Here is a 72,089-nt window from a genome sequence, read left to right on the forward strand (position 1 = left end):
AATACGTCTTAGAAAGAGGGTATATTGTGAAATGGGGGCTTGGAGCTCAAACTCCGAGCTTTCTATTTCCGTGCAACCAGCCAGAATGGGATTTCTCCTGCCAGATCGGGATGGGTCCCGTTAGAGCGGGATATGCTTGACTTAAGTTAGAAAAAACCCCAAAAATGGTCTTTTTCTGCAAAATCAATTTCTAAGACTTCAGGAGGCGACCTAGGGCGAATTCCATCTATTTTCCACGGATTTGAACGCTTAAGATAAGGATTTTACTCCCTAAATTCATTCTTTCATTCCTAGAACCTAGAGTTATGGTTGGTAATCATTGGGGGAGGGTTTGAACTGAAAACTAATGGTGGAAAATAACCTTAGAATGGGGTTAAGATCATGGGTTTGGCTTAGGATGAGAATTGTGTTATTTTTCATGATAGTTAGGTCATTGTGCTGATCTTTTATGTATATTTACTATTTTTTGACCAAGAACGAGAAGAATGAACTCGAAAAGAGAAGGTTATTGCATTATAAGGTTGTTGAAGCATGAATTTGAGGTAGGTGATGGTCTATTTTTTCTGTATGTATTTCATATACTTGTTAAATTGCTTCATGATATGCATGTGTGTATATGAATAGGGAAACATGCTAGATTATGTGTGAAATGATCACTTGCTGGCCTGTTTTTGGTGATGAACCTGTTCTTGGTGATATAAATACTGTAAATACTGAATGTATTTGTGATTGTGGTATGCTTGGATCGGGTGTCATATTCCGACACATATTTGGATCAGATGTTACGTTTCGACATGATATATTTGGATTAGGTATCACATTCTGATAAATATTTGGATGAGTGTCACGTTTCGACACAAAGTTGATTGTTTGTAGGTCCCTTAAGAGAACCCTTGTGTAAAGTTATAGCATGTGGAAGATATTGAGTTATGATATTGCTGAATATTGTTAAAGTTGAAATTAGTTTACTTATTCTATATATGTATATGTTTATTGTGTGGAATTTACTTGTCTATGATTCGCTTACTGGCTAACCGCGTAATCCTACCAGCACACCATTATTTTTGTGTACTGATACTACTTGCCCTACGAGGCCTCGATTATAAGAGTGAAACTTGTTTGAGTTTAAGGGAAAGCTGTTTGTTTCAAGCTATTGTGGACTCTTATATATTCTAGTCCTCTTTTCAGGACTCAAATTTTCAAACACTATTTTAGTTTTATGACTACATTTTTGGGAGTGCTTCCCTTTTCTTATTCAAATGTTTTGTTAGAGTTTTGATACAGATGACTTTCAGTTCGTAGGATGTTTTCAAAATTCATTTTAGTTGATTGAATTGTCAACTGAGTTTATAGGAACTCGGTATTATTTCTGATTTATTCCCTCTTCCACAAGTCTGTAATTATTATCTCTTATGTTTGATAAGTTGCGCTATAAAAATAGTTCTCCAATTGCGGAGTTATTGTGGGTGCAAGTCATGGAGGATTGGGGTGTGACAAAAGTTGGTATCAGAGCCTTGGTTCGTTGATCTCGTCGTACCAAAACGAGTCTAGTAGAGTCTTGCGGAATGGTACGGAGATGTTTGCACATTTCTTCGAGAGGCTACAAGATTTTAGGAAATGTTTCATTATCTTCCTTCCTTCGTGCTATAACTTGATTCTAATTGGTATTTGGTGATCCAAATTGGTATCTAACCTCTTTCACTCTATTGTCAACATTCGCTATAATGATGTAAGGCCCGTAGCTCTAGTGAAGCCAAATGAAGAGCCAATCGTTCGAGGGCGTAGCAAAGAAAGAGGCAGGAGAGGGAGACGAGGCAGGGGCAAAGGGAGAGCAACACCTACCAGAGAAGTTCCTATTGAGAAGGTGCTAGTAGATGAGGCCCCTCCTGGTCTATAGAATGAGTTAGAGGGAGAGGTAGATGTTGGAGAGGAAGAGCATGCTAAGAAGAAGGAGAACACCCAGACTGGGGCTGCTGGTATTCCCTCTCTGGACCCTATACTAGTGTCACGACCTAGCCCCGTAAGCCGTGAATAGTGTCCGAATTGGACACTCGTATACACACATATTATCTATTGTCAATCGACAATTAAACACGATATAGAATTTATATGGGTAGCACGTCATCTCAAACGGTCACTTATATATATACCAAAATCAGTTATTTCTTGGAGAGTCTTAATTGTCAAAAATAAGATAACAGAATATGTAAGCCGACAAGGCTTCCACTCCGAATGTAAATGTCCACAAACATAAGCCATACTAGTACACCGGACAATATCTATATACAACCCACTCATGTGTCTACAGACCTCTAAGAGGATTAACAATAGCATATGACGGGACAGGGCCCCATCGTACCCCTAAATACACAAATATATACATTATAAGGATTAGTACAAAAAGTTTAGGCTCCGAGACAATGGAGCACTTCAACCCGTTGAGTAGAATCCTAAGGTGGCGGCTCTCCAAAATGAGTATCTGTACAATGTGTCTTATAAAATGAAGACATGCATATCATCATCATATATCGTACTTGGCCCGTTATGGGACTCGGTGTCATAATTATATCAATATATCGTCATATCATCATAATATCATATTATCATATCACGTACCCGGTCTTCTAGTAAGGGACTCGGTGAATAATGTAGTGGAATCCATACATGATAACATACCCGACCTATCGTAGGACTCGGTGAATAATACCATAATAATATGCATGAATAAGGTATCATTAACAACCTTGTGAAATTTGATCATTATCGAAGACTTAATAGAATAAGCAAAACAGTCCATCATTTGAAAACCAAGACAATAGTCATTATGAATCACACCAATTATGGATTATACTAAAATATGAATTATACCACAACATGAATTATACCAACTAGGATGGCTGGAATCATACACATGAGTCAAGACATAACAATATAAATTTTTGAAAATCAAGAACGGTAGCCATCCGAGTATATCTACGAATAAGAGTTTCTTTGGAATTCAAGCATACGTCATTCGTTCGTTTCATATGGATCATGCCAAAAGAAGAAAATGTTAACTTTACATACCCTTAGCGTTTATACGTATATGTTGTCCAATATTGTCTCAACCTATATTAAAACGTTAAGCACTATGGTTAAGCTATGGACAAGAATAAAACGTACTCTATCGTTAGTAGGTTATTTCTAAAAAAAAATTGGACAGCACGTCCCCTATACCGCTCACTTTTCCCACTTTCAAACCAGCCATATAATCATCAATCAACATCAACAATCCAAAATATTGACACAAAATAAAATTTATTATTGACAATAAGCCTAGAATGTTTCCACCCGACTCATGTTACCAAAGCAGTAAATTCGAAAAGTCAAGTACCTCACGTTGTATCTAAATTTTGAAAATGAAAACGGCAAAACTGGACTTTATAACCTCATGAAACACTTATATCTATGTCTTAAGTTTCCAATGCAAAAGAAATCAACTCAAAATTCATTTTCTACAAAGAGATATCATCAAAATACGAACAGCTATACATGAAGGATTTTTCAATCCAGAATCTGGACAGAATTTGTCTTATGATTCATGCTCAGTTTTCGACATAATAACAGCAGATATAGTCTAATACATAAACATACGAGTTGTAGATACGTGTATTAGCTTTCCAAAACATATTTAATATCTAAAATCGAAGGTCTATACAATGAGATATTCCAGAATTACTACCAGCTATTCAATTCCAAAAACGGGTTTGAACATTCACAATCTTCATACACCTTTTTCCTCCAAATTCAAGAACAACAACTCATCAACAACATCAAAACAATATCAATCATTATTATACATCATCACTAAGATAATTCCATCTATTTGATCTACCTAAAACAATCCTTTAACCCATAACTCTCAACAAATCACCAAACTAGTTTATAACACTATTTTCTCCGTTCTAATCCGTTAAAACTCTAACTAAACTTGTTAACAATGAAAAGGAGACTTTAATATTACCTTAAATTTGCAGCACCACATAAAATCTTCTCATTATTGGCTGATTTCTAGCTCAAATTGAAGCCAACGCGATGTACAATAATTTTCTCTTCATGAGCTTCGGATTTCGGAACTCGAATTTTGGTCGGATTTGGTTTTTCTCTCAAGAACTTCCCCTCTCTCTCTCTCTGGAAATTTTTCTGGATATTTTCTTAGTCTAAACTATGAAGGAAGACATAGAAATTAGATTAATTTCGTGGGTATTGGGCCTGACCCGAATTAGAATTGGGTTGGGCCGAATTCACTATTTTTGTTTGTCCTGTTAGACTTAAAATGTCTATATCTTATTACTCCGATATCACATTTCGTCCCACGACCTATGGTTGGAAAGATATTTCAATTATCTACAACTTTCATGTTGAGAGTTTTCCTAAATTCTCAAATTATAAAGAGGTTATGGCCTCCCTAAGTCAGCTTACCCAAAACGTGACTTTAAGAAAAACATATTTGATGGCTTCTATTTTGATTTGGCTTAAGGGTCCTTCTTGAGATGTATTTTACTACACATAAATTATTCATATAACTTGACATGTACAACAAATCATGTCCTTTTAAAATTCAAAATTAAAAGTCCTTAAATTTATAATCGTTAGCTTATGAATAATCCAAAATGCAAAAATACAGAATGTAACATTCTTCCCCCCTTTAGAACATTCGTCCTCGAATGTTAAACCCGCCTCATAAAGTCTTATAAGAGATTTGGGGGAATAGTCTCTTTTTTTTTGCAACAACAAATAGTTTCATATGTCAATCAATATAATTAATCGAGAGGTTTAGATTACTTGTAGGCGTAGAAAACAAGTGAGGATACTTATCCTTCATCTCTTCCTCGGCTTCCTAGGTCATCTCTTCTCTATTTTTATTTCGCCATAATACTTTGACGGAAGCCACATCCTTAGTACGTAACCTTCTGACTTGGCGATCAAGTATAGCTATAGGGTTTTCCTCGTAAGAAAGCTCCTCCGTCACCTGAATATCATCCATGGGGAATACTTTAGAAGGATCACCAATGCATTTGCGAAGCATCAACACGTGAAAAACAGGGTGCACTACTTCCAAATCAGATGGTAGGTCCAACTCATATGCAACCTTGCCTATTCTACGAGTAACCTGATAAGGGCCAATGTAGCGCGGGCTAAGCTTTCCTTTCTTACCGAATCTCATTACCCCCTTCATGGGTGACACCTTCAAAAACACCCAATCACTAACCTGAAACTCTAAGGGTCGACGTCAATTATTTGCATATGATTTCTGTCGACTCTGGGCTGCTAATAACCTTTCCCGAATAAGCTTGACCTTATCAACAGCTTGTTGAATCATATCGGGTCCGATTAACTTAGCCTCACCAACATCAAACCAACCAATAGAGGACCTGCACTTCCTGCCATATAAAGCCTCATACGGTGCCATCTGAATGCTAGAATGGTAGCTGTTATTATAGGCAAACTCAATAAGTGGCAGATGGTCATCCCAACTACCTCTAAAGTCAATAATACAGGCCCGTAACATATCTTCTAGCGTCTGAATAGTGCGTTCAGCCTGCCCATCAGTCTGAGGGTGAAATGCTGTACTAAGATTTATTTGTGTTCCCAATCCCTTCTGAAATGATCTCCAAAAGCTAGCTGTAAACTGATCCCCTCTGTCTGAGATAATAGATATGGGAATCCCATGAAGTCTTACTATCTCTTTGATATATAACCTTGCATAGTCCTCCGCTGAATATGTAGTTCTAACCGGAAGAAAGTGGGCTGATTTTGTCAGCCTATCTACAATCACCCATATGGAATCATACTTTCGTGGAGTGCAAGGTAAGCCTGTAATAAAATCCATATTGATTGCTTCCCACTTCCAAGTCGGGATTTCCATCTCTTGTAATAGTCCGCCAGGCTTCTGATGCTCAATTTTAACTTGTTGGCAGTTTGGGCACTGAGCTACAAACTTTGCTATATCCTTCTTCATGCCATTCCACCAGTATAAATATTTAAGGTCATGATACATCTTTGTCGACCCTGGATGCACAGAATACCGGGCATAGTGTGCCTCTCCCAAAACCTATTGTCGTAGCCCTATAATCTCAGGTACGCATAATCTGCCTCTATATCTTAGCACTCCATCAGGTGTGACCTCGAATGGGGTCCTTTCCTTTTAAAGGGTTTCATCTCGGTACTGTGCCAGAATAGGGTCTTCATACTGGCGTTGCTTTACCGCTTCCATGATAGAGGATTCAGCAACTCCTCGAATAGAAACTCCACCATCACTAGAATCAGCTAAACGGACTCCAAGGTTAGCTAACTGGCAAATATCATGGACTATCTTTTCTCGTTCTGGTTGTACATCTGCCAGGCTACCCATGGATTTACGGCTAAGTGCATCTGCTATAACATTTGCTTTCCCTGGGTGGTATAGAATATTAACATCATAATCTTTCAGCAACTCTAGCCACCTTCTCTGTCGCAAATTCAGGTCCTTCTGTTTAAAGATGTATTGGAGACTTTTGTGGTCCGTATAGATATCAATATGTACACCATATAAATAATGCCTCCATAGTTTCAAAGCATGAATTACTGCTGCTAATTCCAGATCATGAGTTGGATAATTTCTTTCATGCTTCCTTAACTGTCGGGAGGCATAAGCTATGACTCTACCATATTGCATTAATACACAACCTAACCCAACACCAGAAGCATCACAATAAATAACATAGCCATCTGGTCCTTCAGGAAGGGTTAGAACTGGGGCCGTAGTCAACTTGTCTTTCAGCAACTGAAAGCTTTGTTCACAGGCATCGGTCCACTGGAACTTAACGGCCTTCTGAGTTAGCCTTGTTAAAGGTGCTAAAATTGAAGCAAATTTCTCAACGAATCTCCTGTAATATCCTGCTAGCCCAAGAAAACTACGTACCTTAGTAGGTGTCGTAGGTCTAGGCCAAGTCTTTACGGCCTCGATTTTCTGTGTATCTACTCGAATACCATCAGCTCCAATAATATGCCCCAAGAATGCTACTGAAGTCAACCAGAATTCACATTTAGAAAACTTAGCATACAACTTCTGGTGCTGGAGCACCCCAAGTACCTTCCTCAAATGATCTACGTGCTCCCCTTCCGATCGTGAGTAGACCAAAATATCATCAATAAATACAATCACGAACAGGTCTAGGAATGGCTTGAACACTCGGTTCATAAGATCCATAAACACTTCTGAGGTATTGGTCAGCCCAAAAGACATCACCTGAAACTCATAATGCCCGTATCGGGTCCTAAATGCAGTCTTTGGAATATCTGCCTCCTTTACTCGTACCTGGTTATAGCCTGACCGTAAGTCTATTTTTGAAAAACACTTAGCACCCTGCAATTGGTCAAATAAATCATCAATCCTGGGGAGAGGATATCTATTCTTTATTGTCACCTTGTTCAACTGCCTATAATCAATACACATTCGTAGTGACCCATCTTTCTTTCTCACGAATAATACCGGTGCTCCCCAAGGTGATATACTGGGCCTAATGAAGCCTTTTTCTAATAGGTCTCGCAGTTACTCCTTCAACTCCTTCAGTTCTGCGGGTGCCATTCTGTAGGGAGGAATAGATATAGGCTGGGTATCTGGCAATATATCTTAATTGAACTCTATCTCCCGCTCAGGAGGAAGACTTGGAAGTTCATCTGGGAATACATCTGTAAATTCGTTAACTACCAAAACTGACTGAAGAGTCGATTCCTCTGCTTCCAAGTTATGGACACGAACCAGATGATAAATATAACCCTTTCTAACCATTTTCCTTGCCTTGAGGTATGAAATAAACTTACCCTTCGGTGATGCTGTATTGCCCATTCATTCTTTGACTGGTTCTCCTGGGAATTGGAATCGAACTACTTTTTCTCTACAATCAACATTAGCATAACAAGAAGCTAGCCAATCCATGCCCATAATAACATCAAATTCTGTCATAGCTAACTCTACCAAATCTGCCTTGGTGTGTCGACTATATATAATCACCGAACAATCTCTATATACTTGGTTGGCTATAATAGAATCTCCTACTGGTGTAGCTACCTCAAATGGTTCTATTGATTCAAATTTTATTCCGATTCTACTAGCAACAAAGGGAGATATATATAATAAGGTGGAACCTGGATCTATCAATGCATATACATCCTGCGAGAAAATCGATAATATACCTGTAACCACATTTGGCGACGCTTCCTGGTCCTGTCTACTAGCCAAGGCATATATGCGGTTCGAAGGACCGCTAGAACTGAAAGATCCACCACGACCTCTACCACGGCCTGCTGTTATCTGAATACCCTGCCCCACAGGGCGCATAGCTACAGAAGAAGATGAGCCAACAACTGACCCAGTAGGCAGAGCTGCACCACTTAAATTACCCCTAAATGGACACTCCCTCATAATATGGCCTTGACGACTGCAAGTAAAGCATGCACCTGTAGTAAAACGGCATTCTCCAAAATATGACCTACCACAATGAGGACACCAAGCCAAAGGTGGTCTCGACTAACGCGAACCCCTGTTTATCTGTAAACTTGAAACCCTAGAGCTCTGACCGGATCCTGAATACCCTGTGCTATCGAATCTACTACCTTTGAATTATGGGGGTGCACTCCGGGCTGGCTGAGAAGGATATCTACTGTACTGCTGAGGCTGCCCGCCTTGAAATTCCCCAGAATAACTAGCCGATCTAGCTTTTTTATGTTGGCCTCTATCATGATCTCTATCGAGCTAACGCCCTCTGTGCCGATCTTCTACCCCCTGTGCATATGTTTGTACCCGAGCAATTTCCATACCTGGCTGAGAAGCCATTGCCATACAGCTATCAATCAAATAACAATCCAGCCCCATCACATACCGATGCACTCTATCAGCCATGTCAGCTACAATAGCGGGCGCATGTCTCGCCAACGAGTCAAACTCAAGGCTATAATCTCTGATGCTCCTACCATTCTGCCTCAATTGTAAAAACCTGTCTACTCTGGCTTGTCTCATCTCTGGAGGTAGAAAGTGGCCAAGGAAGGCCTCCACAAATTCACCCCACACCGCTGGAGGAGCACCCTCGCCCCTAGATAACTCCCATGACTCATACCAATTAACAACTACATCACGCAGCCGATAGGAAGCTAACTCAACAGACTCTGTCTCAGAAGCCTTAATTATCCTCAACGTACGCTGCACCTGTTGGATAAACTTCTGCGGGTCATCCCCGGGCCTTGACCTATAGAACTCTAGGGGATTACAAGTCAAGAAATCACGAGCCCTTAAACTATCATGTCTATCAGCATAGTCAACCCCTAACCCATGCTTGCGAGCCTGCCCTGTCGCTATTCTGGTCAGCAATTGAACTGCATCTCTCATAGCCCTATCCTCTGCCCCTGGCTGAGGAGCTGTAGGCTCAGGTACTGGAGCCTCTGGAGCTGGCGGTGAAGCAACCCCCCGATCCATAGTGTTAGTTGCTGCTGCTCTCTCCTTATATGACGGCGTAGTAGAGCTCGCCGACTGGATCACAACCTCAGGCATAGACTGGGCACGGGCCCTAGTAATCCTTGGGGTTTGGCTAGTCTCTCCTGCTACTGATTTTCCCTTTTGGGCAGCTATCGCTTTTCTTGGAGGCATCGCTGTAAATATAATAGTATGTTAGGGAGAAATTATCCTGATAATACAGCTCTATCGCACGATTTAAAGTAAAAGAAATGATAACATCCTAAATATCCTGTAGCCTCCTGTTTATAGATGTGGTGCACAACACACCGATAAACAAGACTCTACTAGACACGGTCTGTAGACACTCCGAGGATGAACTGCTCTGATACCACTTTTGTCACGACCTAGCCCCGTAAGCTGTGAATAGTGTCCGAATTGGACACTCGTATACACACATATTATCTATTGTCAATCGACAATTAAACACGATATAGAATTTATATGGGTAGCACGTCATCTCAAACGGTCACTTATATATATACCAAAATCAGTTATTTCTTGGGGAATCTTAATTGTCAAAAATAAGATAACAGAATATGTAAGCCGACAAGGCTTCCACTCTGAATGTAAACGTCCACAAACATAAGCCATACTAGTACACCGGACAATATCTATATACAACCACTCATGTGTCTACAGACCTCTAAGAGGATTAACAATAGCATATGACGGGACAGGGCCCCGTCGTACCCCTAAATACACAAATATATACATTATAAGGATTAGTACCAAAAGTTTAGGCTCCAAGACAATGGAGCACTTCAACCCGTTGAGTAGAATCCTAAGGTGGCGGCTCTCCAAAATGAGTATCTGTACCTACGGGCACGAAACGCAGCCCCCCGAAGAAGGGGGTCAGTACGAAATATGTACCGAGTATATAAAGCATAAAATATCATAAAGGAGATCACATCTGAAATAAAAATTCAGGAGTCAAGTATCATAATCAATAAATCACTACACATGTGTCTTATAAAATGAAGACATGCATATCATCATCATATATCGTACTTGGCCCGTTATGGGACTTGGTGTCACAATTATATCAATATATCGTTATATTATCATAATATCATATTATCATATTACGTACCCGGCCCTCTAGTAAGGGACTAGGTGAATAATGTAATGGAATCCATACATGATAACATACCTGGCCTATCGTAGGACTCGGTGAATAATACCATAATAATATGCACGAATAAGGTATCATTAACAACCTTGTGAAATTTGATCATTATCGAAGACTTAATAAAATAAGCAAAACAGTCCATCATTTGAAAACCAAGACAATAGTCATTATGAATCACACCAATTATGGATTATACTAAAATATGAATTACACCACAACATTAATTATACCAACTAGGATGGCTGGAATCATACACATGAGTCAAGACATAACAATATAAATTTTTGAAAATCAAGAACTGTAGCCATCCGAGTATATCTACGAATAAGAGTTTCTTTGGAATTTAAGCATACGTCATTCGTTCGTTTTATATGGATCATGCCAAAAGAAGAAAATGTTAACTTTACATACCCTTAGCGTTTATACGTATATGTTGTCCAATATTGTCTCAACCTATATTAAAACGTTAAGCACTATGGTTAAGCTATGAACAAGAATAAAACGTACTCTATCGTAAGTAGGTTATTTCTAAAAAAAAAAATTGGACAGCACCTCCCCTATACCGCTCACTTTTCCCACTTTCAAACCAGCCATATAATCATCAAGCAACATCAACAATTCAAAATATTGACACAAAATAAAATTTATTATTGACAATAAGCCTAGAATGTTTCCACCCGACTCATGTTACCAAAGCAGTAAATTTGAAAAGTCAAGTACCTCACGTTGTATCTAAATTTTGAAAATGAAAACGGCAAAACTGGACTTTATAACCTCATGAAACATTTATATCTATGTCTTAAGTTTCCAATGCAAAAGAAATCAACTCAAAATTCATTTTCTACAAAGAGATATCATCAAAATACGAACAGCTATACATGAAGGATTTTTCAATCCAGAATCTGGACAGAATTTGTCTTATGATTCATGCTCAGTTTTCGACATAATAACAGCAGATATAGACTAAGAAATAAACATAAGAGTTATAGGTACGTGTATTATCTTTCCAAAACATATTTAATATCTAAAATCGAAGGTCTACACAATGAGATATTCCAGAATTACTATCAGCTACTCAATTCCAAAAACGGGTTTGAACATTCACAATCTTCATACACCTTTTTCCTCCAAATTCAAGAACAACAACTCATCAACAACATCAAAACAATATCAATCATTATTATACATCATCACTAAGATAATTCCATCTATTTAATCTACCTAAAACAATCCTTTAACCCATAACTCTCAATAAATCACCAAACTAGTTTATAACACTATTTTCTCCGTTCTAATCCGTTAAAACTCTAACTAAACTTGTTAACAATGAAAAGGAGACTTTAATATTACCTTAAATTTGCAGCACCACATAAAATCTTCTCCTTATTGGCTGATTTCTAGCTCAAATTGAAGCCAACGCGACGTACAACAATTTTCTCTTCATGAGCTTCGGATTTCGGGACTCGAATTTTGGTCGGATTTGGTTTTTCTCTCAAGAACTTCCCCTCTCTCTCTCTCTGGAAATTTTTCTGGATATTTTCTTAGTCTAAACTATGAAGGAAGACATAGAAATTAGATTAATTTCGTGGGTATTGGGCCTGACCCGAATTAGAATTGGGTTGGGCCGAATTCACTATTTTTGTTTGGCCTGTCAGACTTAAAACGTCTATATCTTATTACTCCGATATCACATTTCGTCCCACGACCTATGGTTGGAAATATATTTTAATTATCTACAACTTTCATGTTGAGAGTTTTCCTAAATTCTCAAATTATAAAGAGGTTATGGCCTCCCGAAGTCAGCTTACCCGAAACGTGACTTTAAGAAAAACATATTTGATGGCTTCTATTTTGATTTGGCTTAAGGGTCTTTCTTGAGATGTATTTTACTACACATAAATTATTCATATAACTTGACATCTACAACAAATCATGTCCTTTTAAAATTCAAAATTAAAAGTCCTTGAATTTATAATCGTTAGCTTACGGATAATCCAAAATGCAAAAATACGGAATGTAACATCAAGCTCAGTAGATTATAGCATTCTTGAGTGAGTTGGCCGGTACTAGAGCCATTTCCATCATGCCCGCAGCACCAACTCATGTTGCTCGTCCTGTTGCTAATGCAACTCAACTAGCAGATGAGGTCGTAGGCACTGATGCCTTCTTCAGACCAATCATGAATCTAGTAATGACCAGTATTGAGCATGACATACTCACCAAGTTCCTCAAACTCAAACCTCCAATCTTTCATTATACTGAAAACGAAGATGCTTATGAGTTTATTTTTGATTTCTATGAGAAGTTGCACAAGTTGGGTATAATGCATCAAGATGGAGTGGAATTTATGACATTTCAGCGGCAGGGTGAGGCCAAGCAGTGGTGGAAGGCCTATGTGGAGTGTCGTTCGCCTATGTTTCCCCCACTCACTTGGGTTCAGATCCATGCTCTGTTCCTAGAAAAAGTATGTGCCCCCTACTTTGCGGGACAAAAAGAATAATGAATTTATGGACCTTGAGCAGGGAGGGTTATCAGTGGTTACTTATGAGGCCAAGCTTCATGTATTGTCCAGATACGCTACTTAGCTGGTCACTACAAAGGAGGAGAGGATCAGGTTGTTCATGAAAGGGTTCAACCCTGAGTTACAGGTACTTTCTGTCCATATAACTTTGTCTGGAAGGAGCTTCAACGAAGTCACAGACTTTGTTAAAAAGGTTGAAGGTGTGAGAAAAAATGAGCAAGCCAAAGCTCTGGCTAAGAAGCCCAAGAGTACAGGTAACTTTCAGGGATCATATTCTAGACGGTCATGTAGGTCGGTGATTGCAGCTCGGACAATTCAGTCAGTGCTGCCTGCTTCTACTAGCAGTCTTTTAGGTACTCCACAGCAACATCCAGTTATGAGGGTCAGGGAGCATCATTCCCAAGTAGCCGCCCATCTTTTAATTGCGACTATTTTAATTGTGGAGATCCAGATCATATACGGAGGAGTACCAGCAGGCCCGAGCAGTAGTACCAGTAGCTGGAGGGAGCAATGGTAAAGGACATCTATAGGGTGGGCGAGGAGGAAATTCGAGAGGTCGTGGGGGCCGAGGGAATGGTAGTGCATGTCCCCATCCAAGAAGGCAGGTGGCCCTTTAGGATGATCGAGCTCAGTTTTTTGCTTTTTTTGGTAAGATCGAGGCAGAGATGTCTGACGCAGTTATCACATGTACTATTCTTGACTGTGACCGAATGACTATCATTTTGTTTGATCCGGGTTCCACTTATTCTTATGTGTCTGTAAAATATACCTTGGGATTTGATGCACTGTGTGATATATTAGATGCCTCTATTCATATTTCTACCTCTGTTAGAGAGTCTGTCATAATCACTTATATGTTCCGTACTTGTTTTGTTATGTTTATGGGATACCAAACTTAGGTTGACTTGGTGATTTTAGACATGACATAATTTGATGTGATCTTAGGAATTACTTGCTTGTCTCCTATTTTGTTTTACTTAATTGCAATGCAAAAACTGTGGCTCTAGAGATAACAGGGAGGGAAAAGTTAGAGTGGAAAAAGGTGTACAAGTCTAAGCCAGTTAAGGTCATATCCTTTCTCGAGGCTAGAAAAATGGTGAGGCAGGGTTGTTTGACTTATTTGACTCATATCCAGAATGTGGATGTAGAGTCTCCTACTATTAAGTATATTCAAGTAGTGTGTGAATTTCTAAAAGTTTTTCCTTCAGAATTGCTTGGTATACCTCCTGACCGAGATATAGATTTCCGCATTGACCTAGATCCGGGTATTTGTCCAATTTCCATTCCTCCCTATCATATGGCTCCAGCAGATTTGTGAGAGCTTAAGACTCAGATTCAGGAGCTTCTTGGCAAGGGGTTCATTCATCCTAGTGCTTTCTCTTGTGATGCTCTGGTGTTGTTTGTCAAGAAAAAATATGGTAGTATGAGAATAGGCATTGACTATCGATAACTGAATAAGGTTACCATTAGAAATAAATATCCTTTGCCTTGTATTGATGACCTTTTTAATCAGTTGCAAGGTGTTTCAATCTTTTCCAAGATTGATATCAGGTCTGGGTATCATCAATTGAAAATTAGGCACGGGCACTATGAATTTTTAGTGATGTCCTTTAGGTTGACCAATGCACCTGCAACCTTCATGAGTTTAATGAATGGAGTGTTCAAACCATTTCTGTATTCATTCATGAGTGTTTATAGACGATATCTTGGTATATTCAAAAAGTGAACAAGAACATGTTGATTACCTTCGAATTGTTCTAGGTGTTTTGGAAAGGCAAAAATTATATGCTAAATTGTCTAAGTGTGAATTTTGGCTACCTTTAGTTGTCTTTTTAGGTCATGTTGTTTCAAAACAAGGGGTAATGGTTGATCCACAAAAGATTAAGGCAGTTAAGAACTAAGCTAGGCCTAGTTCTGTGACTGAGGTTAGAAACGTTGTGGGACTAGCCAGTTATTATCGCCGATTCATAAAAACTTTGCTTCTATTGCTACTCACTTGACCAAGCTAACTAAAAAGGAGGTACCATTCGAGTGGACTAACAAGTGTGGAGAGAGCTTCTAAAAGCTCAAGACTCTTCTGACCACAACACCAATTCTGACCCTACTGGTCGAAGGTAAAGACTTTATTATTTATTATGATGCTTCACATTCCAGTTTGGGTGTTGTGTTGATACAAGATAAGAATGTTGTAGAATATGCTTCAAGGCAATTGAAGGTGAATGAGAGGAACTACCCGACTCATAACTTAGAGTTGGAAGCGGTATTGTTTGCACTGAAAATCTAGAGACATTATCTGTATGGCATCAACTGTGAGGTATTTACTGATAACCGCAGTTTACAACATGTGTTCACCTAGAAGGACTTGAATTTGAGATAGTAAAGGTGGATGGAGTTGCTTAAAGACTATGATGTCACCCTCTAGTACTATCCATGTAATGTTAATGTGGTAGCAGACGCATTAAGCCAAAAATCGATGAGCATGGGTAGTCTAGCCTGTTTGGACAAGGCCTACTTTATAGATGAGATCAAGATCAAGCAGTTTGAGGATACGAACTTAAATGAAATTAGAGGAAAATTATTGATGAGCAAGGCTCAAGACTTAACACTTGATGCAAGTGGGGTACTTTACTTTAGGGGAAGGATTTGTGCTCCCCTTGTAGATGGACTAATTCAGAAAATCCTGTGTGAGTCTCATGGTTCACGATACTCTATTTACCTGGAAGTGACTAAGATGTATCAAGACTTGAAACGGTTGTATTGGTGGACTGATATGAAGAAAGACATAGCTGAATATGTAGTCAAGTGTTAGAACACATGAAATATGAGCACCAAAGACCTGCAGGTTTGCTTCAAAGAATGCCCATTCCTGATTGAAAATTGGAGAGAATAGTCATGGAGTTCGTGGTGAGACTTCCCAAGACGTTGGAAAAGTATGACTCCATTTGGGTGGTGGTTGACAGGTTAACAAAGTCACCAAACTTTATCCTGGTTAGAGTGGACTACAATGCACAACAGTTGGCCAAGATTTATGTGAAGGAAATAGTAAGGCTGCATGGGGTGCTCCTTTCTATCATTTCATACCGTGGTACGCAATTCACTTTCAATTTTTGGGGTAAGTTGTATGAAGAGTTGGGTACTCAACTCACTTTCAATAAAGTTTTCCATCCACAGACAGACGGGCAGTCAGAAAGGACTATCCAAGTGCTGGAAGATATGTTGAAGACATGTGTGATAGACTTTGGGGGACATTGGAACAAGTTTTTCCCCTTGTATGAGTTCTCCTATAAAAATAGCCCACTCCAATATTGATATGGCACTATTCGAAGCCCTGTATGAGAGGGGATGCAGGTCTCCCATAGGGTGGTTTGAAGTTGAGGAAGTGAAGTCATTGGGGTAGACTTAGTGAGGGATGCTCAGGAGAAGGTAAGGAGCATCCAAGCTAAGTTTCTAGCAGCTCAAAGTCGTTAGAAAAAGTATGCTGACCGTAAAGCAATAGCTATGACATTCGAGTTCGGTGAGCAAGTACTTCTAAAAATATCTCCCATTAAAGGGGTAAAGTGGCTTGGAGAAGGGGCAAACTCAGTCCTCGTTATATTGACCCTTTTGAAATTCTTGACTGTTAGGGCCAGTGGCATACAAATTGACCTTACCACCTAGCTTGTCTGGATACACCCGGTGTTCCATGTGTCCATGCTAAAAAAGTACCATAGGAATGGGGACTACATTATTTAATGAGACTCAATGTTATTAGACAAGGAACTTCCGTATGAGGAGGAACTAATTTCAATTCTTGATCGTGACGTCCGAAAGTTAAGGACTAAAGAGATCAATATGGTTAAAGTGCAATAGAAACATTATTAGTTAGAGGAAACTACTTGGGAGACTAAGAAAGACATGCGAGACAACTATCCTCAATTGTTCGACAAAACAGGTACTACTCTATCTTTACTTTAACCCTATTTTTTTAGCTAGTCACTCGAGGATGAGTGATGGGTAAATTTATATCTATTATAATAACCTATCTCCATCGTTAGAAATAGGCCAATGGAGAAGGATTTCGAGCGAAAAAACTTTGGATAGTAACTTCGAATTTTTTTTAGCCTAGGCCAGACTTAGACGAATTCTGAGTCAGGTGAAGTCAAGGGTGATCATGTTAATGATGAGAGTTCAAGTCTCTAATTTAATTGAATAGACTGATAGGAAAGACGATACAGAGTATTTACAATTTTACGAAATCGTATTCGGGCGAGTAAAACTTTCGAAATTAAATTTAGCGTAAAAGGTATATTTTAATACATCTTGGAAAGAGGTTATGTTGTGAAATGGGGGTTTGGAGTTTAAACTCTGAGATCTCTATTTTCGTGCAATCTGAATGGGTCCCGCCAGAGCGGGAAAATCGTGACTTAAGTCGGGAAAAATCTCAGAAATGGTCTTTTTCTACAAAATCAATTTCTAAGACTTCAGGAGGCGACCTAGGGCGAATTCCATCAATTTTCCACGGATTTCCCCGCTTAAGATAAGGATTTTACTCCCTAAATTCATCATTTGATTCCTAGAACCTAGAATTATGATTGGTAATTATCGGGGGAGGGTTTGAACTGAAAACTAATGGTGGAAAATAGCCTTAGGAAGGGGTTAGGATCATGAATTTTGCCTAGGATAAGAATTGTATTATTTTTCATGATAGTTAGGCCATTATGTTTATCCTTTATATGTATTTACTATTTCTAGATCAAGAACGAGAAGAACTAACCCGGAAAGGGAAGTCTATTGCATTGTAAGGTTGTTGAAGCTTGAATTTGAGGTAGGTGATGGTCTAGTTTTCCGTATGTATTTCATATACTTGTTAAATTGCTCATGATATGCATGAGTGTATATGAATAGGGAAACATGCTAGATTATGTGTGAAATGATCACTTGCTGGCCTATTTTTGGTGATGAACTTGTTCTTGGTGATATAAATATTATAAATACTGAATGTATTTGTAATTGTGGTATGCTTGGATCAGGTGCCACATTTCGATACATATTTGGATCAAGTTTCACATTTCGATATGATATATTTTGATCGAGTGTCACATTTCGATAAATATTTGAATCAGGTGTCATGTTCCGACACAAAGTTGATTGTTTGTAGGTACCTTGAGAGGACCCTTGTGTGAAGTTATAGCATGTGGAAGATATTGAGTTGTGATATTGCTGAATATAGTTGAACTTGAAATTAGTTGACTTATTCTATGTATGTATATGTTTATTGTGTGGAATTTACTTGTCTATGAATCGCTTATTGGCTAAACGCGTGATCCTACCAGTACACCATTATTTTTGTGTACTGATATACTCTTGCTCTACCTTTTGTTGTGTACAGAGCATATTTAACCGGCTGGAGAGAGGCCTCGATTAGAAGAGTAAAACTTGTTCGAGTTCAAGGATGAACTGTTTTTTCAAACTGTCGTGGACTCTTCTCTATTCTAGTCCCTTTTTCAGGACTTAGATTTTCAAACACTGTTTTAGTTTTATGACTACATTTTTGGGAGTGCCCCCCTTTTCTTATTTAGATATTTTTTAGAGTTTTGGTACGGATGACTTTCAATTCCTAGGGTGTTTCTGAAATTCATTTTGGTTGATTGATTTGTTGGCTGAATTTATGAGAACTGAGTATTATTTCTGATTTTATTCATGCTTCAGCTAGTGTGTAATTGTTATCTCTTATGTTTGATAAGTTGGGCTGTAAAAATGGTTCTCCCACTGAAAAATTATTGTTGATATCAGTCATGGCCGGTTGGGATCGTGACAGAAACAGAAGAGCCTAATTCGATATGATGCAAACAAGTGCAATATTCAAATGAAAGATTAAATTTAGATTTACTTTCTTAATTTTTTGAGTTTGAAAAATAATATATGAGCATTTGTTACGCGTCGATTATAATCTACACATACTAGATATAATTATCTAAAAGAACTATCAACCGTAAATAATGCTACAACAAAAAAAGAAAAATATTATATATATATATATATATATAATCAAAAAAATTGATTAAAATATACGAATTGTTGTAAGGAACAAGAAAATTGTCATAGTATACTTGTTTCATTTTAGTGATACATAAACAGTGAGATAAAATTATGAGGCAAATTATAATGCTAAAATGTTATAACTTAGTTGATTGGCTACCTAGAATTTTATCTGGTGAAATTGTTTTGTTTATCCATCTTGTAATTTTATTCCCTAATTTTTTTTATAATTTTGATATAATAAAATTTAAAATAAAATTAAATATATATATATATATATATATATATATATATATATATATATATATATATAAATAATTGAGTAAATAAAATTCATAATTAAAAAAATAATTTGAAATATTAATCGAAAGAAGAATTAAAGAAAAAGAAAACTTACATAAATATGCTCTATTAAGATTATATTTACCATTTATAGCAATACGATTTTCTTTTTCGCTGAATACTTATAATATAATTTTAAAACATATTACAGAGAACAATTTATAAACATGTATAATATAAGTTTTATTGATGAGTAATATATTTATCACATGTTATAATTCACTTATAATATATTACGTCAATTTATTGGTAAACGAGCATAATATATTTTAAACACTTATAAAACATTTATATGTCATACATAATTTACTTTTAATACAAATATAAATTTATCATAATATTATTATATATTACTATAAATAATAATAAATAAATAATATTATTAAAATCAATAATTATTTATTAAAACATACTTACCTAAATAATATATTTTTTAAAAAAAGTGAAAGGCAAGAAGTGGGGAAAAGGAGAGGAGAAAGAAACAAAATAGATGAGAGAGCTAGGATCACACATCTTTTTATTCAAAAAGTAATCCTCACATATCATTAAAGTAGGAAAAAATTAATAATTTTAAAATAAAATAAGAAAAATAAGTAACGTGTCATTAAAAATATGACAACGAATTATCATATGTCATTTTCATTGCGAGATTCTCCAAGAAAATAGAAAGCGCAATATTAAACAAATGGTATATTCTTTAGAGATTTTTTATATATAAAAAGGGAAAAAGGTATTTTCTCCATCTTATATTAAATGTGTATTTTTTATTTTATATAATGATTAAAAAATTATTAATAGATTGATTAACTTTACCATTTCGCTTTTTGTTCATATTAATTAACCTTTTGAAAAAAGAAATTTTGGATCTTCAGAAGTTGTTTAAACTTTAAAAGACCATATTAATTGTAACGATAAAATAAAAATAATTAATTAATTATATCCTAATTTAGTAAGTAATTAAATAATATGGGATAAATATTTATAATAAAATATCCATATAATATGAGATAGATGGAATAATTATATACATATTTGACCATTTTGCAGCATTTTTAAAGGAAATTGGAATAAGCATGCATTTTTGAAATCATGGAAATCTGGAGAAATAGTTCATTCCTCATGTATGGGAAAAGTTCCTGATATATTGGACAATAATTAATAAATAAATTGACAAGAAAAAATCAAATTTGGAAGGGAAAGATAAAAATGTCAAAAAGAAAATCAGTTTTAGGTGGCCAATATATGAACAACTTTCCCAATATATAGTACATTTTTTGTGTCACGATCCTGATCCGCCATGACTGACACCACACTAATTCTTCGGTGGGAGAATCATTTTCAACAACCCAATAATTAGCAAACGCAGTAGATAAACAAGATAAGAATGTGAAAGCAGTCTTAATAAAAGATACAAGGATGAGTCCCCATAAACTCAAGAAAGTATAGTCAACAACTTAAACATGTACGCGGAAATTTACTCCTAGGAACTAAAATTCGAACGTACCAAATCTAACAAACCATAGTCATGAACTAAACTATTGTTTGAATCTAAGTCATGAAAAAAGGACTAGAATAAAAGAGAGAGAGTCCACGACAGTCTGAAAGAATAGCTCACCCTTAAACATGAACACAATCACTCCTCTAGGCGAGGTATCTCCGCAACCGGTTGAATATGCCCTGTACACAACAAAGACAGAGCACGTATAGTATCAGTACACAAAAACAACAGTGTACTGGTAGGATCGCGCGGCTAGCCATTGAACGAGTCATAGACAAGTAAACTCAACATAATAAGCACATGTATACAGAATAACTTAACCATTTCATCCCAAATAATAATCAGCAAGATCACAGTTCAACTACTTCAATATTAGGCAACTTCACATAAGGGTCCTCTCATGGGACGTACAAACATTTAACTCGTGTCGAAATGTGACACCCGATCCAATATTTATGTCGGAACGTGACACCGGATTCAAATGTGTGTCGAAATATGATGCCCGATCTAATTGTATGTCGGAACGTGACACCCGATCCAAACATACAAGCAATCATAATTCACCACCATAATCAACATTATATCACCAAGAACAGGTTCATCACAAAATAGGCCAGTAAATGACCATTTCGCACAATTTCTAGCATGTCTTTCTATTCATACACACATATACATATTATGAAGTAATTTAGCAAGTGCATGAAACCCATACAGGAAACAAAACCATCACCCACCTCGAATTTGAGCTTCAACCACTCTAAAATGCAAGAGCATTTTCTTTTTGGATTTGATCCATTTGTTCTTGATCTAATAATAGTATATACATACAAAGGATCAATACAATGATCTACCTTAGTCGAATTATAGTATAATTCCCTCTTAGACCAACCTATGATCCTAAACCCCACCTATAGCTTGTCACTACCCAACCCCGCAGGCCGTGACAAGTGCCCGAACTGCACACTCACGTGTATCCCTGCTAACTATAAGTATACCTGCCTCCTATTTGAGTTATAACGTACCAACAGACAGCATAAGGCAACACAACGTATAAGCCAATGAGGCTATCATAATATATAGGGTCGTTCCATAATGAACACACGTGCGAGCCGACAAGACTGCCATGACAAAGGAAACGACCCAAAATATAAGACATCTAGGCACAACCGTACACCCGTACATATATAACCCACATATATGTCCACAGACCTCTAAGAGTAAGAACAGTAACATAAGGCGGGACAGGGCTCCCGTTATACCCGTGAACAAATAAATATATACATCGAGGGTTAGTATCAAAATCTAGGCCCCAGCACAATGGAGCGCCTCTGAACTGCTGAGTGGTACTTCTACGCGGGCGGATCTTCAAATTGTGTATCTGTACCTGCGGGCATGAAACGCAGCCTCCTCGAGAAAAGGAGGTCAGTACGATATGTATATTGAGTATGTAAAGCATAAAATATCACAAAGAGCGCACAATTGACATAGGGATGAAAGGAACAAGTATAACAATTAATAAATCACTATACCTGCATCTTGTAAAATGACGTTATGTATCTCAGTGTCTTATTTTGTACCCGGCCCGTTGTGGAACTTGGTGTTATAAATGTATCATTATGTCATTATATGCGTATATATACCATACTTGGACCTTTATGGGACCCGGTCAATAATTATGTCATCTTACAATCGTATACATATATCATACCCGACCTTTTATGGGACTCGGTTATATCGGGTCCTTTATGGGTTTTGGTCATACCCGGGCCTTTATGAGATTCGGTCATACCCGACCTTTTATGGGACTCATTCGTACCCGGCCCTTTATGGGATTCGGTCGTATCCGGCCCTTTATGGGACTCGATCATACTCGTCCCTTTATGGGATTCAGTCATACCCGACCCTTTATGGGACTCGATGAATACTTATATTGTCTTATATCATACTCGGCCCGTTGTGGGACTCGGTCGTACCCGACCCTTTATGGAACTCGGTGAATACTTATATCATCTTATATCATATACCGCTTCACTTACATTAAGTCATTTTAAAAGAAGAAAGGGATAAGCTTCACGGGTACTACTTTTTGTCATGTCGAAGACTTACAAGGCCATAACTCAACTATCGCAGGAGTTTGGACATCGAGAAGTGATAAGATTTACGAACCATACTCAGGGTTCCATGAATGGAATTTTTCCCACATTACATATATAATCCACTTAAGACTAGGACATACCAAAAGAAAGAAAGAACAGCTTTACATACTTATGCCAACAACATGCCAAGAGAAAGAAGGTAGTTTCACATACTTATGCCAAAGACATGCCAAGAGAAGAAAGGGCTTCACATACCTCTTATGGATTACTCTTAACCACGTTCGCCTCGTTGTCTTTTGAACCTATTTAACATGAAAGCAATACTAAGGTTAATAACCTTTCACTTTCCAATTTCCAACTCTACAACCAAGTATCCATAGGAATCGTTTCCTTATCCATTTCCCTCGACTAGTTTATTACTAGTTCCGAAGTTACCAAAACTCGGACAACATATCCCTTATAAATTGCCCTATCCAACTGCTAATCTTAGCAGCCATATTACCAACAACAACCAGCAGCCATATATACAATCACATCACTTCAACATTACTCAATACAACTCCAAACAACTAGCTCAAAACTATGATATCAAAATAGAGTTTTTAACTTTTATTTCATAAAACCTTTAACAATACGAAACAAAGGGTCATGTGGATGCAACCAGCAGTACCCACACCCCTTTTAGAACACTTTCCATCCCTGCAACACGCCATCCAACCAGCTCTAACTGCAGCACCACAATCACAATGCATTACTCGACTTCGGTTTAACTATAACGACTTCAATTAGTTTGTTTCTAACGTCAAGCATCCTTATACAATTTTTCCACTTCCAACCTCATTTAAGACATTTAATATACAGCATAACAGCATCACAAACTCCAATTTAAAAGAGAAAACCTTACCTTGTCCAAAACTCGCCAAAACTTGCTTAAACTCACCTCGGAAGTTCTTTTAGCGCGGCTAAAACTTCGTGGCTGTTTGTTAACCTTTTGGTGCTGCTGCAAACCATAAATTTACATTACTAACACCTTCATACCATCATGGTATACCTTAGATAATTAATTCATGGAACAAAATCGAAAAACTTACCTTTTTCTCCCCTTGGCCGCCACTATTTTCTCTCTAGCTTTAGGGTTTCTTCTCTTCTTTCTTTTTCTAGAATTTTCTTGATTTTGTTGGAGATAAGGATGACTTTTTGATAAGAATAAGTCATCCAACATATATATATAGACCACTTTAGGAGGTGACACATGTCAACCCCTAAGTGGTGACACGTGTCAATCCTTCATTGGGCCAACACACCACTTCCTCCAACCATGAGCTGCCACATGGCATGTGGGGGCCCACCCCTTGCTCCATTTTCTACCACATGTCACTTTCAGCTGCTGCCACGTGGCACTCTCTCATGCTGCCACGTGGCACCTTCTTTTCCCTTTTATGGGTTCGTAATCTCATATTACTTTATGAACCTATGTAATCCTTGCTACGTAAGCTTGGTATGTATTCAAGTAGCTTAAGTATGTAAGATTTCCAAGTTGGTAGCTTATGTAAATAAGTCGAGTCCTACGACTCATTACTTGACCTTCAACTCCTTCCGAATTCTTATAACCATATTTCCAATCTTCTTTACTATGGGGTGTCACATTCTCCCTTCTTTAGAGTTGTTTGGTAGCGTTATAGATTATCCGGCTTACATGATAACTTTTAAGAAGCTCAAGAAGCTTTAAGAAGCTCAAAGAAACTTAAGAACCTTTCAAGACTTAAGAAGCTTAAGAAGTGTTCCAAGGTACAAAAGTACGAGGTATAACACAGCGAATTCCCACCTTTATCCATAGGCAAAAAACCTCCCACAATGACCACCCATCCTAGTTTATGAGTCTTAGGAATCAAATGATGAGTTTAAGGAATAGAAATCTTACCTTAAGCGAGGAAATCCGTGGAAAAATGATAAAAAATTGCCTTGGGTCTCCTCCTAACGTTTTAAGAACAGTTTTTGCAAACTATTACTGTTCTAGGGTTTTTCTCGGTCTTTAATTCGCGACTATTCCGCCACAGCGGGACCATTCCTCTCTGGCGAAAATAATCTTGCTCTGGCGGAATAGGCGGAGACAGTGAGCTCTGGACTTGAACTCCAAACCCCCATTTTACAACACTCTTCCATCCCATGGCATCTTCAATCATACATTTCATGCCAAGTCCAATTTCGGGAGTTGTACTCACCCGAATGCAATTCTGCGAAGTCATAAATACTTCGTATCATCTTTTCTATCAACTAACTAAATCAGATTACCGATTCAAGCCTCCACCTATCACAAGGTCACCCCATATCTCGCCCGACTCACAAATCATTCAAGTCTGGCTTAGATTCAAATTTTTGGAAGTTACTATCCGAAGTTTTCTGACCCAAGTTCCTTCTCTTGGGCCTATTCATAACGAAGGGGACATGTCTAACAGACCAAATCTCACATAGTTTCCATCTCTACCCCACTTACCAATAATATTAGGTATAGGAGCATGTGTCAGGACCCAATACATGATATTTTTTATGTATCAATTTATGTGACACAATTTATGTGATACAAATGAAATTTTGAAAAGTTAACCAAAATATTTAATTTTCAAATATTTTAAGTTGTCAATTTCTTTTATGATTTTTAAATATTTTTAGTTGTTAATTATTGTGATTTAAAGTATATTTTATGTAATTTTCAAATAATATATGTTCTTTCATCTGTTCTAATTTATGTGACACGATAGAGAGTCAATCATAGTTTTCATATATTTTTAAAAATATTTTAAGTTGTTAATTATTGTGAGTATAGAAATTTTAGTGTAGTCTTCAAATATATAATAATTTGAAATTTGAAGAGTTGTCTGCTTGTTGCATCTTATTAGATAGTGAAATATTTTTTATTCTTAATTATTCTGATTTATAGTATTGTTTAAGTCATTTTCAGATATATAATAAAAAGATTAAATTGATAATTATTATGATTTATACTACTATTAACGTAATTAATAAATGTATAACAAATTTAAAAAAATTAGATAAATAAATTAAAACATAAAAAAAATATTTTTTTAGAGTGGGCCCCTTTGAAAGTACACAGCTCAAACAAGACACGTTAATTATGAGTCGTGTGCTTCAAGCCTCTTTCTATGTAGTAATTAATAAAGTAAAGTAAAGTAAAGTAAAATAATATTTTATTTTGTTTGATATTGTGCTTTCTATTTTCTTGGAAATACTCCCAATGACATATGATAATTCGTTATCATATTTTTGATGTAGTAGTTCACCTAAGATATAAAGACACATACATAACTAATTAAATTACAAATTCAAGAAAATGCAAAGAAGAGCAAACAATCGTGGCGCAAGTAGGACCACAAAAGATATTTTTTTTCTTTGAAGTTTTCATTTTTAACAACTTTATCAACTTTTTTTTTTTTTTGGGGGGGGGGGATATTTATTTGAATATTTTATTTCCAACATTTCCGTACACCATTTGAATCACACTAAAATACTTTAATATATCTTAATATTAATACACAATTTTACAGCACATTTTATTTACTTTCACAAAAATATTCAACAATAGTCTTCACCCTTCAAGACCGTCGAATCTTCATCACTCATATTCATATTTTTTTAATCTTACAAACATTTATAGTGATTGCTCCAAAAAAAGAATTTCTGAATTTTTTTAAGCCACTCTTCATAAGTTTTCAATTTTTTTATATTAATATCCTTGAGATATACTAAAAATAGTAATAGAAAAACAAAGTCAACTTTTTTCCTTGGGCTATGTGTAGACAACTGATTAATTACTGCATAGCACACCTTTTTTTATTTTTTTATTTTTTAAAAGAGTAGTTGACCACAAATATGATTTTTTTTTCATAATATCCTTATTTTAAATAAGAAAAATGCTTAATATTTCTTTTAATTTTGTCATTTAGAGTTGATATAAATAACTTACATATATCCTTATCCTCTAATAAAAGTGAAAAAAATTAATTTTAACTTAGTTTTTAAATTTTTTCTATTAAAAAATAATTCATGTAAGAATATATTTGATCCTTCTCATATAATTTAATTTACTCAATAATAATCAATTTAATTAAAATATTTAAATAGTAAATATACTTTACATAAATTTTGTGCACATTATGAGTTGTGTCTTTTTAACTTAATCTACCAGGAAAAAAACATATAATTTTTTTTTTTATACGTGAGCCAATTTATAACGATAAGGGTATATGTAAGTCATTTTTGTTACGAGGGTATATTAACTCTAAATGACAAAGTTGAGGGGTATATGGAAAATTTCTTAATTATATGATGCAGTTTAAAAAATAAATAAGTTTCAGTCAATTTTGAAAAAGTTATATGTTTTAATTAAAACAAGTTTTCGTATTTTTTTTTACATATGTGTAATTTATAAATTTTGAATTTAGCCCTCATTTATTTTCATTTAAGATTAAGACGTCTGAATCTAAATTCACAGCTGAATGATTAAGATGTTGTCGGTAGATTTGAACACTGAATGATTAAAATTATTTGTTTTCTTAACATCTGAATATATTGAATTAAAAAATTATTAAATATAAAAAAATATAATAATAATAATATCAATATAATTCACAACATAAAATTTAAACAACATAAAAGGCAGCTCGGTGCACTAAAACTCCCGCTATGTGCAGGATCCGAGAAAGGGCCCGACCACAAGGATAATCAAATATTTTTTAAATCCACAAATTTTAAAAACTACTAATATTTTTAACTGAATATATAGATTGTACTTATTTTTTATGGCCACAAAATTAATTAATTTATTATCCTCTAATAACAATACAAGCAAAACAAAAAATAGAAATATGTGTTGAAGTAAGACAAAATATACTACCAAACTTAATTCATCATATTGGATTCAACTTAGAAATTAATACATCAAATCACCTACGGAAGAGTGCTGAATGAGTTTCACACTCCATCTCGAATTTGACATTCAGATGTATTAAGATCCAATAAATGGTAGAATTTTAATAAAAACAAATGTACTCGATAAGTTATCATCTAAATGATTTAGATTTAGATTCAAATCTTCATCAAGTAAAAACAAATAAAGATTTAACGTTGTTAGTGTATTTATCTTTCAATTCAACCTTTAAACTTCATCTTCTAACTATCAATTCAAATGGTATATTCTTTATAGATTTTTTTTATATAAAAAAGGAAAAAAAATATTTTTTTTATTTAATAGTCCTAAATTAAAGTCATGTCAAATGTACCAAAATATTCTTTAATCTTGTGACATTAGTTCATTCCTCGTAAGTTCCTGATATAAAGGGCAGTCCGGTGCACTTAAGTTTCCGCTGTGCGAGGCTGTTTTCAAGACTTGAATCTGTGACCTACTGGTCACATGATAGTAATTTTATCAGTTAATCCAAGGTTCTTCTTCTTGTAAGTTCATGATATATTGGACAATAATTAATAAATAAATTGACAAATCAAATTTGGATGAGACGGATAAAAATGTCGAAAAGAAAATCAGTTTATAGGTGGCGAACTTTCCCAATATATAGTACACTTTTTGTCAACTCATTTATTGGTTCTGGACTCTTTTTCTTTTATTATTCTGTACATCTTTTCTCTTTGGAGATTTCACGTTAAAAAATTCCTCTTTTTCTTTCACTCTTCTTGGAGTAAGCAGGAATTTGAACAAGGAAGAAAGAAAATGGTAAAGAACACAGAACAAGAAGAGTTGTTACTGAATCACTCACAAAATAGAAGAAAAGGTGGTCTAAAAACCATTCCATTTATCATAGGTATATACGTGTGTGTATCTCTCTTTGTTTCTTGTTAGTACTTCTTTTAATTCTTTCCTTGTGTTCTTTTGTAGTGAATGAAGCATGTGAGAAATTGGCAAGCTATGGTTTGCAACCAAATATGATAATCTATATAACAACATTTTATCACATGGAGGCTGCTCGTGCTTCAATCTTGATTAATTTATGGTCAACACTTTCAAATGGTTTGGCTATTTTGGGGGCTTTTATTTCTGATTCTTACGTGGGAAGGTATAAGGCTGTGGCTATTGGAACAATCTCCAGTCTAATTGTAAGTTCACTTAATCAGCCCTTTTCTTGTTTTCAATTTGTTTGTTACTCGTTACCGTTATGGAAATGGTTATGTTCTAAAGCTCAAAAACTCTGCAAACTTAAAAGCTCTCTTCTGTTATATTCGATCGTTATAAAAGTCACTGGGGTATATTTAATTCTTCTCACATAAAATTTATTTTTTTAACTTTTTTTTATTCAATGACTAATTTGAATTTTTATTATTTGGATGGCGAAATTTATTTTCCTTACTATTTTTAATGTAAAATTTATCAGACATGCCCCATTTTTTAAAATAGATACAAAAACTAAACTAGTTTTAAATTACAATATAACTGCAAAAAAATAGTTTTAAATTTTTTTTCTTATTTTTTTCTCTTTTTTTCATTCACACTTTTTTAAAAATTTCTTTTATATTTACACCAAAGAATGAAAAAATAAAAATAAAATAAAAATTAAAAACTCAAATAATGATAATTAAAGAAGTCAAAAAAATAATTCATGCGGGGAAAAAATTATATATACCCCTAAATTTTGCTAAAAAAGAATCACACGTATGAGTATATATATATATTTTTTATTTTTAATTGTCTAAAACAAATATATACACCATATAGGAGTGAAGGTTAGTTATTGGTCAAAATCAAAATCAAATCAATTATATATACCCTTAAATTTTGCTAAAAAAGAATCACACGTATGAGTGTATATATATATTTTTTATTTTTAATTGTCTAAAACAAATATATACACCATATAGGAGTGAAGGTCAGTTATTGGTCAAAATCAAAATCAAATCAATTTAATCGGTTTTATATTTATTAAAATCAAACCAAACCAAATAAAATATGCATCCATCGGTTTGGTTGTTATCGGTTTTGGTTTAATTTGATTCGGTTATTAACCATAAACAAAAATAAAAGAAATGATTATTCAAAAGAGAAAAAAAGACATTAATTCATTCAAAAAAAATTGTCTTGGTGTTTTTTTGAATCATATAATTCTTATACCAGAACTTTAATTATGTTTAACTTCCTTTTTATATTATTAGTTAATCCATTGTACTAAACAATATAAACTTACTGAATAATGCCTAAAATAATACTATGGTTGTACCAATACAAGACGCATCATTCCTTACTATTTTAAATTAGTGTGCTGCATTTTTATATTAAAAAATGTTCATAAAAATTAATATATTATGTATATATAATTATAAAAAAATATGTATATAATTTGTCTGTTCGGTTCAGTTATTTCTTTGATTTTTTTGAACAAAATCAAAACTAAACGAAATATTATCGGTTTTTAAAAATATAAACAAAACCAAACCAAATAAAAAATAGGGTTATTTAATCGGTTTGGTATGATTTTTCGGTTTGGATCGATTTTTACCCAAACCGTGAACACTCCTAACTCCATACATGAATTATTTTTAAAATTAAAAAATTAATTTTTTTATTTCCTTAAGATGAAAAGGGTATATGTGAGCTATTTTTGTAACAATGAGGGTATATGTGAGTAAATTTTGTAACGATAGAGATATATATTAGCCATTTATATAACGATAGGGGTATATATGAGTTACTTTTATAAAGGGTTATATTAACTCTATCACGTTGAGGGTATATTGGAACCTTTTCCCAACAAAAAATGATACTAGCACTACTTCCACCTTTATCCCAACTTCTTATGCTTGCTTCGTCCATTTGATTGCAAACTTTAGCGTTATAGTGCTCAATTACTCATCAGTGCTATTTTCATGCAAAATACAAGACTATAAGTCTTATTCGTGTTTTCTCTCAACAGGGAATGTCTGTTCTGTGGCTCACCACAATATTTCCACAACTCAGGCCGTTACCCTGTGGTCAGTATCAACATGATTGTAATGGAACAACAACAGCCCAACTTAGTGTAATTTTGTGTGCTTTTGGGCTTATTTCCATTGGTGCTGGTTTTGTTAGACCTTGCTCCGTAGCATTTGGTGCCGACCAATTGGAGAAAAAAGAAAATCCAGATAACGAGAGGGTTTTGGATAGCTATTTCAATTGGTTCAATGCCAGTGAAGGAGTTTCAATTGTTCTTGCACTTACTGTAATTGTTTATATCCAAGACCATTTTGGTTGGCAAGTTGGGTTTGCTGTCCCTGCTTTGCTCATGGTTTTATCTGTTTCCGTTTTCTTGTTTGGATCTCCTCTTTATATCAAAGCAAAACCTGAAGGGAGTTTGTTCGCTGGATTGTTTCAAGTAGCAGTGACAACCTTCAGAAAAAGACATATAAATGTTCAGTTGAATTATAACGACGACTGCTACTATAGAGCACCTGAATCAAAGCTCCTGGAACCATCCACTGACTTCAGGTATATATAAGCGCCTCTATCTTCAACGTCCATTCATGCGCGCATTTAATTAAGCAAGTACCTTAAAAATAGGAAAACATTTTTTCTGTTTCATAATGCTACTAATGGGCCCTCCATTCATTGTATGTTATAGGTGTTTGAATAGAGCTTGCATAATTCAAGATCCTCACGTGGAGTTGAAACCTGATGGAAAAGCTTCAGATCCATGGAGTCTATGCTCTGTGGAACAAGTCGAATCAATGAAGTGTTTTCTTAGAGTTCTTCCCATGTGGTCTACCTGTATTATGCTTCTTGTGTCATTCAGTCAGCCACTTTCGATATATCAACTACTGACCTTGGATAGACACATTTCCCCTCAGTTTGAAATCCCAGCAGGATCATTCGGCATGATTACCATTGTTGCTTTGACAATCTGGCTTGTTTTTTACGATCGTGTTTTGGTGTCTTTACTGTCAAGGTATACTGGAAATCCAACAGGGCTAAGTTCAGTTTCCAGAATGGGGATTGGCTTATTTCTTGGCATTGTGGCTACGGCACTTTCAGCGATAACAGAAACCATACGACGCAATAAGGCAATCAATGCAGGGTTCGAGGATGACCCTAACGCTGTGTTAAACATGTCCTGTATGTGGTTCGCACCACAGTTGGCACTATACGGGGTTGCTGAGGCTTTGAATGCGGTTGCACAGGTTGAGTTCATATACAGTCTATTTCCGAAAACCATGTCCAGCTTTGCAGCAGCTCTTTACACGTTTGGCATTGCTGTTGCTGGCTTAATTAACAGTCTCTTGGTGTGCGTGGTGGATAATGTTACTTCAGCTGGAGGCAACACGAGCTGGCTCGCGAACAACATAAATAGAGGTCATCTAGATTACTTCTGCTGGCTAACGACTTTCTTAAGTGTACTTAACTTTCTCTATTTTCTGGCTGTTTGTCGGTTTAATGATACGATTAGCTTATTTCCTGAGGCAGAAGAGGAACACTCCCAGAATAGGTGTTTACATGGTGCTTAATCGTAACTATGGTACAATCAAGTGTGTACACTATGTTTATGTTTGAATTATTTGTGTATGTCTTGTGACTTTCCTTGAATCCTTGACCTAAATTAAATCGAGAGCCTCTTTGTTTAATGTTTGCTCATAAAAGGATTGAATCTTAATGGATCGTAGAGCTAGACCACTTGTTGGTGAAATTACAAAATTACAACTGAAAAATAAAATGAAGAAATAAAGTATCTTTAGACCGAGGTGCGGATATCTCGCTCTCTTTATGGAGATTCAAGTCCACCGCCGCAAATCTTTTCACCGATCCAGCAGTAGTCTTCTTGACTTGTCCCCTCTAGAATACAATAGTCTTATCACAAAGTGTAACTCAACAAACTCTGGACAAGAGTTGAGTCTAAAGCTCTACAAAAAGAACACCTCTTTGCAACTAATAACAACTTTCTTTTTGACTATTTTTTGTCACTCTATATTTTCTTGTGTCTCAAAAAATAAAGTAAGACCATCTCTATTTATAGATGAGGAAGTCTTTCTAGCAATGAATAACAAGATAATGTTAAAGTAAATAGAGAAAGTAAATGATCTAGAAATTACATAGGTTACAAGATACAATGGAGGAATAAAGAGGGAAGTAATGTGGGGTAACTAATGCCCAACGTGCAAATGCAATGCTGTCAACGGCTAAGAGATGCTGCAAAGGAATGAAATAGTAATATTATGCACTAACTCCAAATGAGTAATGCAGCAATTAAGATTGCCATTACACCCAACAAACTGCAGTTCAAGTCCACCAACGGGCAGAAACCAACGTCTATGTGGCAATGCAAAGAAGTAAAATCCTTAAATTATTAAAATACCACATTAACAATTCCTCACTCATTTTAATATTAAATAAGAGAGTCTATCAACTGAAGGAAGATTATTATGCATAATGAAGGTGTGCTCTGCATTGAACCTTCACTTAGTGAAACAGTAACTTTTACTCTAGAATCGTAGTGGTCTCAGACTTGAACTATGGCTTTTTAAGGAAAATAGAATATTACTGCTCACACATAGTAATCAAGGTGTTGACATGAGCTTTCTAAGCCACCACATTACGGCCTTGTGTTATCCCGGTTTCATGAGTGTTTTTGGGAATATGCCCAATTCTCATAGAAAGCGGCCTACTTCCACACCCACATAGGTGAAATCTGTCGAGAGTGCTCCTGTAAGTTTAACACTCCATCCATACGGGCTACAGATTTTCATTAAGAGTTTTGTAAACTCAACCTCCACAAATCACTACAGGATACAATGCATTCACATCATAGGGAGGGAATAAAAATTAGTGCATTTTCTCACAATAAGTCATCATATGATTCATTTTTCCATTGAACCTGGTTATAGGATCTCTAATCCCAGGTTGAGTTTCCTCATATATGACTCATGGATTTATAGGCTTCAGTCCCATCCCCCTCGATGTGCTTCAGATCTTTTCTCTTGTTAAGGCCTTAGTAAGAGGATCTGCAAGATTATCACAAGATTTGGCATAATCAACATTAATGCTATCACTCGTCAAATACGATCTTACATTACTGTGTTTCCTCCTTATAGGTCTGAATTTATTGTTGTAATAACTGTTTTGAACTCTACTAATTGCAGTGGTGCTATCACAATGAATTAAAATATGGGGAATTGATATTTCAAAATAAGGTATTTCAAATAATAAATATCTCAACCAATTCGCTTACTCACTAGTTGAAGCTAAAACAATTAGTTCAGCCTCCATGGTAGAGTTAGCAATTATAGTTTGCTTTTTAGACTTCCAACAAATAGAACCAGATCCAAAGTAAAAATATAATCAGTGGTAGAATAAGAATCACCTGCTAAAGTATTCCAATCTGTATCAGAAAAGCCTTCAAGTATAGCAGGATATTTTTTATAGAACAAACCACAAGTTTTTATTCCAATTAAATATCTCATAACTCTTGTTATAGCATGCCAATGTTTATTACCTGGCTTTCTTATAAACCTGCTAAGTACTTCTACTGCATATGCAATATCAGACCTAGTGCAATCAGTCACATATCTCAAACTTTCAATTAAGCTAACATATTCCTTTTGATTTATCACATTATTTTCACTTTGAACAGAAAACAAGTGTACACTTGAATCAAAATGAGTTAAAACATGCTTGCAATTAAGAAAGTTATATTTTTTCAAAATTTTCTCAACATAATGTGACTGGTGAAGGAAAATTCCATCACATGTTCTAGTAATCTTTATTCCAAGTATAAAATTTGTTTCACTAAGATCTTTCATATCAAAATGGCTTCTAAGAATATTTTTAGTGTTATCGATAACATTCATGTTAGAATCAAAGATCAATAAATCATCAACATATAGATAAATAATAACATGTGAATTATTCCAAAACTTATGATATATGCACTTATCATACTCATTTGTTTTAAAATCATTTTCAATCATGCAAGAATCAAACTTTTTATGTCATTGCTTTGGTGCCTGTTTCAATCCATATAGGGATTTAGTAAGTTTACATTCTTTGCTTTCTTGGCCTGCTTCAACAAAACAGTCGAGTTGTTCCATATAAATTTTCTCATTAAGGTCTCCATTTAAAAAAATAGATTTTACATCCATTTGATGAATATGCAAATCAAAAATTGCAGTCATAGTAATTAAAAGTCTAATGGATGTAATTCTAGTAACTGGAGAAAAAATATCAAAACATTCTAGGCCTTTCAGTTGCTTAAAAACTTTAACAACTAATCTAGCCTTATATTCATCAATTGATCTATTCGATTTCAACTTTTTTTCGTCAGACCCATTTGCAACCAACTGTTTTACAACCCGGTGGTAAATCAACTAACTTCCAAGTTTTATTAGAAATTAGTGATTTCATTTCATCATTTACAGCCTCTTTCAAAAAAAAAAATAGAATCATATGAAGATAAAACTTCTTGTAAAGTGAGAGAGTCATCTCCAACATTAAAAACATAAAAATCAGGACCAAGATCTTTTTCTACTCTAGCTCTTTTACTTCTTCTTAATTAAAAATCATCAATTTCTTTATTTTTTAAAGCGAAAGAAGAATAACTAGGTAGTGACAAAATATTTTGTTCAATCCTTTGACCCCCACTATTTTTAGAATCAAAAAAAAAATTATTTTCATGAAAAATAGCATCACTTGATTCTATTATAATATTATCTTCAAGGTTAAAAAATCTTTAGTCTGTACTATTTGAAGCATAATCAAGAAAAACACAAGTAGTAACTTTCTTACTCAATTTTGTAATTTGGGGATCCATATTTAGCCTCACAAAGGCTAGACATCCCCAAACTCTTACATATCCCAAACTTGGCTTGTAACCTTTCCACAACTCAAAAATTGTCAGTTTAGTCTTTTTATGAGGCACACGATTCAATACATAACAAGCGGTCAAAATAGCTTCATCCCAAAAATTTAAAGGTTTATTTGACTCAATAAGCATGTCATTAGTCAATTCAACCAAAACTCTATTTTTTCTTTCCGCTACACCGTTAGATGAAGGAGAATAAGGAGGAGGAGTTTCATGAATTATTTTCAATGATCCAACAAAAGAATTAAACTCATTTGACTCATATTCACGGTCTCTATCACTTCTATTCTTTTTTTTTCAAATTAATTTTTAACCTCATGGAGATAGATTTTAAAATTTTCAAAAGCATCACTTTTATTTTTCATTAAGTAAAAATATGTAAACTTAGAAAAATCATCAATAAAAGTGATAAAATATCTATTTTCTCCAGGAGTTAAACTACCTCCAAGTTCACAAATATCAATGTAAACTAATTCTAATAAATCAGTTTTTTTTCAACTTGAAAATGAAGCCTTTTAGTGATTTTGGCTTTACAACAAGACACTCACTTTAAAAAATTATTTTTAATAACTGAGATTAATCCTAAACTACTCATGATTCCCATATAACGATCATTAATATGACAAAAACGAGCATGTCAAAAATTAGTAGAAGAAAACATATAAACAAAGTAAAAACTTTATTCATTTCAACATTCAGATTAAACATCCCATAACAAGCATACCCTTTTCTCACAAAAATATTCTTTTTCACAATTACATATTTATCGAATTCAATAATCTGTTTGAAGCCTGCTTTATTCAGAAGAAAACTAGACATTAATTCTTTTCTCATGAAAGGAGTATAACGTACATCTTTCAAAATTAATACCCTTCCAGAGGTAAAACACAATTCGACATCTCTCATTCCAAGCACTTGAATAGTGTGAGAATCACTTAGTATGATGTTTTTAGGCTCTCCAAAAGGAGTATATTTTTTAAACGAATCTTTGTCATCACAAAAATGATGGGTTGCACCAAAATCAACCCACTAACCGTCAACATTCTCAATCATGTTTATGTCTGTAATCCGCCACAAAAGGCTCTTCGATAACATTCGCCTGAGGTGTACAACCACTATTTCGTAATCTTCAAAATCGAGCAATAATCCCATTCTTGGCACAGACAAAGCATGATCCCCTATCTTGAACTTGTTGATTTGTGCTTGATTATTTTCACCATTATTTTTCTTGGGAGGTCTACCATTATTTTTCTTGAATTTTTTTCTTTTTAGGCTTCAAAGAAGTATTTTTGTTAAATTCAGGAGTAGCATTATTGCAAGTATCTAAATTTACCTTCATTGTGATTTTGCTCTATTCTGATTGTAAAAGTGCATCTTGGTCTGTTGCCTCCTCTTCCATGTAGATTTTCATTATCAACATCTCAAGAGAGGTTTCCTTTTGTTTATGACGCATAAGTTTTTAAAATTCCTTCCAAGAAGGTGGAAGTTTATCTACTATGTCACAAACAATAAGGTTATCTTCAATTTTGACCTCCTCAACCAATGATTTGTCATCCACTATTTAAAAATGAGAAAATCGGCTAGCAACTATTTTTTTTGCTTCAGCTTCTTTGGTGTCATACTTACTCTGCAATGCTTCCCAAATTTTTTGCACTAAAGTAAGTTCTATCATAATAATCATAAAAATTATTAGATAGATAATTAAAAATATAAAGCCGACACTTGTAGGAATCATCATTGTACTTTTTCACTTTTCTTGATGAGAAATAAGTTTATCATTATCCATGAAAAGAATGTCAACTTTATCAAGATTCTTCTCCGTTAACACATAAGAAACATTGAGAAGACTTAAGTACCCTTCAATCTCTTGAAGAGATTACCATTGAACCGAAATGGTTTGTTAAGATCTCCCATCTTGATATCCGTGGATTTTTCAATTATAGACATTGTTGAATCTCCTTAAAATTGTTAGTGAAATTACAAGATAACAAAATTACAACTGAAAAATAAAATAAAGAAAATGTTACAATGCAAACCATAGGTTATTAAAAGATACGGAAAACCATAAAATTTTGCCATCTGGACCAGCACCATCCCGCCAGAGCGGACATAATACCACTACATTGGCGCCGCTCCAACGGGATGTGAGCCGCTAGAGCAGGATGGTCGGGGTAGAACTTAATATCGAAAAATTCTTATTTTCTCCTCTTGTCCCTAAGTGCCAAAAAGATGCGAAGGTTACCCCAGAAACCCTCTGAAGGCTTCTCTAGGCTTGGAAAAGGAGGGAAAAGGAGATTTTAGCACAGGAAAGGTTCCAATCGGTGGAATTCAGGCCCACTTTCACCATTTTGTTGTCTGGAAGCTAGAGTTGAAGCCACAATGCCTCTCTATAGTTGCTTGGCTCCCAGGTAGTCTAGGTTTCTCTAGTTAACTAGTTGTAAATCTGTTCCCACGCATTCTATATTGTAGTTGACAAGAGATTTTATGCCTAGGCCTTCGGGCATAGAGTTTAGATAGCTGAATGTATGGTATTTGTTATTAGGGTAGGAATATACTATATGGGTATGATGATCTTGTGACTAGTGATGATAGTCTAGTTCTTAGATGATAACTATACTGCTTGTTGATATGATTGATGGTCTTTGTAAAAATAACTGATGAATGTGAATAACTTATTTGATTATCTTTTGCCGTGAACTTATTTGATTACCTGTGGCTGAAGGTTATGGTTTAGTCTATGTTATAGAGAGACTCCTAATAGTATTCTAGTAATGTTGTGATGTCTACCATGGTTTCAATGGTTGTAGTTGAGTGATCGATATGTGGTTGTGATCGATCTACAAGTTTAGGATCGTAAAGTCTATAATTTTAAACTTTCTCTACTAATAGTGATGCTTTGAATGAAGAAGGCTTGATGAAGTGTTGTAGATGAAGGGAAAGATAGAACAAAACCAACGAAATGATTAATTGTGAACAACTGCATGCAATGAACCTATTCTTGATTATGCAAGTATGTGAATTATTCATTGAGGACTGTGATTGTAGTTGTGATTGTGCTATTGGATCAGGTGTCACATTCTAATATATATTTTGGATCAGGTATCATGTTCCGACATGTATATTGGATCGGGTGTCACATTTGACACATATATAGGATCATGTGTCATATTTTGACACATATATTGGATCGGATATCACGTTCTGACACATATATAGCTTTGGCATGGGTTCCATGAGAGAACCATTGTGTGGCTATCATTTATGAATTGATCTTGACTATGTGGATGATGATAGAGAAACTGACCTAGTTATAATTGAGCATGTCCATCTTGTTTAATACGTGATATGAAAGGACCGAAGGTCCAAGTGTTGCCATGTTGACTATTGTAACTGAGATTTACCTTGTGAAATTATTTATTGCTCTTGAAATGGTAAAATTATAATGTGTTCATGTATATACTTGTTCGGATTATGTTATGGGTACAAGATGCATCTGCTAGTAGGTATGAAGTTGTGGGTAAATAAGTGGAAAACAGTCATATCATTGGATTGAGTTCATCCACGCGCCCTGCATCTAAATTCTATCGTTAAACAGTTGAGTTGAAATTTAGCCCTAGTTTCTTGAGTTCCGAATAAGTAATTTTTTTTCGTTCATTGAGTTATATATAATTATGTATCGAGATTATTATTGATTATACACCTTGAATTCTTGAGATTTCTATTCATGATTTTATTCACATGATCTCTAGTTGAGTTTTGAAGTTCCATGAATTGCATTCTTGAATTATTTATAATTCTTATCGAGTTTTGTGTATGAATTTCATCGTGTTATTGTATTTATATTATAATATTCCTTGATGAGTTTCTTGAGTTGAGTCTTTTTGAGAGTATGGATTCGTGTTTGTGTGAACTCTAAGTGAGATTTCATTTGTATTTTATGCATTCATAGAGTATTTAAATAATAATTTGTGAATGTTTTTGCATTGATTATTTTTATGCACTATTTTGAGTTTAAAGAAATGGCTATTTTCATCTTGATTGAGAAAGCGTTTGAGCATGAGTTGAGTATAAGAAGTCTCTTAATTATTATTTTGAGCATGAGTTTTAGAAATTCCATAATTATTATCTTGAGCATAAGTATTTTAAGTATAAAAGAGTTGACCATTATTACATTAAAACATCTATTTTGAGATTGAGTTGAGAAGTTAAATTATATATTTATTTTAAATGCATTCATTGAGTTGAGATTATACCTATTTTAAAGAGAAGAGATGAGTTGAGGATTTTGAGCAAGATGTTTTGATGACAATATAAATGATGTTTTTTTAAAAAAAGTTGTAATGACTGATAAAGAGGTAATGATGATGATGATGTTTTGAGATAAGTTTGATGTTTAAATTAAAAGTCTAATTAGACTAATTGATGATGTTAATATGAGCATATGTTTTGGGAGTAGTATTGAGCACCAAGTTGGATAAGAGTTTAATTGACTCAAACCTCGCAACTACATAGCCAATGTAGGATAGAGGCTACACCTCTCTTGTCCCAGAAAAGGACTTGACGATTGGATCCATAGATGTTGATGTCCATTACTCTGGCAAGGTATTGGATGGATGTGGAAACGACTTCACTTTGTTGTATCATCACTAACTCATAAGTGATGATTATCGGTTAGGAAAACTCCCCAAGAAGTAAAATATTATATTTTTATATATTGAGTTATATTTACGTATTCATATCTTTTAAAGCATTATTTTACACATATTGCATACTTTATTGAGTTGAGCTATTTTCAGAGTTGAGTCCTATGAGTTGAGTTGAGTTGAGTATCTTTAAGTAAGTTTCCTTTCAGTTATATTACATACTCGTACATTCCATATACTGACGTCATTTGGCCTGCATCATTTTATGATACAGAAATAGGTATTAGAGATCATCAACAGGTGTATCGTTAAGGATCTACTTCTCCAGTTTTAGTGAGACCTCTTTTCATTAGTAAGAGCTCCTTTCATTCCATTCATTCCTTTATTATTTAGTAGTTCTTTGAGGTAGCCATGGACTTGTCTCGTCACCTTCTTATGAGTCAGTTAGAGGCTTCATAAACAGAGTAGAGTTAAGTAGAAGGATTCTTTTAGAGTCTATTTTTAAACCATAATGTCATTATTGAGTTTATGATGTTGAGTTATATTATACTTTGAGTATTTTTAATCTATTATTATTTTATTGATGATGTATTTCTAAATGCCCACTTGAGTTAATTATCTATTAAATTGAGTCTTCCGCTGAGTGATTGAATGAGTAATTAGACCTAGTGGTTTGCTTGGGGCCATCGATAATCTCCAAGTGCTGGCCACGCCTAGGGTACCCTCTCGAGGCGTGACACCTTCACTCAAACACAAATCACCATAGCTCAAAGAGATAAGCTTTAACGAATTGTTTTCTTTAATTTTTGATTGCTTTGTTTGTCTTGTATGTTCGATTTTTAATTAGGTCTTCTAATTGCTGATTTTTTTATTAGGGTTAGCCATGAAAGAAGTAAAATTGGATTTGAATAACATTTGTTTTGACAAGGATGATCCATAGTTGAATGAGGAAGTGCGATGCTTTCATGGTTTGTTACTCCCTATGAAAACTTTTTGGTCCGATAATAATTCGGGTATAAGTTCTGATTTTGCCCATACTATGAATTAGAAAAGTGTAAATTTTTTCGTTGGAGGGATGGTGTGGTTAATGAACGATCTAAGTTCATTATTCCAAAATTGGTGAAGAAAATGAATGACATGAATGAACTTTTAATTATAAATGTGAAGAAAATGAAGGAGATGGAAGAAATCATTGGTTACAATGATAGAGAAATTTTAGAAATGGAAGCTCAATTTGTATTTACCCAATTGGAAGAACAATGTAGTGCGAATGAGGTGATGGAAAATGCAACCGAAAAATTGATTGAAGAAAAGAAGAAAGGGAGTAACTACTATAGATTCAATAGAATTTTCATATCGTGTCTCTTGATCTTCTATGTTGATATTTGGATCAAAATAGCTAGTTGAAGCATTTTATTGGGTTGATATAAGTTTGAAAGTGTCTATGTTTGCTAGTTTTTATGGTTGAAGTCAATAAACTTGATTTTGTGTTGAATCCTTGTTTCTATGTTTTAACTGTATATTTGATTTAATAGATGAACTCAAAGTGCAAACACAAACGGTTAACACAAACTATAAACACAAATGGTAAACATCCATTAATAATAGCAAATATAATAGAAGTGTTAACACAATCTGTAAGCACAAATGGTAAACATCCATTAATAATAGAAAATGTAACATAAGTTGTTTCATACAAAATCAGTTCATGAAGTCAACATAGATATTCAAGTGGAACCATCACAACTTTCAAAAATACAACCTTGTTAAGCTGAATTAAATTATTTGATAAAAACAATTAAACTAAATTAGATTTCTTGACATAATAACTTGTCCAATTAATGCTACATCAGCTTTGATCTCTTTCCTACTTACATTGTTCATTGGATTGTGAAAAAGACATTTTCTATCTTTTGTTTAATCTCATCTCTTCCCTAATCACTTCAAGTTGGTTTGTTGTCATTGCTTTTTTCCCCTTCCACCTTATTCCAGTTCTTGGTTCGAAACTAAGGTCTCCAGTAACATCGAACCAGTATGTATTATCCTACTACTTGGGAGTCTATGCTTTAATATGTAGGAACAAAGTCAAGACATAAATATTTAAAAAGTTTAAACAAAGTTAACAAAGTTTTTTAGGATTTACATTATATGTTATAAAATTATTTTCAACCATGAAAACTCTTATTCCAACTGTTCTAGACCTTTTACTAGGTACTGCATTGAGAATGAATAGGTGAAGCACGTGGATTTGGTGGAGTATTTGTAGTGTAATTTGTTGGATTTTCAAACCACTCATACAAAGATGCCCTTCTTGGCATTCCTATGCCACTTAGAGGTGTTTTCCTAGGACTTCAAATGCCTCTTACTCTTAAATTGAGAAAGTAGCTCTTCTCAGGCCTATCCTTCTTTTAGGTGAGAAAGTGGATATAGCAGCAACCTTTCCAATGCTAGCATCTCTTCCCATAGTACTTCCTCTTTTAGGTGAAAAGGTGGTTGTAGCAACAACCCTTTCAATTCCAGCAGCTTTTCCCATGCCTCTTTCTCTTTCAGGTAAAGAAGTGGTTGTAGCAGCAACCTTTTCTGTAACACCCCAATTTTCTTTTTATGTTTTTTTCTAAAAGATTGTTAGGTGATCCACATTATTTGTGAAGTTTTACATGAGTAGTAACGGTTGAAAATAGGTCTAGAGGGATTTGGAAGGAGTTGAATGCCAAGTAATGAGTCGTGGTAATCAACCTACTTGCCTAAGCTACCGACTTGGATGTTTTACAATTAATCTACTAGAGTACACATCGAGCTTAAGTAGCGAGGACTATATAGGTTCTTAAGGTGAAACGAGATTTTGAACCTTCGAAAAAAGTAAGTAGGTGATGCACCTACTTGAAGTAGGTGAAAAGTAGGTGATGCATCTACTTGAGGTAAGTAGGTGACACACCTACTTGAGGTGGACCCCACCCTACCACGTGGCAGCCTAGGGTTAGAGGCATGGTATGAGGTGGCACTCTTAGGGGCTGGACACGTGTCACCCTAAGGGGATGCCATATGTCACTCTCTAAAAAGGGGTATATATACATGTATTGATGACTAATTCATCATAAGTTATCCTTTACAATCAGAAAGTGAGAGAAAAGAAGAGAGAAATGTAGAGAAAAAAGAGAGGCAGCCACAGATTTGGCTTGAAGCAAGGTAAGTCCTTCGATTTCATTCCAAAAAATTAATTATATAAGGTATTCCTCGACTAAGTGGAGGTGTTTAACATCGTAAAATTTATAGTTGGGGAAGCGAGGGGGTTCTTTTTCTTGTTAACAAACCCGTTTTTGAATGAGACTTCTGTTAGTAATATTAGTATAAATCCTTATGTAAAGCATCATTTCGAGTGATTCAATATGTTTTGGAAAGATATTTCATAGGTCTATAAATTTCATTTAGGATATAAAACCCAGTTTTACTTTTATCTGCTCAAAAAAGAGGGATGAAGTATAGGGGAGGTGCTGCCCAGATTTTGTTTTGGAAATCCTACATGGACTGTTGTTGGTATTTTGGGCATATCTTCTTGTACAGAATTGTTGTAGGGTGATTCAAAATTTTATACGACTCTAAGACACATGTATATAACTTTCATTAGGCCACAAAGCCTATTTCCCCCATATACCTCTTCGAAACTAAGCAACAATACAAGACAGTAGGTTGTCCAAAATTCCGGTTTGAATAGTTTGGACTGATTTTTATTGATTTCATGCTTAGTTTCGATATGATGAGACTCTTAAACTTAAGTATATATTTGATTGTGTATTTAAAGTGTATATATGCTTATACAAGCTAAGAGGAATTGTTTGACGAAGTAGATTTTGGTTGATCTATGGCAGAGAGGAATTGAGCTTCTCGAGTTGTGGTAGAACATGTTGTATGCTAAAACGCCAAGGTTTGTGTATAAACTTGAACTTGGAATATTTTATTTTTCTGAAATTTGAAGTATTTTGATGGGTTATTTCTTTACTCCTTGTCTTGTATTATGGTATGACTATTTTCTCAAGTATTGCAAAACTTTTGCTAAATCGCCCACTTGTACGAATTGCTTGATCATTTTGCATTCTTGTTGGGACTTTGTCCTTTTTGTTATGGTGACTTGTTATCGATATTGACATGCCTTTCAATTCGGATCTTGCCCATCTTGACTTTGGATTTACATTTTGTCTTGACGATGGAGTTTCGTTCATTCTCGAGTACGAGTGGAAAGTCACTTACAACATGGTTCTTGATTCTCTTGGTATTGGGTAATGACCCTTCTTGATTTCGGGACTTCGGTCGGTCTTGATATTAATTTTGCTTAGTGTTAAGGCATAACGTACCTATTGGGCAAAATTAATTATTTGACAACTCTTTAGAATTAAATTATAAGTTTCTTGATACTTGAGCCTTCGAATATTGATATTGATTTTGGAACTCTTCAAGGTTTGTATTCGATACTTTGATATACTTATTTACTTGGGCTTACTTTTACCTTATTGAGCCACCTGCGACGAACCAGGAAGTTGAAGAATTTAATGGCTCCAAGCCTAAAGTTTGTACACCACTAAGCTTTATGCTTAGCGATAGTTGTTTTCTATCGTAGGTAATATGCGGGACGAGATATGAAGATGGCCATTTGGAGTGGACTTTTTGGAGCCTTTTGAAAATCACATCTGCATATGCATCTAGTTTTTGTAAATATTTTGGGGGAATTGTACATGATACATGTGGCACTTATGTATAAAATTTTGAAGGCTTGTGAAAATAAAAGTGTATGCTTGTAACTTGAACAGGGTGACTAGTTTTGCTATTTTGGAGTGTGATTTTAACTCAAGTCATGCCTGTACTACATTTATATGTTGGCTTGTCATTTTGCACAAAGAAACATAATAGTTTTGTAATAACAACTGGTTCGAGTTTTGTGTATTTTATGGATTCGCAATGGTGTTGACTATTTGTGATTTTAAAAAAAAACTACCTTTTATTTCGTAAGTGGCATCCTCCCAAAGGGGGTGCTACATTTTCAATGCCAGCAGCTCTTCCCATGCCTGTTCCTCTTTTCGGTGTAGTAGCATCTCTTACTATGCCTCTTCCTAGTGTTGCAACAGGTTCAAAAGTCACACCTCTTCTTATAGTTGATGCTACATTAGGTTCAAAAGTCATACCTCTGCCTATAGTCCTTCCACTGTCTCTTGAAGATGCCTCAACATCAATATTATTATTTGTTGTTTTTGTTGGCCTTCCCCTGGGTCTAGGAGGTGCATCAAGATTAAAATTTATTTTTTTGTCCTTCCCCTAGGTCTAGGAGGTGCTCCTGCAGTAGCAGGTGCTTCAATAGTAGCGGTGTCTTCTTTGGCCTTCCCCTAGGTCTAAGAGGAACCACAAAAGTACCTGCTTCATTACTTGGTCCAACAGTATTAGAATCCTACAACATCAAATAGATAATAAGTCACATAACTCAAATTTAAATCATAAATATGGAATAACATGTAAAATTACATACCTTTAAAGGACAACTCCTTTTGTTGTGATTTTTTCCATGACAGATGTTACAAGTCATGTAAACACCTTTTCTTGATAATTTTCCAGATTTTTGTGTCTCACAAGCCTTTCTTTTCCTAATCTTTCTTGGCCTTCCTGGCATAGGTTTGATAATTGGTGGTTCCATATGAGGATTTCTTGACTCAGGCCAAATGTTCATGTTGGTCACTGGTTGAAGGTAATGACAGTGGGTTCTTAGATAAGTCTCCTTACTGTAACAACTATCAACAAAGTCAATTGGTTTTCATTTCTTGTAAAGGATGCCAACAACGGCATGTGGACATGGTATTTCCTTGAGCTTCCATGATCTACAACTACATGTTCTACTCCTCATACCAACAGTATGGACATAAGGTCAATTAAAAATTTCAAAGCCTCTCTCTCCATTGAAATCAATATGACATCTCATTAACTTTTCTATGTATTTTTTTCTAGTATTCTCAATGCCATTAGAGAAATGTTGGTTAACACGTTTCTAAAAATTGAGAGAACTGTCCTAGTCTAGTCATTACCTTCACCCTAATCTCTACAAGCATAGTGATAATGGTTTTATGTCTTGCAGCTAAGATCCAAGCATTAAAGTTCTCAGTCATATTGTTATCTATGCTATCACACTTAACATCAGTTTTAAAGTGCATTTTACACCAAGATTCTACCTTGTAATGAAGTAAATTAGGAATTTTTTTTTGTTAACTAGCAGTGTCATGTGGGCCAGATTTGCCTTCAATTCTCCCTCAAACGTACTTCTTCCACATTTCCAAAATTGATTCCTTCTTTTCAAACCTCTCCAATTTTTTGCCCAGTTAGCAAGGATGTGTCTTGCACACATCCTATGCTCCACCTCCGATAAAAAATCCAAGACAGTTTCATTAAGCCCCTGCAATGACCAAATAGACATCACTGTTGCAGTAACAACAAACATGCATTAAACATAGGTAAATTAACAAAAAAAACATACCTTTTGCATGTCTGAAATGAGTGTGTAATCTCTATCATCTCCTAATCCTAAGTCTTCTATCAACAATTTCAAAAATCATGTCCATGTGTTCTTATTTTCATACTCTACTACACCTCATGCAATAGGCAAAATTTAATTATTGACATCTTTAGCCACAACAACCAAGAACTGTCCTTTGGTTACTTCCTTCAAGAAATATTTATCTAAACAAATACATTTCCTACATCCACCCAGAAAAGCTTTTTGCAAGCATCAAAATATATATAGAAATTCTAAAAAACCAACTTACTATTACCTTTAGAATCATCTACATTCACTACACAAGTGCTACCTGAATGCGAGGTGATCGTCTGATTTAAAAAAGAGAAATCAGATTTCATCTCTTACAACACCCTATTCGACCCTTCGACTTTGTTCAAAATTCTAGCAGGTATGTCTTCCGTACAAAAACTTTTTAGGTTAGCACTCGCCTCTTTAGGCATTTGATGAGGAGGAACATATCTCTCACGATCACCATGACCATCTCTCCAAGCATTTCCTCTATCGCGCCAGTCCCTATCTCTTCAACTACTGTCGTGCTCTTTGTTCCAACCTTGGTTCCCACTCGACCTTGGAAAGGCCGATCGAGAACCCCCCCATCAATTTGGTAAATATTGCACCTCTTCATTATACATAGCATCAAATTTGGTATCTTCCAGGTTTTCTCCAATATTTGCATCCATCGCATTCACCGCTTTGTAACCTCCCCCCATAACATGTTTTGATAGAAAATTTAGTTAGGTCATCATTTTAGCCTTGTTTTCTTCCCTTGCATGATCCTTCTCAAGTTTCTCTTTAGCCATCCCAACATGGAGAGGAGATACACGATCTTTTTGAGTATAAGAGCTGTGGCAATGGTAAAAGGCTGGCGCATAAGACCTACCCTAAAAAGTTGATCTGCTACCCCTTTGTTTACCGTATCAAGACTACGGTAAAAGTACTATAATAGCACATTGTCAGGCAGCGCGTGTGTTGGACATTGCAGCAGCAACTTCTGAAATCTGAGCCACGTTTCATGTAGTGGTTCTCCATCAATCCTTTCGAAGTTTTGAATATTATCCCTAAGCTTCAACATCTTGGACGGTGGAAAGAACCACTTATAGAATGCTGCAGTGAGCTCATCCCATGATGTAATTAAATCCCGTGGTAATTCTGCTAGCCATTTTGTTGCCTCTCCAATAAGAGAAAAAAAGAACAACCGTAATCAGATGATATGTTTTTGAATGAAAAGGGGGTTGCATACATCCATAAAATCCCTGATGTGATCATGAGGATCCACGTGAGCGAGGCCTCCAAAGAACCCTTTCATTTGCAATAGCTGTAACATAGTACCAATGATATAGATCATTCTGATTTTAGTGACTTAAATTCCTAGGAGCGTGGATCAATTTTGAAAATATCTTCTTTTTTCATTTCTTTTCCTCTTTTGACATCACAGATCACCCTTTTCCATTCATGTTACTCTTGTATCTTTGCTTTGTTCATTTGGCCTCCTTCCCTTTTCTTGTACTCATTTGAAAAGACTAACCCAAAGTTTATTTATTTCTGTTTTTTATGCAAGGGGTATATGAGGGTGTCCTATGTCCATTTACCAATTTCATTTTCAATCTTACCATACCCCCAACTTAGGCCATCGAGCTCGCCTAACTAGAGATCATAGACTGAAGGAGAAAAGCTCCAATAGGTGAGGCAACGATCAAGTCGATGATACACTAACCACTTCGATGAGCCCGACTAATGTCGCCAAAGTGGTTCTAAGTGATAATTTTGCCTAACATTTTGCACTCATATAAATAGAATTTTCAAAGAAAAATGAGGCATGGTTTTTGACTGCTAAGACTCAGAGACAAGAACCTTGAAGCTAACTTGGGGTTTTGAATTTGTTTTAGAGATCTTAGCTTTGGGTTTTGGATTCTGATGAAGTGAGAGAGCTAGTGAGGCCTTTGGCGACTCACAAAGAGCTCTTTGCGAGCTTCAGCTTTCATTTCGTTCAATTTTATTCTTTTTTTACTTTTTTTCTTCAATGTTTAACTCATGATTGATCCTCAACACTTTTCACCTGCAAATGATCACTTTAAAGTCAGTTTTGAACACAACAAAGGCAAAAAGGATACTAATTTCTTGCATTTTGAGCTATAAATGAGTCCAAATTTACTAATCAACAACCCTATCCCCTTCATGGTCCCCCTTGTCCCCTTTTTTATTAAAAGCACCAAAAGATTCCTCATTGGTAGGAGTGTATTCCAACAAATCAATGGGCCATCCAATTGGTCAATCATGTGACAAACATACACTTTAACAAAATCCCCATCTTCAAAGCTTTGTGAAAGTTTAAAAATATCCACATCATTTTGTATTTCAAATAAATAGTCACTCCTAGGTGGCCTAACATAAAATGTGCAACTTGTATCATATCATAGCTCTTTAATATCATTACTTAATTCAAAGTAAGACATCTTATCCACATCCACATCAGATATTTCAGTGACTTCTCCACCCTCATATAATGGATTTTTACATTTTACTATTCAAAATTTCAGCATGATAATATCTCATTGTTATATGTAAAAGTACCTATTCTTAAAATTATGTCACATTCACAGTACATGAATATTAGAAATAGAAGAAAACAATCGGTTTCTGCAAACATAATGAACATATATTGTAATCAGCCACAACTATAAAACAAACATTTAGACTAGTTAAAAAACCTAATTTTCGGACAAAAACTAAAATTTGACTTCAAAATCATCAATATAGTCAATAGTTATCAAATTCACAAAAATTTGGACTAGTTAAAAACCCTAATTTATCAAAAAATCTAAAAATTGACTTCATAATAAATAATAACGTCAATAGTTATTAAACCCTAGATAATTTCTGATGAAAAATTCATTTTTAGGGTTATACGACACAAAAAAGGACTAACCTTCAAGTTATGTTGAACAATCACACATCCATGATTTCAGTATGTTATCAAGTTTGGTCGAACACTAGCCACGCTACCAAGAGCTATCACACATTCACAATTGACAGAAGTGAAGAACACTAGCAGGTTGTCTTTGTTGGATTTGGTAGATGAAAAAGGCTGGGGGATATGAAAAGGTCAGCAATTGTTTGTCCCTCTTTTGACTTTTTAATTTATTAAATTAAATTCGAAATATATTTTTTAAAATCAATTAATTAAATTAATTAACTAATTTAATTAACTAAATAGCACATGTGAGTCAATCACTTACGATTGACTGAGTAAGTGGTCCAGCTGGGCATCTATATACTTTTAAATTGCACTATTAAATAGTGGATGGGGTAATAGGGCCCGTCCAAAGTTTTGGATTGTTATAACATTCTTCGTTTTTGATCTTTTTAATCATCTTGATTGTGTTTGTGTTAGTTATTTGTTGTTGTATTTGTTCATATGTTATATTTATTATATTTTATATTTCAACTATGGAACAATCTAGTGAAAATTCAAGAGTGATTTTGAAAAAATTGGAGGTAGATAAGACTTTTTAATAAAATTATATTAAAAAATTATCCTTAAAAGGGAGATTAAAAGTAGCTTGAAGCCAAACATATGGAATAAGGTTAAAATAGCTTTATTGTTACTCAAAAACAGATAAATAATCTGTTACATTCCGTATTTTTGCATCTTGGATTATTCGTAAGCTAACAGTTATAAATTCAAGCACTTTTAATTTTGAATTTTAAAAGGACATGATTTGTTGTAGATGCCAAGTTATATGAATAATTTATGTGAAGTAATATACATCTCAAGAAGGACCCTTGAGCCAAATCAAAATAGAAGCCATCAAAAGCAGGGCAAAACAAGGTAATGTTATCAAGTATTTCAAATTTCTAAACTGCTGGACAGACAATGACAATTTCCTTAGCACTGTAAAAGCATGTTGGGATAATCCTGTGGAAGGAAATCCAATGGGAACCTTCCAACAAAAGCTGAAAAGAGTTTCTAATACTCTTAGTAAGTGGTCAAGAAATGAGTTTGGGGACATCTTTGCTTCAGTAAAAGAATATGAAGAGCAGGTGAGACAAGCTGAAGAGAAAATAATCAGTGACAATACTGAAGAGAACAGGTCCAAGCTACATCAGATCAATGCTCAGTACATCAGATATCTGAAGATGGAGAAGGCTATCTTAAAGCAGAAAAGTCAACTTCATTGGTTCAAAGATGGAGATGCCAATACCAGCTATTTTCATGCTATTATCAGAGGAAGAAGAAGAAGGTTATTCATCCATCAGATTAGTGATGAACAAGGCAATACTATTCAAGGTGAAGACAATATTGCAAGAGCTGCCACAGCACACTTTGAAAAAATATTCACTGGAGAAGAGAGACTGATCAGGGAAGATGTTCTTAAGTGCATTCCAAGGATGGTTACAGAGGAGCAGAATGAGAGCCTGCAAGCCTTACCTACTATGGATGAGCTGAAGAAAGTTGTATTTTCTATGAGCCCTACATCAGCTGCTGGACCAGATGGAATGAATGGGAAATTCTTTCATTCATGCTGGGATATCATCTGTGAAGACCTACTGAGATTAGTCCAGTATTTCTTCAATGGACATGGTATTCCCAAGTTTATTTCTCATGCATGCTTAGCTCTACTTCCTAAGAATGAGCATCCCAACAGCCTATCAGAATACAAGCCTATTTCTCTCAGCAACTTCACTAACAAGATCATTTCTAAGTTGATAAGCATCAGAATTGCTCCTATATTGCCTCAGCTAATCTCAGATAACCAATCTGGATTTGTTAAAGGTAGGAGTATTGCTGAGAACATAATGTTAGCTCAAGAAATCATCCACAATATTAAGAGACCAAAGGCTGGGGATAATGTGGTGATAAAGCTGGATATGGCCAAGGCCTATGATAGGGTCTCTTGGTCATTCATTTGTATGGTCATGAGGAAAATGGGGTTTGGAGAAGTGTTGATTGATATGGTTTGGAGGATTATGTCAAACAATTGGTACTCAGTCATCATTAATGGTGCAAGGCATGGCTTCTTCCACTCTACAAGAGGACTCAAGCAAGGAGACCCCCTATCCCCTACCTTATTCATCATTGGAGCTGAAGTTCTGTCTAGGCTTCTCAACAATCTTCATCACCATCATTTATACACAGGATTCCAGATGGAAAGAAGAGGTCCTCAAGTAAATCACTTGAGCTTTGCAGATGATGTGATCATTTTCACATCTACCAGCAACTTCTCACTTACACTGATTACCAAAACTCTTAAACTGTATGAAGCTATTTCAGGACAACTTATCAATAAAGATAAGAGTCAAATCATGATGCCACTGAATACTCCCTCTGGTGTGGTGGATAGGGTCAGCATGATCACAGGATACAAATGCACTCATGGCCCAATCACTTACCTAGGCTGCCCCCTATATATAGGAAGACAAAGGATCATATACTTCTCTAGTATGGTTTCTAAGGTTCTAAGCAGGATTAGGGGATGGCAGACTAAAATGTTAAGCTATGGAGGTAGAGTCACCTTGGTGAAAACAGTGCTGCAATCCATTCCTATACACCTGCTGTCAGCTATCAGTCCTACCAAGACCACCATGAATCAGATCAGAAGACTAATTGCTGACTTCTTTTGGGGATGGGATACTGAAAGAAGAAAATATCACTGGGCCTCTTGGGATACTCTCAGTTATCCTTATGAGGAGGGTGGTATAGGTGTTAAAAAATTAGAGGATGTGTGCTTATCCTTCCAATACAAACAGTGGTGGACTTTCAGATCAAAGAAGACACTATGGGGGGAATTCCTTAAAGCAAAATACTGCCAAAGGGCTCATCCAGTCATTAAAAAGTGGAACACAGGACAGTCCCTAATGTGGAAGCATATGATGAGCAACAAAAAGGATATAGAACCTCATATACAGTGGTGGATTAAGTCTGGAACAAGCAGCTTTTGGTGGGATGATTGGCTAGGGGTAGGTCCCTTAGCTTACCACAATGAAAGTCTCCCCAGATTGAATAACTCTATTGTATCAGAATTCATGGAAAATGGAGGATGGAATGAAGAGAAAGTAAGAAAACATGCACCCCCTCAGCTGGTGCACAGAATTCTCAGCACTCCCATCAGCTACAATCCAAATATGCAGGATCAAGCTTACTGGAAGCCTAACTCTCATGGTAATTTCACTTGTTCATCAGCCTGGGAGTTGGTAAGGAAGAAAAAGACAAGATCAACCACTAACAGCAACATATGGCACAATAGTATTCCTTTCAAGGCCTCTTTTCTGCTTTGGAGAGCTTTCAGACTTAAACTCCCCACAAATGACAGAATAGTAGCATTTGGACATGCTCCTGCAGCATGCTCCTGTTGTTATAGAGCAGGTCTTGATGATATAGAGCATATCTTTGTATCAGGTTACTTTGCACAACATATATGGAAGCACTTCTCAGGGTACTGGGGTCTGCAACACAGCAACATTCATCTAAAAAACCTATTGATGAGGTGGTGGCTAATCAAAACTAACAATGAGCTACATAAGTTAGTAATGCAGGCCACCCCCATTTTTGTGTGTTGGAATCTATGGAAGAATAGATGTGCCTGCAAGTATGGGGGCAAGAAGTCTAATGCAACTAGAGTAATATTCTCAATATCCAAAGATCTATATATGCTTATCTCCACTGTGTATCCATATATTGATTTGCCAAGTAATTGGGCAGATTTGGTTACCATGGTTGAAAAAAGCCAACATGAATTGAGAATAACCAAAGTATGCTGGACTAAACCACAGCCTACAATGATCAAGCTAAACACAGATGGGAGTGCCCTTAACAATCCAGGGAAGATAGGGGCAGGGGGCATTCTAAGGGACCATAATGGAGTTTTAATATATGCCTTTGCATCTCCATTAGGCTGTGGTTCTAATAACCAAGCTGAAGTGCAGGCAGCAATTATTGGTATTCAGTGGTGCCTACAACATGGATACAGCAGGGTAGCCCTTGAAGTTGATTCTGAACTTCTAATCAAGTGGCTCAAACAAGAGGCTAAACCTCCATGGAACATTGTTGCTTATACTACTGAACTGCAGGTATTGGTTAGCAAACTGGAGACTTTCCAGTTCAGGCATATCTTTAGGGAAGCTAATTACACTGCAGATTCACTCTCAAAGGAAAGCCACATGAAAAGCTATACACAACACTACTACAGCTTTCAGCAGCTTCCAAGAGAGACCAAGGGACACTACAAAATGGACAAAGCTGGCATGGCTAGCTTCAGGAGAACCAAGATGAAGAAGATCAATCAACCACATTGAAGGAACTTCTTCATACCTTGAAATATTTACTGATATTAATAATGATAATCAGGTCCATTGAAAAAGAGAGAGTCTCCCTAATTTACTGCTTTAATAGGATAATCTCCTTACCAATAGATTTAGGATTTAGAGTACCTCTCTCCTCCTTTCTTTTCCACTTGCATATGCAGGTAGTTGCAGGTCTGGAAAATTTCAAGGTGAGCAGCAGCATGTGGATCCTTGGAGAAACAAACTTAGGTGCCCCATGGTGCAGCAGTAGCAGGATGAAACAAACTACAAGTGGAAGTTTGCCTAATCCAACTGCTGCAACTCATCTTTGGATGGCTGCTAAAGGATGCAATACCACAGGACCATGCATAAGAAGCCCTTTGTATTGCAATTTCAGCCTGCCTCATAACTTACTCAGCAACAACATCCTGCAGCAACAAAGTCAAAAAACTGCAACCTTCAGGGAACACATACAAGACAATAGTAGTAGCTATTATAATCTGCAGAATTATTTGCCTTTGTGCTTTTCTATTTGCTGGTGCAGGGTGATTTGTACCAAGTGGACATGTCCAAACACCTCCAAACTTTGCAGGATTGCATCATATACTAATTTGGAAAGGTTCAACAAGTTTCAGCTCAAAAGGATAATTGGAGACGTTAGGCGAGCGACTTTGGAAAAATCAGAAGTCTTAAGCCTAAAGAGAGAGAAACTTGGTAATTGGAAGCTACAGCTTGGGAGTCAAGCCTTCAAAATTTGCAGGGATAAAGAAAAGGCCATATATGCAAACATCATGAAGTTTCAGGTCAAACGGATAATTGGAGACGTTAATCGAGCGACTTGGAAAAAGTTAATAGTTTCCAAAGCCCTTAATGAGGTCCCCTCCTGTTTGCTAGTTTGTGCATGCCTTGTTTTGTTTGTTTTTGGTTGTTGTATTATTTCAGGATCCTGGAGTGATGTATCAACATTCATTAACCACAAATACATAGAGAAAATCAACAACACAAATTCCAATCACCCTGCAGCACTTAAGCTTCAGCAGGTCAGCATGTGTAGGGTGAGGTGCAGCTGGTGGACTTATCCAAAGGCCCCCAAATTTTGCAGGATTGCAGAATATATTATTTTGATAAGGCCCAAGAAATTTCAGCCCAAACGGATAATTGGAGGCGTTAGGCGAGCGACATTGAAGATTTCAGCTGTCTTAAGCCTAAAAAGGAAGAATTTTGCTAATTGGAAGCTCCAACTTGGGAAACAAGCCTTCAAACTTTGCATGTCTAAATTAAAGGATATATATGCAAACTCCAGAAAGTTTCAGCTCAAACGGATAAGTGGAGACATTAGTCGAGCGACATGGAAAATGCTAACAGGCTCCAAAATTCTCTGTGAGATCCATTCTTTTCTATTAACCTTTACAGGTCTTTGCTTGTCCTTGGTTATTTGTTGTGTATTTGCAGGTTGTTGGAGATATATACCAACATGCTTTAATAACAAATACATAGAGGACAACACCTGCAGCAGCTCAACACCTGCAGCAGCTCAACACATGCAACACCTGCAGCAGCTCAACACCTGTTTGCCTTGTTGCTTGTCTTTGGTTGCCTGTTTTTGTTTAGAACCTCTTTGGCACTACTATGAGGGCTGCAGTAACCTGGGGCTTCTATGGAGCAACACACTCAGCTGGCTAACCACACTCTCTATTATCAACACACCCCACCAACAACTATACCAACCTGCAGCAGACAAGGAACAAATACACTCCATCTATGCCATCTCTAATAGCTCAACACCTGCAGCAGCTCCTTTCTTGCTGGTTCTTGCTTGGTGTGTAGATGCAGATGTCAGGATGGACTCATCAACTTGTGCTCCCAACACCTACATAGAGCACAACACAGATACAACCAACAAAACAAATACCTTCACTAAGAGGCCTACAAAAGAATTGTGCAGCATGGCAATTAGCTTCTGGTTTTGGTGTTTGTTTGTTTGTTTGTATTTGCTTGATTGTCTTTGTTTAGACCCTCTTTGGAACTACTATGAGGGCTGCAAGGTCCTGGGGCTCTCATGGAGCAGCACACTCAGCTTTCCATCCACACTCTCTAACATAAACACACCACAGCAAACACTCCACCAACTGGCAGCACACAAGGAACATGGGTACAGCAGCCTGCAGATCTCCTTGGCAGTGAGGTTTGGTGGTTTTGTTTTATGCAGGTACCCCAGCTGCAGCTCACTCCCAGAATCTGCATTGATCCCCATCAGTCATCCTCAGCTTCATCAATGTAGCTGGCAAACCCCCTTTAGAAATGCTACAAAGGCTGCAGCAACCTGGGGCTACTATGAAGCAGAACAATCAGATTGCCAACCACATTCTCCATTATCAACACACCTCAGCAACAAGTCCATCAACCTGCATCAGACAAGAAACAAATACAAGTTTGTTGGTGTTGTTTTTCTGTGCAGGTACTCCAAGAAGGTTAACCATCTCAAAACAAAGACCAATAAGCAGCCTAACTACAATGGAAGCAACAAGGAGTTGCACAAAAACATGCATCAGCCTTTTCTCTTCCCACAATTGCTTGCCCCTCTGTTAATTGCTAATGTAGGTTTACTGATGCACACCTGCTACAACTTCAAAGTTGAGAATACTTGGCATCACAAGGATACTGCAGCCTTCATCATCAACCACCATTTGTACCTACCATATGCAGCACAGCAGCAGAATACAGCATATGCAGCACACAATAGTTTGTTTGTGTGTTTTTCTGGTGTTGTTTGCCTGTGCAGGTACCAAAATAGGTATCTACTACTGAACCTAACCTGCAACAACAATCATGCTACCACTGCAACTATAGAGGCAGCAAGGAATTGGGTACAAGACTGCAACAACCATGTTTGTTTGCTTCCTTGGCTAATTCAGGCTATCAATTTTCTCCACAACAACTCCAAGGCTGTTGGAAACTATAGCTCCATATATTTCAACTCTTTTCAGCCCCCGTAGTTGATAATCATGATACTGATGCAATGGCATATTTCATCTGGATTTACTTGGTACGACAAGACTAAAAAGAGCAAAGATGAAAAGAATTTTCCCATCCCATGCGAGATAGAAGTTTCGTATACTTGTTCTTCTTCAATGTAGCTATGTCTGGTACGTAGCATAGTTGGAATAGGACTAGTGTACTTTTCTTTTCTTTTTTCTCATGGAAGGGGAGAGTCTCCCTCATTTATGCTTTCATAGTTGAATTGTACCGGGAGGAGTCCTCTCACAGGTTTAATGCTTTCTAGTTATAGTTAGTATCTTCTCTGTATCGGGGATGAGTTAGCCGACCTTTAATAGGTTAGCCGACTTATGAACCACCATAGGATCGGAGGTAAGGTTTATGTCCCCCTCCTTGTATTTTTACTTTGATTATTTATGTTAAGGCTTGGGGGTGTTGCTTAACCCCTGACTGTGCACGAGAGGTGGGAGCCTCGTGTAGGGTCTGTTCCCATAAAAAAAAAAAAAAAAAAAAAAAATAGAAGCCATCAAATATGTTTTTGTTCTTAAAGTCACGTTTTGGGTAAGCTGACTTCGAGAGGCCATAACCTCTTTAGAATTTGGGAATTTGGGAAAACTCTCAAAATAAAAGTTGTAGATAATGAAAATATCTTTCCAACCATAGGTCGTGGGATGAAATATGATATCGGAGTAATAAGATATAGACATTTTAAGTCTGACAGGGCAAACTAAATAGTGGATTCGGTCCAACCCAATTCTAATTCGGGTCAGGCCCAATGTCCACGAAATTTAATCTAATTTTTGTATCTCTTCCTTCATACTTTAGACCAAGACAATTCTGGAAATTTCCAGAGAGAGAGAGAGAAAGGGAGTTCTTGAGAGAAATACCAAATCCGACCAAAATTTGAGTCCCGAAATCCGAAGCTCATGAAGAGAAAATTATTGTACGTCGCGTTGGCTTCAATTTGAGGTAGATATCAGTCAATAAAGAGAAGATTTAATGTGGTCGCTGCAAATTTAAGGTAATATTAAAGTCTCCTTTTCATTGTTAACAAGTTTAGTTAGAGTTTTAACGGATTAGAACGAAAAAAATAGTGTTATAAACTCGTTTGGTGATTTATTGAGATTTATGGGTTAAAGGATTGTTTTAGGTAGCTTAAATGGATGGAATTAGCTTAGTGATGATGTATTATAATGGTTGATATTGTTTTGATGTTGTTGATGAGTTGTTGTTCTTGAATTTGGAGGAATAAGGTGTATGAAGATTGTGAATGTTCAAATCCGTTTTTGGAATTGTGTAGCTGGTAGTAATTCTGGAATATCTCATTGTGTAGACCTTTGATTTTAGATATTAAACATGTTTTGGAAAGATAATACACGTACCTACAACTCTTATATTTATATTGTAGTCTATATCTGTTGTTATTATGTCGAAAAACGAGGATGAATCATAAAATAAATTCTGTCCAGATTCTGAATTGAAAAATCCCTCATGTATAGCTGTTAGTGTTTTGATGATATCTATTTGTAGAAAATGAGTTTTGAGTTGATTTCTTTTGTATTGGAAACTTAAGACAGAGATCTAAACGTTTCAAGAAGGTCATAAAGTCCAGTTTTGCCATTTTCATTTTCAAAATTTAGATACAACTTGAGGTACTCGGCTTTCCGAATTTACTACTTTAGTAACATGAGTCGGGTGGAAACATTCTAGGCTTATTGTCAATAATAAATCTTATTTTGTGTCAATATTTTGGATTGTTGATGTTGCTTGATGATTATATGGCTGGTTTGAAAGTGGGAAAAGTGAGCGGTATAGGGGAGGTGCTGTCCAATTTTTTTTTAGAAATAACCTACTAACGATAGAGTACGTTTTATTCTTGTCCATAGCTTAACCATAGTGCTTAACATTTTAATATAGGTTGAGACAATATTGGACAGCATATACGTATAAACGCTAAAGGTATCTAAAGTTAATATTTTCTTCTTTTGGCATGATCCATATGAAACGAACGAATGACGTATGCTTAAATTCCAAAGAAACTCTTATTCGTAGATACACTCGGATGGCTAACGTTCTTGATTTTTAGAATTTATATTGTTATATCTTGACTCATGTGTATGATTCCAGCCATCCTAGTTGGTATAACTCATGTTGTGGTATAATTCATATTTTAGTATAATCCATAATTGGTGTGATTCATAATGACTATTGTCTTGGTTTTCAAATGATGGACTGTTTCGCTTATTCCATTAAGTCTCCGATAATGATCAAATTACACAAGGTTGCTAATGATATCCTATTCGTGCATATTGTTATGATATTATTCACCGAGTCCTACAATAGGCCGGGTATGTTATCATGTATGGATTCCACTACATTATTCACCGAGTTCCTTACTAGAGGGCCGGGTATGTGATATGATAATATGATGTTATGATGATATGACGATATGATTATGACACCGAGTCCCATAATGGGTCGGGTACGGTATCAGTGTACACTATTCTATTCATCGAGCCCCTTGCTAAAGGGTCGGGTATGGTATATATATACATATGATGATATATTGATATAATTATGACACCGAGTCCCATAACGGGCCGGGTACGATATATGATGATGATATGCATATCTTCATTTCATAAGACACAGGTACAGTGATTTATTGATTATGATACTTGGCTCCTGAATCTTTATTGCAGATGTGATCTCCTTTATGGTATTTTATGCTTTATATACTCGGTACATATTTTGTATTGACCCCCTTTCTTCGGGGGGCTGCGTTTCATGCCCGCAGGTACAGATACTCATTTTGGAGAGCCGCCAGCTTAGGATTCTACTCAACGGGTTTGAAGTGCTCCATTGTCTCGGAGCCTGAACTTTTGGTACTAATCCTTATAATGTATATATTTGTGTATTTAGGGGTACGACGGGGCCCTGTCCCGTCATATGCTATTGTTAATCCTTTTAGAGGTCTGTAGACACATGAGTGGGTTGTATATAGATGTTGTCCGGTGTACTAGTATGACTTATGTTTTTGGACGTTTACATTCGGAGTGGAAGCCTTGTCGGCTTACATATTATGTTATCTTATTTTTGACAATTAAGACTCCCCAAGAAATAGGTGATTTTGGTATATATATATAAGTGACAGTTTGAGACGACGTGCTACCCATATAAATCCTATATCATGTTTAATTGTCGACTGACTATAGATAATAGGTGTGTATACGAGTGTCCAATTCGGACACTAGTCACGGGGCTAGGTCGTGACATAATCATTATGATTATCTGAAAGAAAAATATCAAGCTTGTTTACCAATAACTAAAAAGACTGACAATATATATGATCTAGCAATTAATACTATTTCGATGTATAATAGTGAGTAAGATAGTACATAACTGTTAGTATTATTTAATAAATTTTTTCTTTATTTTACTGTAAAAAAGTGTTTAATTTCATATGCACATTCAAATAGTGAAAACAAACAGTCTTAATCATTCAGTATTCAGATCTAGAAACCACATCTTAATATTCAAATGTGTATTCAAATCTAGACATTTAGATCAGATGCTTATTCAGATTAGAAATTTGAATCTTTATGAAAACATATAAGGCCAAAATACTTTAATATATCCTAATATGTGTACACAATTTTAGAGCACATTTTATTTAATTTCACAAAAATATTAAAATAATAGTCTACACGACTTCACCCGACCGTCGAATCTTTGTCACTTATATTATATTCATATATTTTTTTTAATCTTACAAACACTGATAGTAATTGCTCAAAAAAAGAATTTCTGATTTTTTTTAACCATTCTTCATAAGTTATCATTTTTTATATATTAATATGATTAAAAAATACAGTAAAAAAATAATTAATTCCCTTGAAATATACTAAAAAATAGTAATAGAAAAAACATAACTTTTTTTTTCTTGGCCGTGTGCTGACAACTGACTAGTTACTTGCATAGCAAAAAAAAAAAGAGGTGCTAAATGGGGACCACAAATATGGAAAAATATATATCATAATATCCTTATTTTAAATAAGAAAAAGTTAAAAGGGCTTGATATCAGGGCATTTTCTCTCATAGCCCTTTTTTCGGCCTATTCTAATTTCAATTCAATTAGTAAAAGTTAAAGGTCGTAGAAAGAAAGTCTATTGGACATGAGAAAAAAATGACTCCTCTAGGAATGGAGGTAGGCCGAGCCGCATATCGATCGGTTTGATTCGATTTTAAAGTTTATTGATTTAATTTATTGGCTATTTGTTTATAGACATATCAATTTTTTATAGAATCATTAAGAAATTGGCTTATCGGTTTATCAGTTTAGTGGCTATTGATCATTATCGGTTCGATTATCGATTTAACTGTTAAGATTTGATATCAAAAAATCATTGAAAATCACTTAGAAACAAGGTGACAAACCAAATGAACCGTGTACATGAGTTGATAAATTGAGTCTTGCTCAGAAGCAAATGTAAAACATTGTATAATAACCAAGAGTTTGAGACAACGAAAAATAAAAGTATGAAAACTAAACCATAAGTGAAGGACTTTATGTACCGAATGGTAATAGATATAAATTATTAAGTTATTATCGATTCTCGTTTAACTCGTTAAGAAAAACTTTAAGTTGTTAAGAACTGATAACCCTATAATAAAAAAAATTAAAATCATTATCGAAACCACTAAACCAATAACCCATTATCGATAAACCAATAACTTTTTTTGATTCGATTTATCAATTTCGGTTCAATATTGAACAACTCTATGGTATAACTCTTAAGTTTGTCATTTAGAGCTGATATACCCCTCATTGTGAAAGTGACTCATATATCACTCTACTGTTACACAAATTGACTCACATATAAAAAAAATTATACGTGGGCCAATTTGTAATAATAAGGATATATGTGAGCCATTTTTGTAACGAGAGATATATCAACTCTAAATGACAAAGAGGAGGATATATCATGCCCTTTTCCATTTTTAAATTTACATTTGTTTTCCTAACATTTTTCCTTCAAAATAACATTAACCTTTTTCTATTCCCCAATTTTTTTAAATTACTAGAAGTCTAGGACACAAACTCTTTGGCAGCTAAGAAAGATGAAAAGTCTCCTAATTATATGATGTAGTTTAAAAAATAAATAATATTCAGTCAATTTTGAAAAAAAGTTGTATGCTTTAATTAAAACAAGTTTTCGTAATATTTTCTTTTTTTACATATTTGTATTTTATAAATTTTGAATTTGAATTGAGTGTAAGTCATATTTATTTTGAATTTAATGTTGTTAGTGTATTTATCTTTCAATTCAACCTTTAAACTTCATCTTCTAATTATCAATTTAAATGGTATATTCTTTATAGAAATTTTTTATATATAAAAAGGTAAAAAAGTACTCCCTTCGTCCCATATTAGATGAACACTTTTTGTTTTACATGATAATTAAGAAAATCATTAATAGGTTGATTAACTTTATTATTTTGTCCTTTGTTCATATTAATTAACCTCTTGAAAAAAGAAATTTATCAAAAATTATTTAAACTTCCGAAAGTCTTATTAATTATAAGGTAAAATTAAAAAAAATTAATTAATTTTATTTTAATTTAATAAATAATTAAATAATATAAAACAAATATTTATAATAATAAGATATCCATCTAATATGGCTTATGCAGCAATTTTAAAGGAAATTGGAATAAGCATGCATTTATGAAATCATGGAAATCTGGAGAATTAGTTTATTCCTCGTCTATTGGGAAAATTCCTGATATATTGGACAATACTTAATAAATAAATTGACAAAGAAAAAAAATCAAATTTGGAAGTGAAGGATAAAAATGTCAAAAAGAAAATCAGTTTATAGCGTGGTGAGGAACTTTCCTGATCATATACTGCCACTTTTTCATATTATATGAGTTTTTAAAATGCATAAGAAAAATATTTAAGAATAATATTTTTTTTTTTTTGTTTAATTAGCCTTATAAAAATAATTAAATATAAAATTATAAATATAAATAAAATATAATTTTATAAGTAGTATAGTTTAACTCCTAGAAAATTATAAAATTTTATTAATATAAAGAATAAATATAAAAAAAATTCAAACATAAATTTAAAATAATTTAATTATTTTAAAGAATGAAAAAAAATCTAAAAATAGAGGGGAGTAGTGCACTTTTTTGTCAGTCATTTATTGTCTCTGGGCTCATATTTTAACTATACATCTTTTCTCTTGGGAGATTTCACACTCAAAATTCCTCTCTTTGTATCATTCTGCTTGGAGTAAGCAGAAATTTGAACAGGGAAGAAAGAAAATGGAAAACAACCCAGAACAAGAAGAGTGTTTACTGAATCACTCACAAAATACAAGAAAGGGTGGTCTAAAAACCATTCCTTTTATCATAGGTATGTGTGTGTATCTCTCTTTATTTCTTGTTAGTACTTATTTTAATTGATTCCTTGTGTTCTTTTGTAGTGAATGAAGCATGTGAGAGATTGGCAAGCTATGGTTTGCTACCAAATTTGATAATATACATAACAACATTTTATCACATGGAAGCTGCTCGTGCTTCAATCTTGATTACTTTATGGTCAGCACTTTCAAATGGTTTGGCTATTTTGGGGGCTTTTATTTCTGATTCTTACTTGGGAAGGTATAGGGCTGTGGCTATTGGAACCATCTCCAGTCTAATTGTAAGTTCACTTAATTAGCCCTCTTCTTGTTTTCAATTTGTCCTGTTGCAGTGTGTTTTGAGATATTGCTTTTCTGCCTTTTAAGAGCCAGTTTAAGGGTTAGCCTATAGATGAAGGATTCCTCTACTGTCTGAATTAAAGATCTGGTGGTGGTATATTACCCATTAGGAAACAAAAACTGATATTAGCACTACTGTCACTTTTATCCCAACTTCTTATCCTTGCTCCATCCATTCGATTGCAAACTTTAGCATTGTACTAGGCAGGACTTCTTAAGAAAGTTATGGTGCTTAATCACTCATAAGTGCTATGTTCTTGCAGAATTCAACATTATACTACTCATCTTTTGACCTTGTTTAATTGTAGAGGCTTATTCCTTTCTCTCAACAGGGAATGTCAGTTATGTGGCTCACTACAATATTTCCACAACTCAGGCCGTTACCCTGTGGTCAGTATCAACATGATTGTAATGGAACAACAGCAGTCGAACTTGGTGTAATTTTGTGTGCTTTGGGGCTTATTTCCATTGGTGCTGGTTTTGTTAGACCTTGCTCCATAGCATTTGGTGCCGACCAATTGGAGAAAAAAGAAAATCCAGATAACGAGAGGGTTTTGGATAGCTATTTCAATTGGTTCTATGCCAGTGTAGGAGTTTCAATTGTTCTTGCAATTACTGTAATTGTTTATATCCAAGACCATTTTGGTTGGCAAGTTGGGTTTGGTGTCCCTGCTGTGCTCATGGTTTTATCTGTTTCCATTTTCTTGTTTGGATCTCCTCTTTATATCAAAGCAAAACCTAAAGGGAGTTTGTTCACTGGATTGTTTCAAGTAGCAGTGGCAGCCTTCAGAAAAAGACATATCAATGTTCAGTTGAATTATAATGACGACTGCTACTATAGAGCACCTGAATCAAAGCTCCTGGAACCATCCACCAACTTCAGGTATAGGCGCCTCCATCTTTTCCTCAATGGTATACACATCTTCAATGTCATTCATGCGCTTACTATCATACAATGTTTTACCGACTGGTTATGTTACATGAAATTGTGCAATGTATTTAATTAAGTAAATTATTAGTGTGTTGAAGGGTCTTCGTTTACCCATCTCATACTCATTATCGTGTGACGTGTATTAAAGGAAATGAAGAGTTCATAAAAATAGATACTTGAAGGGTGTATTTGGTTGGTCAAAATTTCCAAAAAAAAACATTTTTTTCAAGGAAAACAAGTACCTTAAAAATAAGGAAAAGGACTTTCCTAGTGGAAGTAGGGAAAAAAAGTTTCATAGTGGCATTGCACTTTGATCGTCTCCTCCCCACCCTCTCACACCCTTGCTCTCACCCTCATCCCTCGTAGTGTTTGCCTAAGATTATATACAATTTTTTTGGGATATCCACATTCAAATTAGCATTATTATAATTTATCGATAAAATTCATATATGTAAAATAAATATTTTTTGCTTGCTTACCAAAACACCAGAAAATAAGTAAGAACCACTTATTTTCCAGGAAAACGTTTTCCTTCACACCTAACATACCCGAATTGTTAGTTATCAATTACTGTAGCAATACATAATCTAACCTGCCTTTAGCTGGAAATGTGTTTTCAGTTTCATAATGCTACTAATGGTCCCTCCATTCATTGTATGTTATAGGTGTTTGAATAGAGCTTGCATAATTCAAGATCCTCACATGGAGTTGAAACCTGATGGAAAAGCTTCAGATCCATGGAGTCTATGCTCTGTGGGACAAGTCGAATCAATGAAGTGTTTTCTTAGAGTTCTTCCCATGTGGTCTACCTGTATTATGCTTCTTGTGTCGTTCAATCAGCCACTTTCGATATATCAACTACTGACCTTGGATAGACACATTTCCCCTCAGTTTGAAATCCCAGCAGGATCATTCGGCATGATTACCCTTGTTGCTTTGGCAATCTGGATTGCTTTTTACGATCGTGCTTTGGTGCCTTTACTGTCAAGGTTTACTGGACAGCCGACAGGGCTAAGTACAGTGTCCAGAATGGGGATTGGCTTATTTCTTGGCATTGTGGCTGCGGCACTTTCAGCGATAACAGAAACCATACGACGCAATAAGGCAATCAATGCAGGGTTCGAGGATGACCCAAACGCTGTGTTGAACATGTCCTGTATGTGGTTCGCACCACAGTTGGCACTATACGGGGTTGCTGAGGCTTTGAATGTGGTTGGACAGATTGAGTTCATATACAGTCTATTTCCGAAAACCATGTCCAGCTTTGCAGCAGCTCTTTACACGTTTGGCCTTGCTGTTGCCGCCTTAATTAGCAGTCTCTTGGTGAGCGTGGTGGATAATGTTACCTCAGCTGGAAGCAACACAAGCTGGCTCGCGACCAACATAAATAGAGGTCATCTAGATTACTTCTGCTGGCTAATGACTTTCTTAAGTGTGCTTAACTTCCTCTATTTTCTGGTCGTTTGTCGGTTTAATGAGCATTATCATGATGGTAGAAGTAGCTTATTTCCTGAGGCAGAAGAGGAACACTCCGAGAGTAGGCGTTTCCATGGTGCTTAATTGTAATTATGGTACAATCAAGTGTGTACGCTATGTTTATGTTTGAATCTATGTGTATGTCTTGTGACTTTCCTTAAATAATGTTCGTTGATAAAGGGTTGAATCTCACCGGATCCTAATAGTTAGACCGATTTGCCTGTGTTTTTTTTTACTTTGCCAAGATATCACACTTGAAGACCATATGACCGGTTGTGGGATAATTTCAAGGAAACTTCACTCATTTTTAAATTTTTAAAATAATTTGTATCAAAAATATATCATAACAATTAAAATGAGTAAGAATGTGTCCTTCAATTGCTCAGGTTATTAATAATCTATAATGGGAAAAGGCTCAAATATGCCATCAAACTTTGAGAAAATGCTCATTTGTGTCATCCGTTAAAAGTTTGGCTCATTTATGCCATTTTCGTCTGAGAAAACTCATTCATGTCATTATTTGTAAGGATTTTAAAATTAAATAAAATTGTATTGTCCATTTTAATTTTTAGTTTAATATTCAAAAGTCTTCTTTATCTTTTTATTGAATTTTAAACTTCATGTAAAGTTAAAATCAGATAAACAAATTAAAACGAGAAATGCTATTTATTAAAAAAGTAAAATTTTCATATAAAAAGAAAGAAACAATTTTGCATCTCAAAATAGTTTTTATGAAATATATTAATAAATTTACATCTTAAAAAAATCTCAAAAGAATAGACTTTCAATAAATAAATAAAAAGTATGAAGTATTATTCAAAAGCTTAAGGCCTCCAATTCATTTTTGGCTTTAGGCCATCGAAGTGCTTGAGCCGTCTCTGAATATAAAGTCCATACATTGAGTAGAAAATTTTGGTTAATAATTTAGATGGGACCCTGAGAACGCAGGTCCCCGCCCATTGATACCACTTGAATGAATATGTTACTTCTTGATGTGATCTTATAGCCATGCAACTCTCTGTTACCATTTGTATAAGTCGATGTGGGGTGTCTTAAATATTTAAGAAAATTAAATAACTAACATAAGTTCCAACTAACATCTTAATTTTGCACAAACAATTATCTAGCGTAAATTAGATGAAGTTTAGGAGAGAAAGAAAAAATTACACATTTTTTTCATGATAAAATAAATTATCTGTTCCATCTTTTGAACAATATAATATTGATGTACCGTGGATTTACGGTACTTTCAATGCTTTCAACTTAAGAATATGCATGCCTTTTAAGCATTTGTTAGCATATTTGATGTTGGTTGTGCTTATTTTGCAGGAAACTAAGTCAGATATTTGGTTGAGGAATCACAACACTGAAGGAAGGTATTTTTGGGGGTTTACGGGCTCATCCTACGACTCGTCCTTACTTATATAGGTCGTAGGTGTCAATCGTCAAAAGACAGGAGAAAAATAAAAGTCGAACTTAAGACCAAGAGTGAAGTAAACGACTCGTTCTCATATTTACGGGTCATCCAAAGAAGTCTCCAAAGCAGCAGTAAATGAATGAGGGCAAAGTGAAGAAGACGAGTAAGTTCTACTTCTTGTATAAATTCCTACGAGTCGTAGAACCCACTCGTAACTTGAAGTTACTGGTGATGAAGAAAGGACAGTGTCTACGACCTGATTTGACGAGTCGTTCTCAGATTTACGAGCCGTAGAGAGTGGTCGTGAAGAAGAAGAATTCCTCAGTGCAACGTGAAGGATTATGAGTGGGTTCTACGATTCATCTACGATGTTACGACCCGTAGAAATGAGTCGTAGACCCAAACCGACTTTAGGTTTCCTATGTTTTTCAAATTCATATTTATTTAAGATTGTTTGTCTATAAATACACTTCTTAGGTTTAGATTACTTTAGGCACGTTTTTGGGTTTGAGGATATAGCTTAAACTACTTTTGAGCTTTTATTCTTGAATTCGGGATTTTTTTGTTATCAATTACCTTTGAATTTTATTGAAGATCTTTTGGGTTCGCATAATTCTCATTGTAAGTTTATGATTTTTTTTAACCTGAATATTATTGATTGTGAACACATAATGATGAGTAGATAATTTCACAACTAGGGTTGTGGGAACCATGAAGAATTAACGACGTAGAACTTAATAAAAAGTAATTCTTGAATAATGTGCATGCATGTATTATTTTTCCTTCGTTTTGATTTCTTTTTAATGGTGGCCAATAATGTTAGAACTCGCCTTATCCTTACTTGCTAGGTAAGGATGGAAAAAGGGATTAAACAACGAGATTTGGGGCTTATCATCCTCATTAATTAGTTTGAACAAATCAAGGGATAGCTAAATTTGGGATTTTTGGTAAGGGTTAGTAAAGCATACACTCGTAGAGAGATCAAGTTGCATAGTGAAATTTACTTATTTTCCGGATCAAGGACTTACGTGAAATTAACTTATCGATTCTACAGGTAACACACTAGGAAAGAATTACTAATAAAAAAGTCTCTTAGTTAAGAATTCGTGGGGAACACATAAAAACCTAGTTTCACTTCTCATTGATTTAGAGCCCGTTTGGATGAGCTTAAAAAAAGTAACGTTTATGTATGAAGTGCTTTTAGAACTTTAAAGTGCTGAAAGTTATTTTTATAAATAAGCAGTTGAGTGTTTGGATAAAAGTGCTTAAATGAGGAAAATTATGTAAATTTTAGGGTTAAAGGAATAAAAAGGGTAGTTTGGGAATTTAGTTAAAATATAAGGGATATAAAAGTAATTTTCATGGTCAAAGAAAATGACTTTAAGCACTTAGAAAAAAAAAAGTTAGGAATCCTAACTTTTCATTTTTGACTGACTTTAAAAACTTTTTGGCTTAAAGTTAGCATTAGGCAAACACGTCTAAAAGCTGAAAAGGGGCTTTAAGTTGGTTTTGACCAACTTAAAGCCAATCCAAACGGGCTCTTAAACCACATTAAATTGTACTTTCATTCGTTGATGTTTGTTATTTGATTTATTGACTAGTTTTATAAAAAAATCCCCCCTTTTGTTCTCTCTCTTGACGGGAGTAACTTGATTACTAAACCAAATAATAAACGATTGATCTAAAGTCTAAACTATATTCCTCGTGAGATCGACCGTAACCTTCGTTAGGTTCTATATTTGATAAACGATCGCTTTATACTTCTTTAAAGAGGTGTAATTTGAGCGTATCAAATATCGAAAGTGAATCAACTTTGTTTCCTATTCCTTGTGGGAAAAAATCCTAAGACGAGACGTACATGCCATGGACCTAACCAAAACTCTATTAAAAGAACAATTTTAATTAAATAAACAAAAAATAGAAATAAATTAAATCACAATTAGAGCAAAAATTTCAAAAATCTGAATGGAAGATCATGAAAAGAAATTCACAATAATTGACATATAAAAAAAAATATATATAACTATATAAATTACCTGCTCCTTTTTTTTTGAACAATATAATATCGAAAACAAATCAACTTTATTTTCTTCCTTGTGAAAATAAGATCTTAAGACTACGAGTGCACACCATAGACCTAACCAAAATTCTATTGAAAAACAATTTCAATTAAATAAACAAGAAATAAAAATAGATTAAATCAATTAGAACAAAATTTTCAAAAACATGAATTGAAGTATATGAAAAGAAATTCACAACAATGGACATATAAAAATAAACTCTTTAGTTTTAATATTAAATTATAAATTGGAGTCCAAAATTTTTGCTCTAAATAAAACTCATACTAATCTAACTAATCTATAAACATTATAGGCTACAAATATTGAGTATGAAGAACATAAAGGGCGCCATAGCTTTTGGACGTGTGCATGCTGAAAGTCTGCGCATGCAATAGGTTAATATGATTTAGTGGTTGTTTGACTTTAACTTATTTTAAACAACTTATTTAGATAAGCTAAATTAAACAGATTCAAAATAATTTTTTTGGACTTATTTTAAGCACAAAATGACTTTAAGTTGACCAGTCAAACACTCAAAAAAGGCTAAAAACAACTTATAAGTCAATCCAATCGGACCCTTAATCATGACGGCAACACAGGGATGAGGGTTTAATTAACAGGGTTATGTTTTGACACGAAATCTCATATAGGTGTTTGGATACAACTTTAATTGTGGTAATTATTATGCTGACAAATAAAAAATTAGTCAAATAATTAAATGATAATTATTTTTAAAAATAATAAATAACAGTTTTGTCGGTAGACATTTTTAATGAGACTGCATTTCAGATGCTAATATGTTGTTGGAGGAAAAAAGAATTTTCAACTTATAGAAGTCTAAAATCTTTTCCTCTAATAAAGGGGTTAATTTTCTTACCAAGTCACGTAAGGCATGGAAAATTTACCCAAATAACAATTATGATTGATTTTCATATTCAAAATTTTATCATAAACATGGTACACTTACAATTTGGTTTGTTAGAGTTTGAGTGGGAAAATTCTTTTGGACCACAACTATAATTAGAGTTCTAAAATAACTTGTTCTTCTTTTTTCTTTTTTTGTCGAATCAAATTTATCGTTACTAAAAATATATAATTTAGTTATTCTAATTATTTTAGGATTCCATTTTTGAATTTATTTTGGCTATATTTTTTTGATCTTCTTGGCGTATTTTGGACGTTTTTTGACTATACTTTTGAACATCTTTTAATTTTTTTGCTTATTATTTTGTAAGTTTCTGATTATTTTATTTATTATAGATTTATAGTTAATATTTAATATTATTAAAATAAATTAAAAAATAGTGAAAAAATAATTTTGTCTAAAGCGAAGTCTTTTTAATGAAGGGCAAAAGTTCAAACAACATTATTAAGGACTTTCATGTTTTTAACATAGTATAGATATAATAATTCGCGAAATGTGTAACACACAACTCACACATTCTATTTCTCCAACCAACAAATTAAAATAAAATAATAACTTAGTCGAATTATCGTTCACCACATGGATAAAATGATTTTGCAAAATCAAATGTAGTTTTTAATTAATCCATAAAGGCATCGATGAATCTTTTCTCAAACGAAAAATGACTTATATAAGCTAAATTGTTAACAAGTAACATAGATGAATTTTTTTCTCAAAATTTGATGATATATTGAATTTCTTCCTCCATTACCACCACTTTCTCCTCTTTTTCCTCCTCCACCACCATCACCACTTTCTCCTCCACCACAACCACCAATTCTTCCTCTATCACCACCATTTTCTTCTCCTCCATCACCACCACTTCCTCCTCCATCACCACCATTGCCACCTCCTTCTCCTTCACCATTGACTCCACAACTCCACCTTTGTTGTTACCACCAACACCAACACCTTCTTTGCCGCCATGATATTTTCTATTATATTTTCTTTAAATTGTTTGAATGCATTACTAAATATTTTAATTTGCATTTTTGTTTGTTTCAGTGAATGAATCATTT

The 72,089-nt window shown here is 35.0% G+C and overlaps 2 protein-coding genes across 2 annotated transcripts; both read left to right on the forward strand.

The window, feature by feature from the left end:
• The first annotated feature begins 28,760 nt into the window (after positions 1 to 28,760).
• LOC129880302 (protein NRT1/ PTR FAMILY 1.2-like) lies at positions 28,761 to 32,731 on the forward strand. Its single transcript, XM_055954277.1, has 4 exons — positions 28,761 to 28,970; positions 29,045 to 29,262; positions 31,071 to 31,621; positions 31,755 to 32,731. The coding sequence occupies exons 1-4, from the start codon at positions 28,880 to 28,882 to the stop codon at positions 32,632 to 32,634; spliced, it is 1,740 nt and encodes a 579-aa protein (XP_055810252.1). The 5' UTR covers positions 28,761 to 28,879; the 3' UTR covers positions 32,635 to 32,731.
• A 30,947-nt stretch (positions 32,732 to 63,678) lies between these two features.
• LOC129880300 (protein NRT1/ PTR FAMILY 1.2-like) lies at positions 63,679 to 66,844 on the forward strand. The gene is made up of 4 exons (XM_055954274.1): positions 63,679 to 63,876; positions 63,947 to 64,164; positions 64,555 to 65,105; positions 65,819 to 66,844. Exons 1-4 carry the CDS (start codon positions 63,786 to 63,788, stop codon positions 66,711 to 66,713), a joined length of 1,755 nt encoding a protein of 584 aa, XP_055810249.1. The 5' UTR covers positions 63,679 to 63,785; the 3' UTR covers positions 66,714 to 66,844.
• Positions 66,845 to 72,089: the final 5,245 nt, after the last annotated feature.

This window comes from Solanum dulcamara, chromosome 2 (assembly GCF_947179165.1).
Source record: "Solanum dulcamara chromosome 2, daSolDulc1.2, whole genome shotgun sequence".
In the NCBI taxonomy this organism is placed as follows: domain Eukaryota; kingdom Viridiplantae; phylum Streptophyta; class Magnoliopsida; order Solanales; family Solanaceae; genus Solanum; species Solanum dulcamara.

What these genes read in the sequence shown, in the direction of transcription:
- LOC129880302 (XM_055954277.1), top strand. Translation starts at nt 28,880, where the DNA reads ATGGTAAAGAACACAGAACAAGAAGAGTTGTTACTGAATCACTCACAA. An exon ending in AACCATTCCATTTATCATAG is followed by an intron (nt 28,971 to 29,044) that starts GTATATACGTGT and finishes GTTCTTTTGTAG; the next exon opens with TGAATGAAGCATGTGAGAAA. An exon ending in GAACAATCTCCAGTCTAATT is followed by an intron (nt 29,263 to 31,070) that starts GTAAGTTCACTT and finishes TTCTCTCAACAG; the next exon opens with GGAATGTCTGTTCTGTGGCT.
- LOC129880300 (XM_055954274.1), top strand. Translation starts at nt 63,786, where the DNA reads ATGGAAAACAACCCAGAACAAGAAGAGTGTTTACTGAATCACTCACAA. An exon ending in GAACCATCTCCAGTCTAATT is followed by an intron (nt 64,165 to 64,554) that starts GTAAGTTCACTT and finishes TTCTCTCAACAG; the next exon opens with GGAATGTCAGTTATGTGGCT. An exon ending in GAACCATCCACCAACTTCAG is followed by an intron (nt 65,106 to 65,818) that starts GTATAGGCGCCT and finishes TGTATGTTATAG; the next exon opens with GTGTTTGAATAGAGCTTGCA.